The sequence below is a fragment of the Schistocerca gregaria genome, chromosome 7 (genome assembly GCF_023897955.1).
Source record: "Schistocerca gregaria isolate iqSchGreg1 chromosome 7, iqSchGreg1.2, whole genome shotgun sequence".
In the NCBI taxonomy this organism is placed as follows: Eukaryota; Metazoa; Arthropoda; class Insecta; order Orthoptera; family Acrididae; genus Schistocerca; species Schistocerca gregaria.
Genome location: NC_064926.1, coordinates 36,633,084 through 36,705,172, shown reverse-complemented (window position 1 = coordinate 36,705,172; position 72,089 = coordinate 36,633,084). Strand labels below are relative to the sequence as shown.

The following is a 72,089-nucleotide window of genomic DNA, read 5'->3' as shown; positions in this document are numbered from 1 at the left end:
ATTAGAAATGCAACAAATGTTTTCCATTTCTCCTTTGGGAACCTAGGTACTTCACAGAGAGGTGGTGGTACGTCGATCTTGACGATGCCATTTGAAAGGCTACCATTTCTGTGAATGGACAGACCCTCAGTCTTATCTTCCACATCGTAGTATTCACTGTATGGTGAATGGAGTACACTGCCTTTCCCACTCCCAGACCACGAATCATTTTTTGCTGATGGTGGGAATAGGGGCTGTCGCTGATAAAGATCAGACTGTGTCATATCAGGAGCTAGGCGGGAACTCTCACTCTCGCTGTGAAGGACTGTAGTATCATCATTCACTTGATGAGAAGAACTTTCTACGTCTATAGCGTGATGTGGGCTTCCTTGAACACCAGGACTATGGAAACTGCCATAATCGTTGTGGCTGTTCTTAGGGTCCAAAACCATCCTGGCCACTGCTTCCACAGGAACATCACAGATTCCACGTACGTCACAGTCTTCTTGCACACATAAACACTGCGTTAGAGGATGTTCTATGGAGACACGACACTCCATGAAAAATACACGCACACACACATTCCGACCACTGTAGTAACACACTTGAAAATGGCTTCCTACCCTTCGCAACGGCCCGAAGCTGCTGTATTACAGCTACGAATGTTGATGCTGAATAAAAAATTGTTAGTCGTTACCATACGTCTTTCTTGTGATTTCACAAATCCTTACCCTTACAAATGTGTATAAAGGCTGTACAAGATGCACAAGGTATTAGTTTGAAGGATGAACTAGGTGACGTCTAAGATGGAGGAAAACAAATGTGTAATGATTGCATGGGATTTCGCCTGTCATGCTTCACATATAGGTTCTTGGAAGCAAGTGGCGCGTGATCGCGTCCGCTTCAAAGACATACAGTAAACGTATCTGAAATTGTATCTCCTGTCCTTGATCAAATCCACGGATGTAGGATCGGGGCAAAGCTATAAACTATTTAAGTAGAAGCTAGGTATAAGAAAGAAAAACGCAGAATGTGGGGTAAAAATTCATTTATTGTCATTAATCCAACTTAAAAGTAATTTTACACTTTCATAAGCAGACACGACACAATTTTCACACATCTTCCTCTTGAGCTGACGGATAGGAGGCCACCCATAGAATCGCAGGCCTTGAATAGGTACAAAGTTCAAGGTTAACTGTATCCATGTGATCTTCTCTCGGCCTTTGGCGTAGATGGTCTCAGGATGATCGAATGTTCGAAGTGACGTCATCATTTCTTTAGAAGATATACCAGGATCTTTCCAGTGTAGTCTAAGGAGGAAAAGTGTTAACTAACCACTTTGCACTTCTCCTAGTTTTAGCGCAATTGACATCCTTGAAAGACCTCATTAATTCAATTCCTGGTGATAATGTCTCTACTAGACCAGCATCTTCTACATTTAAGTATGGATTGCCTGCACTCATCGACATAGAAACCTTGAACGTCGGCAACAATGTTCATACTCCAAGTTGTCATTGTGATGTGCTCTGTGTATGTCATAGAACTTGGCTATTTATACAGCACGCTGCACAACACCAGTAAATGGGCAACAGTTAATCACATAGTCATATAGAATTATAGCATACGCTGCAGAGTGTTCTGGTAAATTTGATGAAGATTCAAATTCGATTTTTACATCAGTTGGTCCTGATTTAACTGTCTCATTCTGCTTAGAACAGTCTATTACAATGACTGGTGCCAGCTTCTTGAATTTCCGAGGTCTGAGTAGGCATCCCTCCTCTTCAACACCTTTATAGTGAGAAGCATGCAAACTCGCATACATGTCAAGTGCTAGACTGTATACATTCTGGTCCAGCAGTAAATTGTAATGTGGATAGAATTCTGAATTCATGTAGACTCTGGCATTAGTTAAATTACAGTTATTCAAATACGGTGGAATCATTTTCTAAATTCCCCCTTCTATTGATCTGAAATGCAAGTACGATGTATCTAGGAGTTCACAGCTGCACGGAGGTTTTGATAGCCCATGTCTGTATGCTTGCTGTCAAGTAGCACCGGACACTCAAAAATCTCCCATGAGCAGAAAGTTAATGGCGGATACGTATCGGTACTGAGAACATTTAAGAGCTTCAAACGCTCCTCGTCTGTCACAGTGATGTGTGACGTTTTTCATATAAGTTTATTGATGATGACCTGATTCTCCTCCTAAGCTCCTTGAAAGTATGAGTTCCTATCTGTTGCATTCCATATCGGAGTAAGTTCCTGTTTAGCATTGATAATAATTCGCAGCCTGTCCTCAATTTGCCTCATAATAATTTTTAGAGGTATTCATGCAGTAAATCGGGGGTACTCTTCTGTTATTCTATCCACAGGTTCGTCTATGAAGCCAGCCGTTTTGGCGGTGCGGTTCTAGGCGCTTCAGTCCGGAACCGAGCTGCTGGTATGATCGCAGGTTGGAATCCTGCCTCGGGCATGGATGTGTATGATTTCTTTAAGTTAGTTAGGTTTAAGTAGCTCTTAGTCTAGGTGACTGATGACAGCTGGCCGGGGTGGCCAAGCGGTTCTAGGCGCTACAGTGTGGAACCGCGCGACCGCTACGGTCGCAGGTTCGAATCCTGATCCGGGCATGGATGTGTGTGATGTCTTTTAGTTAGGTTTAAGTAGTTCTAAGTTCTAGGGGACTGATGACCTAAGAAGTTAAGTCCCATAGTGCTCAGAGCCATTTGAACCATTTGACTGATGACAGATGGTGAGTCCCATAGTGCTCAGAGCCATTTGCACCATTTTTGAGTTCGTCTATGAACCATCTTGCATTTCCTAAACTATTCAAATCCGAGGGTGATGAGACATATGAGGATGATGAGACGTATGTTTTAATGGTTGATGCTTTGCCAACATTACGTGTACGATCAATCTCTACCACATTCATATCATATTTCCTCGAACAGGAATCCCAAAGCGTTACATGTAAGCTTCGATTCCACAGTATGACTACCATCGTTTTTCTTAAGTGATCCATCCAGAATACATGCAACTCCTGCATGGAAGGCCGGCCGCGGTGGTCTAGCGGTTCTAGGCGCTCAGTCCGGAACCGCGCGACTGCTACAGTCGCAGGTTCGAATCGTGCCTCGGGCATGGATGTGTTCAATGTCCTTAGGTTAGTTAGGTTTAAGTAGTTATAAGTTCTAGGGGACTGATGATCACAGATGTTAAGTCCCATAGTGCTCAGAACCATTTGAACCATTTGAACCTGCATGGAAGATTTAAAGCGTCTTGGTGCTAGATGACAATAATAATTGTTAAAATGTCGCTGAAGCAAAAGGTTTGTTTGGCAAGTACTCTTGCGGCATGATTCTCCCATCATATTCCACTGAGTGAGATATGTTAATTGCGAGGCTTCAGGATTACTGATTTAAAAACCTCATAGTTCATACGTTTTATCACTTTGCGGTTCTGTTGCGAAGCGCTGTGCTGTAAACTGTGTTTTATGTCTTACTTCCATCCTGCCTTATATGTAATCGTACAATGATTTACTCTCCAGGGAAGTCACCAATTTTGTTATTCTGGTCCACAACAAGCAGCTCCAGGTAGTCCAATGTCTGGACTGTTACTGAAGGTATATAGCGTTGGTAGGCGTCTCAACAACCTTACACGCTGTTCCAACTGATGGGAAGAATCCGTAAATTGAATGAATCAGTTTATCGTTGATATATGAGTTCGTTGCAACGTTACACTCAGCACGGATTGTACTGACAGGAAGAATATCCACTGTCTGATCAGATTTGTAAAGTTTACTGCGATCCGTCTCCATAACCCGCTCCTCTGTGAAACCGAGTAGCCGTCCTTTCTGCTTAAAGTCAGTCGATAAATTCAGCGTCCTTGTTTCAGATTTGGGTGTACTGACGTTTGCAGGGGATTAATCTATGTTCCAGACTGTTTTAAGACTTGGTTTAAATCGTCAATATCGTATGCACTGGAGCACCACGTTCAGTTTCCACAATTTGGTTTTTACCATTAATTTCCAGATGCGGTTTATTGTTAGCCTCGTGATACTTGGGATGGTGTTTTATGTCTCCAGTCCAGTCAGCGCGATACTCCAATCTCCAATGCTTAAATCAATTGGTAGGAAGTAGTTCGCACGTAATACGGACGATCGTTTTTTTAAAGTCAATGTGTACCTCATTGCATCTAAACATCGAGGACGATCGTTCTTTTAAAGTCAATGTGTACCTCATTGCATCTAAACATCGACTGGTTCAAAATGGTTCAAATGGCTCTGAGCTCTATGAATCTTAACTTCTAAGGTCATCAGTTCCCTGGAACTTAGAACTACTTAAACCTAACTAACCTAAGGACATTACACACATCCATGCCCGAGGCAGGATATGAACGTGCGACCGTAGCGGGCACGCGGTTCCAGACTGCAGCGCCTAGAACCGCTCGGCCACTCCGGGCAGCCATCAACTGGTGAATGAATGCTTAATACCCGTCCATATATGTCATTCGCAAACGTCAGGAGGAACATGATGCACAGATGACCACCCAGGAATATAATCAAGTCTTGGTAGCGTCGAAAATTGTAGAACACATGTGTTCTGCCTGTGAAGTATCGTTATAATTTTTTGGGGGATTTGCACGTCGACGGATGAGTCGAAATAGTAGACAGTATTCGTATTTTTTTAACATATGGTACCCAGTGAGTTCCATGTCCTCCTGCTACATTCAGATCACAACTGCATTCTCCTGATTCCTACATAGACTTCAATAATATATTCCGTATAAATACACCTTGAATCTTGGAATGTTGAATTTCTTATTAACAATCAGAACTGTATTTATAAGTTCCCTGTCTTGTAGGAGTGCTAGGGGACTTTTTTTCTGTTTATGTAGAGACTTAGTCCTATCTGGTATGGCTATAAGTACAGCCCTCTTCCGATGGCTGCTGCCACCATCATGCTGTTATGCTTTCACGCCTCCTGCAGGTTTTACTGAGAGTTTTGTGCATTCTTGACTGTCCTGGCAATAGCCGCAGCATCCCCAGCCATTGAAACCACCGGTGAGAGACCGGCTATAGGAGGAATGAAGAAGGGAATAATTCCACCCCTCGTCTTGCGTTTTGTTAGAACCCTGCGTGGTTTAGTCTTTCTTTTTCTCTAGCTCCTTTGAGCTTCAGAACGCTTTTAGCTGCATGCAGTGATGTTAGGGTACAGTTTTCCATGCGTCCTTTGATTGTCATCTTCTTCCTTAGCACCCGCCCGCCGGCTGGAGTGGCCGACCGGTTCTAGGCGCTGCAGTCTGGAACCGCACGACCGCTACGGTCGCACGTTTGAATCATGCCTCGGCCATGGATGTGTGTGACGTCCTTAAGTTAGTCAGGTTTAAGTAGTTATAAGTTCTAGGGAACTGATGACCTCAGACGTTAAGTCCCATAGTGCTCAGAGCCATTTGAACCTTAGGGCCCTACGCGCCTCGCTCATAACTTGACTGAACTTCTTCACACCCAAACCCAACTTAACTTTACCACGCATGGTTTTTTCAACTGCAAATGCTGCAATGTGTTGACATATACCAGTATCCCATCTCGCGCGTTTTGCCTTACCTTTATCAGCTAAAATTCGATCGGCAGTGTGACAATCTTCAAAAATGGTTCACATCTGTGGTCATCAGTGGCCTAGAACTTAGAACTAATTAAACCTAACTAACCTAAGGACATCACACACATCCATGCCCGAGGCAGGATTCGAACCTGCGACCGTAGCAGTCGCGCGGTTCCGGACTGAGCGCCTAGAACCGCGAGACCACTGCGGCCGGATGAAGATCTTCATTTGCTGTGTATGTGATCTTATGTTCCATACATGCTTCGTCGAGCAGAGTTATCCCCTTGTCACCAAGTACCAATCATTTCGGGAGTTTCGTTCCAGATCCACAGCAGTTAAATCCAGGAATGTATAATTCCACTGGTAGTTTTTCGAGAATACCGCCTCCTCCTCTAAAGCGTTTCCTAATACGCATGTCATGCTACTGAGAAGCTTGTGGTATGCGCTTCCTGTTATATAACAAATCCTCAGCTTCGAACCAGCTGTTTTGCGATGCGGGAAAACCAAGTCATTTAACTAACTCTCTATTCCCTCGACGCTGTATGACCCTCTCTACGAGATACACATCTGGTTCTGATCTCTTCTGTAACTCTTCCATATAAAAGCATCCTGTGCCACTGTTCTTTGGAAACTGTGAATATCTCTGTTGACCAATTTGGCATGTATGACGTCTCAAATGCTGTCTTGTGTTTTGAAAAACGTAATAAATCACCTACATTAAATTGCACATTTCGTGGATTTAGCGTTTTAATACGATTATATACTGTGTCTAGGCTTCTATTGTCAAGAAAATCAATTTATCCCATTTTCTTTGTGCGATGTTTGGTTTCGATTATACTGCGCAATTATTTGAGAGAGAGGTAGGTGATTGTCGAGCAGTGATGTATTCCACCCTCTTGCAGCACAGTCTTGAAATATCTACCATAAAAGTTGCCACCGTGATCTGTTTGCAGGTTGTCTGGGCTTCGATTCGTTCCCGTCTGCAGCAATCGCTCAAACACATGTGCGGCATCCTTGCCTGTTTTCGGTTCCACGGGTAATGCGCAGGCTAATTTAGAATAAGTAATAAAAGTACCAACAACCATAAAACTATATTTGAATTCGTTATTGACACATGAATATTCCCTCATGTCGACAACATCCGCTTTCCACAGATCGTCCAAACTTTTAATCATAAATATCTTCGAGGGTATGTTTTGCATGCTGGTTTGTGCAGTTCTCAAACTACAGACTCCATACTTATTCAATGATATATCGCTCTGTAAGCTCAGAAAATTAATGCGTCATTCGAATGAGCTGTATTACCAGCAGCAGTTGATGCTATGACAGTCATAGCCGGTCTATTAACTCGTTGGGGTCGTCGTAATATATATACTGTGGTAGTCGATTGCTCACTCTTTTTCACCGAATGTCAGTACCACCATCACTGCTATTTTTTTCACCATCCAATATAGGTTTTATATTATATGTGTATTTCACATTGCTTCGGGTTTTTGCATTCTTATACAGATCAGTCCAAAGCAATATTTCACGATACATTTCCAGATCTTTCTGCGAATAGTTTACATTTCTGTGGGTCTTAGGAAAATAAGGTTCAGTAGACTGGGTGTTCCTTGAAAGTGTCTATCGCTGATCTGTATTGTTTTTCATTTAAAGTTATAGGCTGCGTTCCGAACATGTACGGTTTTTGACCACTGACACCGTACGTTTTGTCTATCGTAACGTCGCTGTGACGGTTAGTGAAATGGGCAATAACGTCATCGTCGTCTTTGTGGAATTTTGCTGAGAGTTCATCGAGAGATTCAGTAACTGCTTTAAGGGTTTCTCACAGTGTGTGCTCTCGCTTCAAATGCCCTAACTTCAGCATTCGTAACTTCTCTCGAACGGCCTTTCGCGCCTCGATTTTATGCTTAGTCGACATCTCGTTGTATACTAGTCGGACTTCTCTGCAGCGTGAGGTTTTATATAACCGCTCTTCTTCTTCTTATGCTGCTCCCCATTCTCAGCAACAGCTATTTTCCTTCACTTAAACAGCCTGCTTTCTTTTCAATTGCGTTAACCAGTTCATACAATGTCCCTTTCTCAATAACGGCGATTTCCCATTCAGTTAAGTCGTTTACTTTCTTCTCGATTGCATCAACCCGATCATTCAGTGTATTGTTCAGTCTCAGAAGGGAATAAAAATACGTCGCTAGTTCTTTGCGTATGCGTCCATGTTCGAGAATTTGAGTTTTCGCGTCCACGTACGAGCGAATGTTTTGTCTATGCACAGCCATGGTGTTTTGCCCTTAAAGAGCGCATTTGGACTAAACTACATGACCAGTTCCTTTTGCCGCCTTCCTTGCTGCCCAAACTTCCCTCATTCGCTCGCTGTGTTTCTGTTTCCGGTCGGCTTTGTGTCTTCGGCTTCATCTTGATTGCCTTTTTGGCTGCCCATATTTCTTTCATTTTCTGGCTGTGATTTTGCTTGCGTTCTTCAGTCCATTTTATGCCTGTTCGTTTGTCACGTTGTATCTCATGTAGTTAACTTTTCTTAATGATGTTTCTGAATTTTATTCTGTCGTTTATTGTGTCTGCTGTTATGTTGAGTTGGTTCAGGTTGTTTTCTACCTCTGCCACCCATTTGTTGTTTCTAGTTGTTACCCAGTCAAAGATATGTTTGCTTACCCTGTGTGATGGCATTTTGTATAGGTGTCCATAGAATTGTAGTCTGCGTTTTCTAATCTCCTAAGTATTTCCCGTTCTACTTTTTCTAATTGTCTGATACGTGTATGCCCTAGGATTAGTGTGGTCTCTGCTGCATATAGTGTGCCTCGGGGAGCACCACCGTGTCGTAATGACGTAATTAGGCTTTTTGTGAAATAGACTTCTTGTTGTAATGATTCCACACTAATTTGTACGCCTTGTCCAGTTTAGTCTTTCTTTCTTCGTTTGAGTCTGTGTTATGTCCACTCATTTGTAGTGTTTCACCGAGGTATTTGAAGTTTGCCGTTTTATAAATCGTGTCATACTTTGTGTTCAGAGATGAGAGTTTCTTTGTGCTAATAAACTGAGTCTTTTCGTAAGAGATCTGTAGTCCAGTTTTGGAAGCGATTTCGTGCAGTTTTTCAATAGCGTCTTTTGTTTCCTTTATACCTTTTGTGACTATCGCCAAATCGTCTGCAAAAGCCAGGAATTAATATGTAGGTATCCTAAGGTTATCCCCTGTTGTAATGTTTCCCATTCTTTTATGACCTTATCTAACACCAAATTGAAAAGGAGAGGTGAGAGTCCATCGCCTTGTCGGACACCTGTGCGAATTTCAAAGGGCTCTGATAGTTCCCCACAGAACTTTACTTTGGACGTCGTGTTGGTTAAAGTTTGCTCTATGATAGCCCGTGTTTTGTTGTCTACTTTGTATTCTGCTAGAATTTTGAAGAGAGTTTTCCGGTCGATAGAGTCGTACGCCTTTTTGAAGTCGACAAAGGTAATGATCAGGTTCTGTTTGTGTTGTAAAATCATTTTCAGGTTCCAAATTTGTTCCGCACAAGACCGTCCTTTACGGAAGCCTGCTTGGTATTCCCCAATCAAGTGGTTGGTCTGGCATTCTAGTCTGTTCAGTAAAGCTTTAGAGAGGATCTTGTATGTGACCGGTAGTAGGGATATTCCTCTGTAGTTGTTCGGGTCAGTCTTGTCACCTTTTTTGTGTAGTGGGTGTATCAGGGCAGTTTTCCAGTCGTCAGGAATTTTCATGGTCTTCCAGATGTCTTCCAAGATCCTGTGGATGTCTTTGTTGAGTTCTGGGTCTTGTAACTTCCATATTTCCGCGATGATGCCATCTTCTCCTGGTTCTCTACAATTCTTGAGTGACTTTATTGTTTCTTTAACTTCTTCTAGAGTCTAGGTTCACTATCTGGATTGTACGTGCTCGTTTCTGTCATCATTTCTTCCATTGGGGGGTCTGTGTTGAGCAGTTTTTCAAAGTACTTTGCCAGAATGTCACAATTGTTTTTGGTATTGGTTTCTAGGCTTCCATCCGGTCTTCTGAAGCATAAGTTGGGTGGTTGATATCCAGTCATATTTTCTCTGAACGTTCTGTAGAAGTTTCTTGTATTGTTCTTCATGAAGTCCGATTCGATCTCTGTCAGTCGCCGTTTATCATACTGTCGTTTTTCACTGCGAATGATTTTGCTTGATTGCTTCTGTGTTTTCAAAAAGTTCATCCAATTCTCTTGGGATTTATGGCTACTAAATTTTTTCCATGCACTGATTCGTTGGTCAATAGCTTGGTCACATGTGTGGTCCCAACAACGGTGTTTCCTTGTGCGTGGTGCTTGTGCTAGTTTCATGGCCTCTCGGATTCTACGTGAAAGTTGTGTCCAGTCTGTCGTTTTCTCCATTTTAATTTTGTGTAATATTTGTGTCTGGTTTAAAGTAACGTATTCTGGATCTGGTCTAACAATTTTATTCTTCTGGAGCTTTTTCTTGGGCAAAAGACGAATCCTGATCTGTAGTAGGTGGTGGTCTGAGTCGAAGTAGCCTTTGCGGGTGTCTATGTTCAAAATTTCTTTTTGTGAGTCTTTCTGGACGATTACGTGGTTGATTTGTAGTTCTTGCTTTCCGCAGGGCAATTTGCATGTGGTAAGTTTTCGTGTTGGTTTCTTGAATTTTGTTGACATAATAGCGAGGTTGTGGCTTTTGCAAAAGTCTATCAGATGTTTTCCGTTTTTGTTGGTGTCCTTGTGTGGAGTATGTTTTCCTGTGGTATGTCTGTATATCTTTTCTTTTCCGAGTTTAGCGTTGAAGTCTCCCGGTATTATTTTGACTCTATGTGCAGGAATTTTTCTGATACTTTCTTCCATTGTCGTCCAGAAGTCATCAATTTCGTCCGGGTTTTTCCTGTTGTAGTCATTAGTCGGTGCATGTGCGTTGATTATTGTGTAGGATTTGTTGGCTGATTTCACTGTGATGATGCTGATTCTTTCGTTTGGTGACGAAAAGTTGATTATTCTGTCCGTGATGGACCTGTGTACTGCAAATCCTGTGCCATAGAGCCTTAGGTTTTTCAGTTGTCTCGATGGTTTTCCTTTGTATATTCTGAAATTCTCCGTGTTGAAATGGTCTTCGTCTGTGAATCGCGTTTCTTGAAGAGCACATATTTTGATTGGAAATTTTTTGAGAGTGTCTGTCAATGTTTCATGTTTCCTGTCTTCATCAGTGTGTTCATGTTGAGTGTGCCGATGTATTGTTTGCGTTTGGTCTTGAGGGAGTTTGAGAAGCTCCGATTCTTCTCATAATGTCCCTGAGACCCCGGAATCCGATGCTCACGACGATCTCAGTCTATTGACTGGGGCCCGGGGTAATGAGATTTTTCTCGTTGTACCATCATGAAGTTTAGTAGTTGGATGTATGGCATGCTGCCGACTAAAACCTGACTTTTCAGATCAAGAGGTTGGTTGAGGCCGCCACTGACATGTGGAGCAGACGCCTTTTGTAGCCGCCCACTGTGGGAACAGACGCTACTACTAGTTTTGGTCAGCCCGGAGTATTTCATTTCCTTGGTACCACCTACATCTAGGAGGCATTCCCCTATCCGCCACCTGGGGAGGCACTCGGTTGCGGGTCTACTAACCGCCCCGATATATAGTGTGGAGAAAAATTGTGTCACGAAATTTTATCCCTGGATAGCTGATGGCAGTAGGAACCAAAATTACTAGATCGACAACGCAACATTTTTAAACTACTGAAACTTGGCGCCACGCGCTCCGATTGCCCTGTTGCCGTTCGTCGGTTGACGGGCAGCGCTATGGTTGTCGGTTCACACATAGAAACGTCCCTCTCCCCGTCACTTCCCCAAAGTGATACGCAGACGTGTCGCTCTGGCTGTTTGTCCCCACCTCCCGTCAGAGGCATTCACACGTCAGTTTCGCTTCGGAGTACACACACACACACACACACACACACACACACACACACACACACACACGTCACCTGCTGTTTAGTCATACAGCAATTCACCGGCGACTTGGTGAAACAGGCTCGTTAGCTGGATATTATGGTGATTCTGGAAGACCTCGAACACGACGGGATGTTGCATTTGAAGATACTGTTCTCCAGCGCTTCGAGAAAGCACCTAAGATAAGTACTCGACCTGTTGGACACGACATGGGGGTCACTCATCAGTTAGTCTGGGAGGTTTTGAGGGATGACGGCCAGCATTGATTTAGTTTCCACCATGTCCAGGACGTAAATCCTGTGCCAGACTATGAACACGGGCCTGGGTTTTGCCGGTGGTTTCTGCGACGTCTTACACGAGATCTCGACTTGTGTTATTTACCGACGAGTGCCCTTTCCATCGGTATGGCTTTTACATCACTCTAAACGTTCTTTACTGAGCGAGGGGAAATCCTCACGTCATGTACGTCCACAGACACCAGGAACGATTTTGGGTGACCATCTGATGTGACCGGTCCGCCTACCTCCACGACTTACTGGGGCAGATGACCTTCACTTTTTGCAAGAAACTCTACCTGGCCTGCTGGAAGATGTCCCCCTGGACATACGGCTACGCATGTGGTTGCAGCATGAGGGGGCGCCGGCACAAAACAGTCGTGCCGTGCGCGGATATTTAAATGATTCGATGGCCGGGTTATTGGCGGAGATGCTCGTAGGACATGGCCCCCGCGATCACCTCTTGCCACCGGACTTTTTGCTGTGGGCATTCATCAAGGTTCTAGATCGCCCACCTAAAAACGAAGAGAAATTAATGGATCGCATTCAACATGTCGCCAATCACATCAGGGAATTCCAGGAATCTTTAAAACAGTTCGGCAGAACGCTGTTCGACTTTGCCAAGTTTGTGTCGCGTCAGATGGTCGCCAGTTCGAGGATCTGCTTTAAGTAATGAATGTCCTAGCTACAAAAAGGCCCTTTTCAAGGCTGACACAATTTGTAAAAGACTTTCTGTATGCATACTAACAACTGTTGACGCGTTTGTTCCCGGTATGCCTTATCATGAAACGTCAATGCATGTGTCGGGTCCCCAACGGATTCACCCCGAGCCCCCACACTGGAAGGCGCTACCACCGAGCCTTGGATACATTGCGATCTCCGGCAGGCAAAGCATTCGGGGTCATGTGTTGTCCAGAGCATCTGGCAACAGGGCAGTCCCGTGGCAATCAGAATGCGTGGCGCTAAGTTTCTGTAGCTCGAAAATGCTGCGTTGTCGACCTACCAGTAGTAATTTTGGTTCATACCGGCATCAGCTATCCAGGGCTACAATTTCGTAGCACAATTTTTCTCCACCCTGTTTATAGGAACCTGCCATTATTCAGCCTTTTTTGTTTTACAAATAACGTCAGACCTATACTGTGAGTTGAGACGCCCGATAAACCCGCTGGGCAGGACAGGTGATTAGGATTGTGGAAAGGACCAAATAAGGTGTCGGTCAGTTTTCCTCAAAATTGTAATTTATTGTAATTTAATAACACCTTTGAAACGACAAGCGGCACGTAGCTGAACCTTTATAAGTACGAGTTTGTAAGTGCAATTCTTTCACAGCTGAAAGCCTGCACACAAGAAATCTTAAAAAAAAATCAACAGGATAAAAATTCAGTTAGAATATCAAACTTACATATATGTATCACAGCTAGGTGGAAAGCCTCAAGGTAAAAGTAGATAGGACAAACATATGCAAGGTGCTATACAAACATATGAAGGCCACAATTAAATTTCAAAATTTTAAACTACATTACCATATTCTTTTGAGGCAGAAGGCCGCAATGTTTTCGCTTAAGGGGAAATTTTGCGAATAACGCTTTAAGTGGATGAAGGGCCACAGCTGATTTTCCAAAAATTTAAAATAACCTTAATCTTAAAATTTGCAATGGGCGAACACACACATTATTAACATTCACTTAGGTGAGACAAGTATTGGGACCAACTACACTTGATCCGTCAGTAACCCAACCAAGAGACAGTCACAGACCGACTGACCAAACGACTTGCTCGCCACCAATTGGTACATAAAAATTCGAAGACCAAACTCTTACAGACGTAATTATCCACAATGAAATATGAATTAAGCTGTCCAAACTACACACCATGTTGGACAGCGGGAACAGGTGAGGGAAGGACGCTGCCTAAAATAACGTTAGTGGTCAGGGCAGGTAACTGGAACATTAACGGCCACAAGGAAGAACATTTCGCTGGTGCACTTGAATTGTGGTGAACCAATATAGTTAACCCCACTGCAAGGCGGCTCGATTTCACCACTAAAAACACTCGGTTTTGCTCACAGGAAAAGCTCCCCAACATCGAATCACAGAATCGAACGACACAAAATGAACGGACGTGGGTACTTAACACACTACTCAACTTTGACGTCCTGGGTCGGTGAGCCACGAAGCTCGTAGTGATCGGACAGCTCCACACATGCTCAAACACTGCGCAGGGACCGCCAGCGGATCCAGCCAACTGCACAGCACGGAGGTCCTCCCTGGTCAGCACGAGCCGACCGACTCCCGCAGAATGCCGACAAGATTTAAAAGAAGTTGTCAGTGCAAATGACAGCAACTACACACACTGTTTGACAAACACTTTCATGAAGACCTGAACGATACCCAACAGTAACTAAGCACGCACGAAGACAAATCTGGAGTCGATGCCACACTAACAGCCGACTCATGAACGATCGGCGAGCCATGGGGGTTTTTTAGGTTAGAGAATTCCCTCCCTAGGCCCGACAAGACGCCTCCTGAGACGCGGCAAGGCAGGAGTAGGCAAAATGCAACAGGGAATAACAATATTAATGTGCTAATAGTAAACTGCAGGAGCGTCTATAGAAAGGTGCCAGAACTGCTCTCATTAATAAACGGTCACAACGCCCATATAGTACTAGGAACAGAAAGTTGGCTGAAACCAGACGTAAACAGTAATGAAATCCTAAACTCGGATTGGAATGTATACCGCAGAGATAGGCTGGACAGTGAAGGGGGAGGCGTGTTTATAGCGATAAGAAGTGCAATAGTATCGAAGGAAATTGACGGAGATTCGAATTGTGAAATGATTTGGGTGAAGGTCACGGTTAAAGCAGGCTCAGACATGGTAATTGGATGTCTCTATAGGCCCCCGGGCTCAGCAGCTGATGTGACTCAGCACCTGAAGAATAATTTGGAAAATATTTCGAGTAGATTTCCCCACCATGTTATAGTTCTGGGTGGAGATTTTAATTTGCCGGATATAGACTGGGAGACTCAAACGTTCATAACGAGTGGCAGGGACAAAGAATCCAGTGAAATATTTTTAAGTGCTTTATCTGAAAACTACCTTGAGCAGTTAAACAGAAAACCGACTCGTGGCGATAACATATTAGACCTTCTGGTGACAAACAGACCCGAACTATTTGAATCAGTTAATGCAGAACAGGGAATCAGCGATCATAAAGCGGTTACTGCATCGATGATTTCAGCCGTAAATAGAAATATTAAAAAAGGTAGGAAGATTTTTCTGTTTAGCAAAAGTGACTAAAAGCAGATTTCAGAGTACTTGGTGGCTCAACACAAAAGTTTTGTCTCAAGTACAGACAGTGTTGAGGATCAGTGGACAAAGTTCAAAACCATAGTACAATATGCGTTAGATGAGTATGTGCCAAGCAAGATCGTAAGAGATGGGAAAGAGCCACCGTGGTACAACAACCGAGTTAGAAAACTCCTGTGGAAGCAAAGGGAACTTCACAGCAAACATAAACATAGCCAAAGACTTGCAGACAAACAAAAATTAGCGAAATGCAGTGTGAGGAGGGCTATGCGAGAGGCTTTCAATGAATTCGAAAGTAAAGTTCTATGTACTGACTTGGCAGAAAATCCTAAGAAATTTTGGTCCTATGTCAAAGCGGTATGTGGATCAAAACAAAATGTCCAGACACTCTGTGACCAAAATGGTACTGAAACAGAGGATGACAGACTAAAGGCCGAATTACTAAATGTCTTCTTCCAAAGCTGTTTCACAGAGGAAGACTGCACTGTGCTCCCTTCTCTAGATTGTCGCACAGTTGACAAAATGGTAGATATCGAAGTAGACGACAGAGGGATAGAGAAACAATTAAAATCGCTCAAAAGAGGAAAGGCCGCTGGTCCTGATGGAATACCAGTTCGATTTTACACAGAGTACGCGAAGGAACTTGCCCCCCTTCTTGCAGCGGTGTACCGTAGGTCTCTAGAAGAGCGAAGCGTTCCAAAGGATTGGAAAAGGGCACAGGTCATCCCCGTTTTCAAGAAGGGACGTCGAACAGATGTGCAGAACTGTAGACCTATATCTCTGACGTCGATCAGTTGTAGAATTTTGGAACACGTATTATGTTCGAGTATAATGTCTTTTCTGGAGACTAGAAATCTACTCTGTAGGAATCAGCATGGGTTTCGAAAAAGACGGTCGTGTGAAACCCAGCTCGCGCTATTCGTCCACGAGACTCAGAGGGCCTTAGACACGGGTTCACAGGTAGATGCCGTGTTTCTTGACTTCCGCAAGGCGTTTGACACAGTTCCCCACAGTCGTTTAATGAACAAAGTAAGAGCATACGGACTATCAGATGAATTGTGTGATTGGATTGAGGAGTTCCTAGATAACAGAACGCAGCATGTCATTCTCAATGGAGAGAAGTCTTCCGAAGTAAGAGTGATTTCAGGTGTGCCGCAGGGGAGTGTCATAGGACCGTTGCTATTCACAATATACATAAATGACCTGGTGGATGACATCGGAAGTTCACTGAGGCTTTTTGCAGATGATGCTGTGGTGTATCGAGAGGTTGCAACAATGGAAAATTGTACTGAAATGCAGGAGGATCTGCAGCGAATTGACGCATGGTGCACGGAATGGCAATTGAATCTCAATGTAGACAAGTGTAATGTGATGCGAATACATAGAAAGATAGGTCCCTTATCATTTAGCTACAAAATAGCAGGTCAGCAACTGGAAGCAGTTAATTCCATAAATTATCTGGGAGTACTCATTAGGAGTGATTTAAAAGGAATGATCATATAAAGATGATCGTCGGTAAAGCAGATGCCAGACTGAGATTCATTGGAAGAATCCTAAGGAAATGCAATCCGACAACAAAGGAAGTAGGTTACAGTACGCTTGTTCGCCTAATGCTTGAATACTGCTCAGCAGTGTGGGATCCGCACCAGGTAGGGTTGATAGAAGAGATAGAGAAGATCCAACGGAGAGCAGCGCGCTTCGTTACAGGATCATTTAGTAATTGCGAAAGCGTTACGGAGATGATAGATAAACTCCAGTGGAAGACTCTGCAGGAGAGACGCTCAGTAGCTCGGTACGGGCTTTTGTTAAAGTTTAGAGAACATACCTTCACCGAAGAGTCAAGCAGTATATTGCTCCCTCCTACGTATATCTCGCGAAGAGACCATGAGTATAAAATCAGAGAGATTAGAGCCCACACAGAAGCATACCGACAATCCTTCTTTCCACGTACAATACGAGACTGGAATAGAAGGGAGAACCGATAGAGGTACTCAGGGTACCCTCCGCCACACACCGTCAGGTGGCTTGCGGAGTATGGATGTAGATGTAGATGTAGAAAACGCGTCGTCCGGTAGGACGACCGACAGACGATCCACCAAGACCGTGGCCCGGCTCAAGTGATGCTGGCGGCAATGGTCGGGCGAGCCTTGTTGACTCAGACCTCACTGCTGCTCCAACCCGACTGCACTAGTGCCGCGTTGCAACTCCGTGACTGGCAGGTCCAGACTGCGCTCCAGATACGTTCCAACTGACTGGCAGCCCGAACTTGCGGCCCGAACTCCTCTACGACAGACAACGACCAGTAAGTAATAGCAGTCGAGCAAAGATACTATGAGAGGGAATATATTGATACGCGCTGCCTGCGACGCTCACGGTTAGGCAAAGCGGCAACTCAGTGATAGTAGTAATTTAAATTAACGTAGTGAGATGGAAATACGTTAAAAACAAGGTGTAAAATACGTGATGGCGGGAACACGAGCCACGTACGGCTCATGAGTGATTCTAGCAATCTACACACATATTTACAAAATCATTGAATGAATTATAGGTTCCTACATGAACCTGGTAAATGTGTTTTAAACTCAGGTTGTCTTGTTTGAATGTTATAATTACGGTTGATTTACCCACCACCAGATGTGTTAGGATTCTAGAATATATCTGATCCAGACAAAATATATATACAGCCATATGGCTACCAAAACAGAGATATCGTAGATTTTGATCTCGGTTTTCCATAGCTGCATAGTCAAATATGAACACTGTGTTTGGATTTATTTTTTCCGGTGGAGGGATATCACTGCTCTCACTGAATGTCGTGTATGTCACACCACCTACACCTTGCAATATCACCTCTATCAGTTGGTATTTGCGGTGAAACAGTGTTTTGAAAATACACACACATGCTCAAAGCGGACGCCATCTGGATTTTTTAGCAGTAACATGAGAACATTTGTCTTGCCGCAGTTGGATGGACCTACAAATATTGCACTTGTGTTGTCATGAAGGAGTGTCATTATTCTTCTGGTCATCTTGCACGCCATCACGTCTCCAGTCGCTTACAGCAAAGTCTTGATACTTCACCCACCCTGCCATGACACCTGCTCCTTCAGTTACTGGCGTGCAATTAGTTTTCGTTCACGGAAGCGACAAAGAAACTTGTGGAAGCATGCGTATTCAAATACAGAGATATGTTAACAGGAAGACTACGGCGCTGGGGTCGGTAACGCCTATATAAGGCAAGTGTCTTGAGCAGTTGCTATTTCGCTTACTGCTGATACAATGGCTGGTTATCAAGATTTAAGTGAGTTTGAACGTGGTGTTATGGTCGGCGCATAAGCGATGTGACACAGCATCTCCAAGGTAGCAATGAAATGGGGATTTTCCCGTACTACCATTTCACTAATATACCGTGAATATCAGGAATCTGGTAACATATCAAATCTCCGACATCGTTGCGGCCGGAGAAAGATCCTGCAAGAATGGGATTAACGACGACTGAAAAGAATCGTTCAACATGACAGAAGTGCAACCATTCCACAAATAGCAGCCGATTTCAGTGCTAGGCCATCAACAAGTGTCAGCGTGCAAACCATTCAACGAAACATCATCGATATGGGCTTTCAGAGCCTACTCATGTACCCTTGATGACTGCACGACACAAAGCTTTACGCCTCTCCTGAGCCCATCAACACCGATACTGGACTGTTGATGTCTGGAAACATGTTCCCTGGTCGGACGAGTTTCGTTTCAGACTGTATTGAGCGGCTAAACGTGTACTGATATGGAGACAACCTCATGAATCCATGGACTCTGCATGTCAGCAGGGGACTGTTCAGGCTGGTGGAGGGTCTGTAATGGTGTGGGTCATGGGCTCAGCTAGGACAGGTGCCGGATGCAGCTACCAGCCTGGGTGAAGTGATAGCTATCAAAACTTGAGCAGACTGCAGCGAAAGGTAACTTAAAGACGTAAATCTACTGCAGCCATATTACACCTCCAAGGGATACATCATGTTGCACTGAGACTGCAGCCATGATACCGCCTACAATCGATACTCTTAAGTTTCTGCAAATAACGTATAAGGGTTTCGTATTGCTCCCACCATTATGTCATGTGGGACATTTAAGTAATCTCACTCTCAGATGTAAGTCATTCCAAGAATAATTCTATGGCCGCTTTCGTGTGTCAGTGCAGATACCAAACAGTTAAGCAGATCATGTGTCAAAGCTAGTCAATCCTTCCCTCTTAGTGGAAAACTGCGAACTAACAATGAGTGTCTCAGATACTGATGTATCAAAGCCAGTAAATTAAGATAAATGACTTTCTATTAATATAGCTCACAGAAGCAGGGTCTTCCATTGATGCTATATTTGTATCTTTTCTTTGACTTGTTTATTCAAGTGCATTTTGTTTCAACATTGTGGCTTTACCTTTTCTAATTGTCGTGTTCTGTATGTTGTATCTTTATTAGTGTACATTTTGCACCAATATTGTGGTCTCACTTAGTTCTTGTAATTTTCATATTATATTTATAATACCTCCATTTTTGTGCCAACACTGTGGACTTATTGATATAAATATATTCTGTGTGTATAATGTCTTCATTTTTTATTCACTTCAATATCCTGTAGCAGATGCAATAATTTTATTTTTATCTACTTCGTGACATTTTGGCCTTATTGGTTTTACTGTCGTCTTCTGTATGTAATGTCTTTATTTTAGCACATTTTGTGCCAAAATTGTGGAATGCTGATTTTAATTATTATATTCTATTTGGAAGGTTATGTTTTATAGATTTTCCTCTAAATTTGTAGTCTTACTGCTATTGAATACCCTATTATTATTTTTTATTATTGTGCTTTTACGGCCTCATTGGACCACTTTAGTCAATTTCTTTCCGGTCTTCCTAAAATTTCTCATTGTTTTTTCCTTCTTGGCTTTCCAGTATTTATTCATTCTATCCGATCTTTGTTTTCGTTCCTCTTCTGAAAATACCCTTTTAGTTGTTTCTCTTTTATCAATTTTTGGCAAGAATCTAATATTTCTTTTTTTTAATTTATTTACTTGTTTTGATTTGGTTTTCTAGTCCTCCAACGTTATGTCTAGTTCTTTCATGTCTTCTTTTATTTCCTTTATCCAGACAGGTTGTTGTTTTTGTTTCCAGAGTTTCTCCAAAATTTTGCATATTAATCTGTCTTCAGGTGTTCTCAATAGATGGCCAAAAGATTATATTCTCTTCTTTCTCATGGTATCCGTTACTGGTTCTATCTCCTGATATAGTACTGCATTTGGGACAATACGCCATTCTCCTGCTTTTTGGTACTTTTTATTGCTGCATGTCCTTATTATTCTTCTTTATATTTTTAGAATTTTGTCTTTGTTGTTCTTTTGATTTAGCTTAAACAGGGTTTCACTTCCATAGGTTATTTCTGGTTGGACAACAGTCTTGTAATGTTTTAATTTTGTATTTATTGACAGACATTTTTTGTTGTATGTGTTTCTGGATACTTTTTGGGCTCTTGATAATTTATTAGTTCTCTCTGTCCAGGACATTTTTTCATTTAAGTTATAGGGTATATTTTTTCCAAGGTACTTAAATTGTTTTACAATTTCTATATCAGTCCCACACATGTGTACACTATTTATTACAAGGGGGTCTGCTGCCATTATTTTTGTTTTTTTCAAATGAAATTGTTAATCCTACTTTTCCTGCAGTATTTTGGAGATTTGTGAGTTGATCCCTAGCCTCTTCAATGTTGGTGGCTAGTAGTGCCAGATCATCTGCAAATCCCAAACAATTTACGCTAATTTTGTCTTTATTGTACCCAATTTTTATATATTTTTATTTTCTTTATACCATTCTCACATTAAATATTCCAGAGTACAGTTGAACAGAAGGGGTGATAATACATCACCTTGTCTTAGTCCTGTTTCAATTGTGAAGGGTTCAGACATTTCACTTCTGAACTTCGCCTTTGATTTAGTATTTGTTAAAGTTAAGCTTATCATCTTCACTAGTTTAGGATGTAATCCAAGATTTCGTAGTATTTTCAACATTGAAGGTCTGTGAATACTATCATATGCTTTTTTAAAGTCCACAAAAGTTATAATCATTTGTTTCTGTCTTCCATTACCAATTTTAGTGTTATGATTTGTTCCGGACAGCTGCGCCATGTTCGAAATCCTCCTTGGTAATCCCCTAATTCTTTTTCCAGATCACCTTTGCATGGATTATAAATTATTCTACAAAATATTTTATATGTACAATCCAAGAGCGAGGTTCCTCTATAGTTGTCCGGATTAGTTCTATCTCCTTTCTTGTGTAGAGGGTGTATTACTGCTGTTGTCCAATGTTCAGGCAATGTTTCATCATTCCACATTTTAATTAAACTTTGGTGAAGTGATTCTTTACTTGATTCTGATGCATTTTTCCACAGCTCTGCAAATGTTTGGTCTTCGCCACTAGCTTTATAATTTTTCAATTCTTTAATGGCTTGATTTAGTTCATTAATGTTTGGTGGACCATGTATTCTGTTGAAGTTTTAATGGGCGTTTCTGTGTTTATATGAAGCCGTTCTTTTGGTTCTTCATCATTCAGTAGTTGATCGAATGTATCTGCTAGAATTTGGGCATTATATCTTTATTGTTGTGTGCTATTTTTCCGGTTGTATCTTTTAGCATGAGTGTTGTGGTTCATATTTTTTAAGTTGTGTACTAAATATTTTATAATAATCCCTTGAATTTGTCTTTTTATGATCTATTTCTATTTATTGAATAGTGCTCTTTTGATATTGTCTTTTAGTACTTCTGATTGTTTTTTGAGTTAGTTTTCTTTGTTTAGTCAATTCTTCATGTGATTTCTCTGTTTTCTGGCTTTGATGATTTAACCATGCTTGGTGTCTATTTTCAAATGCTTTATCGCATTCCTCATTCCACCATTGATGCTTTTTCCTTGGATTTGGTGGGGCAATTTTTTCGGCTATTTCTTTTAGTTTCGGTACAATCTCTTCTAATTTATCAGTTTTCTCAATTTTTTGAGTTAGTTCTTTATATTGATCATTGTTTAATAGTTTATGAGGGTCATATATTTTTCTCATTTTAAATTTGGATTTTGGTTTCTTTGCAGGTGTGTATTTACATTTGATTTTCACAATGTAATGGTCTGACCCTATGTCTATTCCTCTAAGTACTTTAACATTTTGGATTTCTTTATGGTTATTTGTGTCCATACAGACGTGATCTAATTGCCATTCCCCCTTTTTCCAATCTGGGTGTTTCCATGTCTTTAGTTTATTGGGTTTTCTCATGAAATATGCCGATTTTGATATCATGTTATGATTTCTACAGAATTCTACTAATCTTAAACCATTTTTATTGGTTAGTTTTTGAGCCGGCCATTTTCCTATTATGTCTCTGTATCTCTTTTCATTGCCCAGTTGTGCATTGAAATCACATATTAAAATTTTGCTATGATTTTTTTTTATATTTGTCACTGTTTGATCTAGTAGGTCCCAGAATTCATCAGTCTCTTCTCTGGTTTTTCTCCTATTGTTTTTATCATTCATGGGAGCATTTTTATTTATATGAACTTTTCTTCAATATTTTCATGTTATACATTTGTGTCAGAATTATTCCATGATCGTTTATTAATATTACGTTTTATGTGTTTAAATATTTGTGTCATAGACTATGGGTTCATGTTTACTTTATTTTTACTTGTGGAAAGTAGAAGGTATCCTCCTGGTCTTCCTGCAAAGGACATTCGAAATCTGCTACAAACTTTAACTCATTATTTACTGGCGGGACTTAGGAGTACCGGCGGATTCTACGTGTCCCGGCGGATTATGTGTGCAGTTATGTAACACAACAGCCTGTTAGGCCTGTGGGGAGAGACGAAACAGCCTGCATATCATTCCAAAGCCTATACATCAGCCCGGAATGTGAACAGCAGCAATGCAAAATGGCCACTTCGTGTGTGAAACAACGGTGCAATGTTACGTAAACAAAAGTAAAGTTTATACTTGAACTAAGGTGGGTGATAATTTCTATGTAGTTACCTTTGCACACAATAATGTCAATTTAGATAATCCATCAATACAGTAAGCTTGTAATATTCAATTGTGACGTAAAAATGATCGGGACTTAGATGTCCGGTCTGTTCCAGGGCAATGACTTAACTTTCTTTCAAATTATCACCGTAAATGAAGCATGTAGTACATACAGGATGTGGAAATATGGTACACAGTTTGGCGTGGGGGACTGACACTTGTACAAGATTATAATCAACAAATGGGTGGCGTAGATAAGGCTGACATTCTGGGTTTCTTCATGAAATAGATGTTGTTGTTGTTGTTCTTCTGGTCTTCAGTCCTGAGACTGGTTTGATGCAGCTCTCCATGCTACCCTATCCTGTGCAAGCTGCTTCATCTCCCAGTACTTAATGCAACCTACATCCTTCTGAATCTGCTAAGTGCATTCATGTCTTGGTCTCCCTCTACGATTTTTACCCTCCACGCTGCCCTCCAACGCTAAATTTGTGATCCCTTGATGCCTCAGAACATGTCCTACTAACCGGTCACTTCTTTTTTGTGACACAAACTCCTCTTCTCCCCAATTCGACTCAATACTTCATCATTAGTTATGTGATCTACCCATCTAATCTTCAGCATTCTTCTGTAGCACCACATTTCGAAAGCTTCTATTCTCTTCTTGTCTAAACTATTTATCGTCCATATTTCACTCCCATACCTGGCCACACTCCATACAAATACTTTCGTAAACGACTTCCTGACACTTAAATCAATACTCGATGCTAGCAAATTTCTCTTCTTCAAAAACGGTTTCCTTGCCATTGCCAGTCTATATACTATATCCTCTCTACTTCGACCATCATCAGTTATTTTGCTTTCCAAATAGCGAAACTCCTTTACTACTTTAAGTGTCCCATTTCCTAATCTAATTCCCTCAGCATCACCCGACTTAATTCAACTACATTCCATTATCCTCGTTTGGCTTTTGTTGATGTTCATGTTACATCCTCCTTTCAAGACATTGTCCATTCCGTTCAATTGTTCTACCAAGTCCTTTGGTGTCATCGGCGAACCTCAAAGTTTTTATTTCTTCTCGATGGATTTCAATACCTACTCCGAATTTTTCTTTTGTTTCCTTTACTGCTTGCTCAATAGACAGATTGAATAACATCAGGGAGAGCCTGCAACCCTGTGTCACTCCCTTCCCAACGACTGTTTCCCTTTCATGCCCCTCGACTCTTATAACTAACTGCCATCTGGTTTCTGTACAAATTGTAAATAGGCTTTCGCTCCCTGTATTTTACCCCTGCCACCTTTAGAATTTGAAAGAGTGTATTCCAGTCAACATTTTCAAAAGCTTTCTCTAAGTGTACAAATGCTAGAAACGTAGGTTTGCCTTTCCTTAATCTTTCTTCTAAGATAAGTCGTAAGGTCAGTATTGCCTCACGTGTTCCAATATTTCTACGCAATCCAAACTGATCTTCCCCGAGGTCGGCTTCTACCAGTTTTTCTATTCGTCTGTAAAGAATTCGTGTTCGTATTTTGCTGCAGTGACTTATTAAACACTGAACTGACATATTAAACATCTGAAATAGATAGAAAGTCAAAAAAGTATTAGAACATGCTGTTTTATGCAATGGTGGAATGATCCTTGTGAATGTCATGCTGTGACGTAAAATGGACACTTCCATTAACTGATTTCAAACGTAGACCTACACTTTGTCTAGCTGCACTTGGAAAGCGGTACAAAAAACGGTGAAGGCTCAAAAAGGATAAAAATCCTTCACAGTCAACTCCAAAGCGAAGAAAAACAGCATTCGGTATCAAACGATGCGGGTTTCGCAATATAGGATCTCACTGGCCAACATTTGTCAATTCCAGAGTCAAATGCGAAATTAGCTATCTACAAAGGTTAAATACTGATCCCATTTAGAGTGGTTAGAGTGCAATATTTTTTGTGTGTTAGTGAAAAAAGGAAATGTTTTTTTAAGTACCACAAGAAACAATACTCCTAGCTGTACGATTCTTCTCAGTCCCTAATGCTGTTGGGTCATAAAAGTCCCCTGAAAATTGTATGCATTTTAATGACTCTGTATAATTTTTAAATAAAATAATTTGTTATTAATTCTACAACAGTTCATCAAGTATAAAATTACAAATTTTCATTCCTGATTTAGTATTTCTTAGATTTACAGTAAGTAAAGGGTGTAGGGGAGCACGATGAAAGCTGTGTCTCACAATCGCAACTTTTAATACTGATTTTTCTTTTCTGTACTTAAATCGCTGACACACTTGAAACACAATTCTGTAGTGAGCAATCGGTCTCTGATAGTGTAATTGTGTTTGAAAAACTCAGTAAAGGTGTATAAGGTCACCCTGTCTATTACTTGTGGTGGCCAATCAGGGGGCTAGTGTACCATATGGTCCGTTGAGAACATGTGGTTTAAACGCACAAAGAGAGCTGTAGTTCGACGCTGTCTGTTTTTGGGTTTCACTTAACCTGTGTTCGCGTGTAGAGACGCTGCCGTCGTTAAATAATATTTTGAATAGAATTTATGTCAGTTTTCTGATATACATTCTCAGATATCATGTTATAAATGCTTGCCAAGATTCGGTTTTATTTTTTAATGCTTGGTGCATTCGTATTTAGAGCATTTCTAGAGCTTTAATGAACATTTGTCCTTATTAAAACGGTACATGTTATGTTTGGAGAGGTGCTCAATTTTTAAGATTACAGTGTTCAGATTAATCCATTCGAATAATAGGACAGATAAAATCATCACACCCTCGTTTAGTGAGACTCTTTCAAAAAAATGGTTCAAATGGCTCTGAGCACTATGGGACTTAACATCTATGGTCATCAGTCCCCTAGTACTTAGAACTACTTGAACCTAACTAACCTAAGGACATCACACAACACCCAGTCATTACGGAGCCACTTTCAGTACATTCTCACAGATATGGTATTAGTTTTGTTTTTAATCTTTTGTTTGCCATGATTTATTGTATTAGGAGTTCGATACATGAATGATTGTTGAATGCATCATTATGGCCATAATTGCTTTAAATGCAAGTATATTTTTTTGAATAAAAAATTCTGAGGTTTATTAATGATGCCTACTTACTGATTTAAGTTTCCAGTACCTTTACAATTGAGAATGCTCTTTGCAATTGGAATAGAGTAATTTCATGTTATGTTACTGTTTTTCGCATTTAGCAAAGGTACTATTTTATTGAGCCATCGGTGCAATCAGTACATATATTCTGGAGAACAGCAGTCAGCAGTACACTTCGTCTGCTTCTTTGGCTATTTTATAGGCCAGAAGTAAGTATGGAGTTGAAGTTGATAGCAATAGCTGGCTATTCATCACTTTATACAATGTGTACAACTTTACTTCGGCCTTTTTTCCCCCAACATTTGAGGCTTTAATGAAACAAATCGGTTACATATGTATCATTCACAGTACAAATCTCGCTTGGCAAGAATTGTTCATCTTTTGAAGCGATCCACGAATCGATCCAGTTTGTGATTTACTCATGATGTCGGAAGTGTTGGTCAGCCAGGCCGTGGGCCATTAATCTAAATAGGTGATATTCAGAGGGAGAAATATCTGGAGAATACGGCGGGTGGTATAGGACTTCCCATTTTAACGTTTCCAAATACGTTTTGACCTCTTTGGCAACGTGGGGTCGAGCGTTGTCGTGCTGCAAAATCACTTTATCGTGCCTCTCGCTGTATTGCGGCCGTTTGTCTTTTAATGCTGTGTTTAAACGCATTAATTGCGTTTGATAAGAGCACCTGTGATTGTTTCACTTGGTTTCAACTCCTCATAGTACACGACGTCGAGCTGGTCCCACCAGATGCAGAGCATGAACTTGGAGCCGTGAATATTCGTTGTGGCTGTTGACGTGGAAGCATTGCCGGGATATCCCCATGATTTTTTGCGTTTAGGTTTATCGTAATGAACCCATTTTTCGTCCCGGTCACAGTGCGACACAAAAAATCCCTTCCGTTTTTGCCTCTGAAGCAACTGTTCACGACACACAAACGCCGTTCAATGTCTCTTGATTTCAGCTCACACGGGACCAAAGTTCCCTCTTTCTGAATCATGCCCATAGCCTTGAGACGTTTTCAATTGGCTTGCTGTGTCACTCCCACTAATCATGCCAATTCTTCTTGAGACTGACGGGAGTCTTCACTCAGCAATGTCTCCAATTCTGCATCTTCGAAAACATTCTCTGTTCCACCACTATGCCGGTCTACGACGTTAAAATCACCGTTCTTGAAGTGTTGAAACCACTCACAACATGTTCTTTCACTAATAGCGTCCTTAGCATACGTACCTGAGAGCATTAGATGAGACTCAGCCGCTGTTTTCTTCACACTGACACGCCGGTCGGGATGGCCGAACGGTTATAGGCGCTACAGCCTGGAACCGCACGACCCCTACGGTCGCATGTTCGGATCCTGCCTCGGGCATGGATGTGTGTGATGTTCTTTATGTCAGTTAGGTTTAAGTAGTTCTATGGGACTGATTACCTCAGAAGTAAAGTCCCATAGTGCTCAGAGCCATTTGAACCATTTTTTCATATTGAAACAATACAGTAACACCTCCCGAAAATGACGAGAATTAGGCTCGTAAACTGACATTTTGAATCAAGAACAACTTTATGATGCAGACACAAATCGACTAATGTTTGAATGAGGTTATGTTGACCGAGGTCCAAGTTAACTGCCTGACGTCAGCGATCTGTTTCTTTTGACCGCTGCTTACAGTTGTCGCCACCTATCGGCAAACGGCGGAAGCAAAGTTGTACACCTTGTACTCTATATACGATGTAATTGCTTCGCATCTTTAAATTACAGACTTCTTAACAGAAAAGTTAGGTTAACAGATTGAGTCAAGCATGCTCACTGCACATAACTTGGCTATATACGCTTTGTTACTTACATGTCATTGATGTCAGACCATAAGCGTATCACCAATTAGTAAGTTTGTGGAGTTCATTCAAGTGTTCATGTGTGTCCACTTTCATTGCGTTGCACAAAGCAAGCTACTTTTTTCCTTCTCTTGTTCTGCTGCTTCAAGGAATTATATTCAGATAAAGCTGTCATATCATTTCATGGCTCTTAAGTTTATACAGAAGAGGCCATTTAATTCAAGGCAACTTTCTACACACATACTTCCACGTAATGTGAATTTAAAAAAAGAGAGTAGGAGGCTTACAATTTAGGTAGATACCACTGTACGAAACACATTCCTTGACAATAACAAATCATGGATGGCGAGAACGCTGTAGCACAGAAAAGCCGAGTTAACATCTGTGGCATAACAGTTTGTCATACAGTGTGGTTCGACTGCACCTACTTTGCACTAACAGATGACGTGACTAGGTAAGTAACATGATTGAGATAAGAGTGACTTTATTGCTTTTTTTATATTCTGAAACATATTTTTTTACATTTTATAATTCACTGCATTTAATTTGTAGAACGACTGCACAGTATGCATCTTCTATCGGCGACCTTATGAAGAGCTGACTCTGGTGAAGTAGGGCAGAGTGTTGAGCGGCGCAGGGTATTTGCGGAGCCAGGTGGGGCCTTCTATGACAGGGTGAGCTGGGTCCACCTCGTCCCTCCAGTTGCCCTTGGGCAGGTAGATGTCTCGTGCAGTTGTGCTGTGGGTCACCACCGGCGCCACAAGGATGTCTTCGCCCAGAAGGAACTCTGCACACACAGAGCACACAGTCAGGTACAACCAGTGGTCTGATGATGTGAAGCAAACTGATCATCTGTCAGCATCTCACAACAGCTGATTAGTGGCCCAAAAGTAAAATGTGTGAAGATGGTGTTTCATGAGTCAAAATAACGCCTTAATCGGAGAATAGCTGACTGGCGAAGCATTCAACGATTACTGCATTCCTCAATTTATTATCTTCACTTATAAATACAACTCTTTTCGAGATGCTTAAGTTTTTAAGTACTGTGGCGATAATGAGTATTCCCATTTCTCTCTTGAGAGGACATGATGGCACATGAAGTGTCCACAAACAGAATCGGTCTTTTTGACATCGGTACGTGCTATTGAAAACTATTTTAATTGTATCTCGAGAACCTGATTCACCCATTCTCTTTGTATTTTCGTCTAGGTATAGGACGACATTATAATAATACATTTACTATAATTAAATCACCTGTTATCTCCTAATGATTGAAATAAAATATCTTGGAATTTTGTTAAGCGTGATTCAAAACAGAATGGGACAAATTAAAGCTGATAGATTTTTAGGCATGAGAAGAATTATGATGTGATGATGACATATACATTATGAATGGTTTACAAATTACCACCAAACAATTAAAATATGATAAATTTATAGTGGGAGGTGATACGATTGTAGAAACTTGAAATATACCGACAAAAAGTACCACTGGAACTAAAAAAAAGGTAGTTAATCAAACAAGTCCACACGATCATATGCTCTACCAGAAAACACCCATCAACCTATAACTAATTAAAGAATTATGCAAGATCTTTTAAGGATCTAGGAGTCTATGAACACGGCTATGCAAACTGAAACTGCTTCTTGTTACTGTAGTAAAGTCGTGTGTAACGGTCAAACTAGGACGTGTAGCTCTTCCAGAAGTTTCTGACTAGTTCAATTTGCTCAGGATTTAATAAAATGATAGGTTTGGATCTGTATGGTGTCGGCAATAGTTATTAAATAACTGTTCTTAGATAGGAGAACCAGATTTTGTGAACTGTGAGTCACTGTTCACTTCCTGTTCACAGAGCCATAACTCTTTGTTACAAAGTAAAACTGGAGTAATGAAATATGAAACAGTAAAATAGGTGAGTGATGTAGGTCGTGTGAAGTAGAATAGGTTTGTTTAATATGGGGGAGAGTACTCAGTTTTATGCGTGCATTTTCTACATTGATTGTGTTCTATACTTCATTTGGGATCTCCTTTGTTACCAATAATACAATATAATAAATTATTTATGTGACGTTTTACAATGAGTAATGTTCACATCTTCTTTCCGTTCAATTTTTATCACATAGAAATAGCAGAGTCTACCACTAGTCAACAGCAGCATTAGATTCAGAAGTCAAATTACGCGGACAGGTAAAGCAAACAAGCCGTATTAAGAGAAAACAAGATAGCAGAATAGAGCCGGAAGTTGGAGCCAGTGGATGAGAAGGAGAGAGGCGTAGGCCGTACCTGAGTCGACGGTGAGCGCCGTGTCGTCGGTGGGGTCGAGCCACCAGACGGGCAGGTTGACGGGGCTGCCGTCCTGCACCGTCCGCTTCATCAGCTCCACGATGCGCGGCGCGTACTGCGCGTGCAGCGACGTCATGTTGCGGGCGATCTCAACCGTCTGCAGCAGGAGCGACAAGTGGGCAGTAAACCAAAAGGAAATGCCTCAGTGTAGACAGGGACAATGATGTGTCGAGGATATCTCCATACACTCAAGTGTTCAAAGAACAAGGTAAAATGAAACCATAAAACTGTAAATTTTCTGCTACAGAACAATATTCGCAGTTCTAGATTACTATGCGTAAATATTTCGCATTTTAGTGAGGTTATGATGGTGTCCGAAAAATATAAAAAAGGAATATGTCCTTTATCATTAAACTTGCAGAATGTGTGTGCCTATATCAAAAGCAGCCCCATTACTCCACTCCACAAGCGTTCAGACAAAACGTATATCGATGGAGAGAGTAGGTGAGTCAGTATCCAGATGCGAAGACGTGTCTTGTACGTATGAGAACTCTGTGCCTTCCTAGTTAACGAAAAACAGATTCTTTAGTAGCTATTCCTACACTCGTGGTGTCCTATATTACAGCTAATGCAGATTCGCAACTATGGGTACAACATATGATATACAGAAAGCTGATAATTTGCAGTGTAGCAGCTGTTCATACATAGTCTTGTGAGTGGACGAATAATAAAGAATATGAAAGGAGTTTTCTCCGAGAAAATGTGCAGAGAAGGTTCAGCCCATTCTACATGAGTAATGGTTGGTTGCCTACGAATTATGAGAGTTATTGGATGTTGGAAATGCAAATATGGAAGAAGGGGCAGTTGCTGGTGTAGGTGCAGTACAGTCACGTGCTTTCCATTTGTACGCTACCTGTGCTGCGGACACACTCGTGGTGACACGTACAGAGAACGTGCAGTGTAAACATCACGTTGACTGTCGAAAAAGTCTAAATAGACAACTGCAACATGGTGCTAAAATAAACAACTTAACATCGGGGACTCATAACTCAAAAATTGTTGTTACTGTTTTTTCGTTGTTTTCTATAAGCCAGAAGTTACAGGTAAATCAAGTTAACGCTAGCGGCAGTGTTGCAGGCAGCCAGTTGTTTGGTTTAAATTTTCAAAATGGCTCTGAGCACTATGGTACTTATCATCTGAGGTCATGAGTCCCCTAGAACTTAGAACTGCTTAAACCTAACTAATCTAAGCACATCACACACATCCATGCCCGAGGCAGGACTCGAACCTGCGACCGTAGCGTTCGCGCGGTTTCAGACTGAAGCGCCTAGAACCGCTCGGTCACTCCGGCCGGCCGATTACATTTTCATTCACTCTCAGTTGATAATAACGTACGCTTCTCGTCCTGGCTGCTTTCCAGTAGCTTTGACATGAATGCAAAATTCATTTATTCATGTTAGCCTCTGAAGGGCCTGATCTGGATACAGTGGAACAGTGGAACTGAGCTGCCTGCCATCCTGGCTATGTCTTGGTGCTTTTAGTGGTCAATACATGAAACCTCAGACGCTGCCCACAGCTAGCGACAACAGACTAATGGTAGTCGTGAGTAACGACAAGCAAGGAACCGTCTAATAAACGTAAACATAGTCCGTAGTGAGCTGTAATGTAACTTTATTCGGTTGTGTGATTGGCCAATTTAGACTACTTGTCAGTATCAAATTAGCCAATCGCACAATTAAATAAATATGAAATTGCCGCCTACTACGGACCATGTTTATTAAACATCTGGAGGCTGCAGATGTCCACAAATACATTTCCTTTTTCGAATTGTTACGTACCTGCACCTGTTTCCCCTTGTAACGAGCACAAAAATCTGTGAAAATACCAGAGGAGAAGCATGATACACCTAAAGATATTTATGAAATTTGTATACTGTCTAAGTACTCTGTGTTCCAACTACAAGGATGATGTAATATTTCAGTATCTAAATTGGCACATCAAATACTACGGTTATTGATTTTCTTGTACCTAATCATACCAGAAAAATATAAAGGTTCGCTAGTCCTTTCAGATCATAAACATTCGCTATACCGTGCGTATGAAGACGGGTGAAAGGGGAGAAATTCATTGAATAATTCGTTGGTTGGGTGATTGTGGTATAGCTTCCATTCGAAATGAAAGGACTGGTGGCATGTGGCTGTTATCCTTACTAGAATATTAGACAGTAGAGCTCTATCGAAAGCATTGAGAGAAGGAAACTGGAACAAAAATTAATTCTGAAGTCGTTAAACAATCAGTAAGAGAAAGTTAGCGTCCAAATTCTGGACGCACTTTGACATGTCAGCAGCACATTTTCAGACGCGAGACTCTTCAGACTCGCCAGTGAGAATTCAAATAAACGTATCATAAATGTCTGAATGGACAGTCTTGTCTATGCCGTATCTACACAGTGAAGGGTCTTTAGAAACAATAATTGAGTGAAAGCCTGCAACATTACTCGTACATTCCAGTGGACAGACTTACACTGTCCCAGAGTTGTAGGTTATATCGTGAACTAGGCAATGGCGCAACATCATTTCATCTCTGCACGTGCTCTAAAATGACATTTTAAATTCTGATTTTTACTAATCGGGTCCATGCTTGGTTCATAATCATGTGCTGTCGTATTTGGATTTTAATGAAGACAGTGGAAAGATATCACTGATAGAAAAAGACAAACACGGCCACTGTATCACCAGTCATTACAGGGGCAGCGACATTGAATTAATAGAAAGAGCGTCAGCTGAACGAGACAGCGGAACACACTGGACGCTGGGATCGGACGCACCTCTTCGTCGAAGTCCCACGGCGCGATGGACATCTGCAGCGCCGGCATGAAGACGGTGGCCTCCAGCCAGCGGATGTAGAGCTCCTTGTCGGGCCCGTGGCCGCTGTTGACGTTGCCGCCTATCATGTCGGGCAGCACGAACGGGTGGCCCACCACGCTCATGTGCAGCAGCGAGGGGATGAGCGTGCGCAGGCCGTTCTGGGCGCTCCAGCTGCTGTGCTTGTCGAACATGCGGAAGAAGACCGGCTGCTGCTGGCTGCGAACGCTCGAGCGCACCTCGATCAGGGCGCCGAACTGGGACACCGTCTTCACGTAGTCGTCGGTGAAGCGCACCGGGTTCAGCTCGAGCGGCTCGATCGTCGGCTCGTGCGGCAGCCAGCTCGTCTCTCCGGCGTCGAACTTGAACGAGTCGATGCCGGTCGCCTTGTGCAGTGCCTGCAAACAACAGGCAGTATCAGTAGGCTGCAGTCCCTGGTCGACGAGTAGCGGTTAAATGTTGCGTGAGCGGATCCAGAGGGAGAATAGCGAAACTACATACTCAGTCGGAAATGTGGTTACTTGCCCTTCGCAGACAATGCTTTTCAAAAATTTTCAAATGTGTGTGAAATCTTATGGGACTTAACTGCTAAGGTAATCAGTCCCTAAGCTTACACACTACTTTACCTAACTTATCCTAAGGACAAACACACACACCCATGCCCGAGGGAGGACTCGAACCTCCGCCGGGACCAGCCGCACAGTCCATGACTGCAGCGCCTAAGGCGGCTCGGCTAATCCCTCGCGGCGACAATGCTTTTAGCAGTAGAGAAATCGAGGAGTGACTCATAGCCGGACACAAATTTCCATCAAACGCATACGAATCTCTTGCTTCACAGATTCCGCTGATTCTCCTGATCTTTGAATGGTTGTAGCTATTTTGTCCCATATCATTGCTTAAAGTAAGTTGCTACAGGCAACAACATCCAAAAATGTGCAAATTTGTCAGTCGAGAGTATGTCTTGCATGATTGTCTTTGGTGTGGTGCATGGTACGGCTGTTCTACCGTCTCGCGAAATTCTTTGGAAGTTGTGGTCAATCACGTCTTTTCCGACAGAAGCTGGAAAGCGTAATTTTTGCTTTAACACTGGTGGTTAACAGTCGGTGTTGTGTGGAAGCAGATTCAAATGGTGTCACAAGACACTTGAACTGGTAAGATCACAGGATGCTCTTACTCATAGAAAACGTATTGGCATTGTAATTTTTCGATTAATTACACTCTGCTTCGAACGTATCTTTCACGTGGATGTATTCATTAATTTCATAGGCAACTCGGTTTGCGAATTTGATTGGTCTTTGTACCCATGCTGAAGAGGATCTTCACGCAAACTCATCATTCATTCCTGTATAATGATGTCGTATGCTCTCTCAGATAGCAGCGGGTCATTTACAAGTGGCACTAACGTTTTGCTGAGCATTATCGTCAACTGTGAACTCGAATCTGAACTCTTGTTTCGTGTGTAATGCGCTGGCACCAACAAACGATCCGTACAGACTGGGGCTCAGGGACATGCCTGGAAAGCTCATTTGGTAAGGAAAGAGGATTCAATCGAATTCCACCAGGTCATACAGTTTTAACCTGAAACAGTGCGTCTAATTCTGTAAACGTAAACTGGCTAGAGGACAAGTGTAAGGATGTAGAGGCTTACCTCACTAGGGGTAAGATAGATACTGCCTACAGGAAAATTAAAGAGACCTTTGGAGATAAGAGAACCGCTTGTATGAACATCAAGAGATCAGATGGAAACCCAGTTCTTAGCAAAGAAGGGAAAGCAGAAAGGTGCTAGGAGTATATAGAGGGTCTATACAAGGGCGATGTACTTGAGGACAATATTATGGAAATGGAAGAGGATGTAGATGAAGATGAAATGGGAGATAGGATACTGCGTGAAGAGTTTGACAGAGCACTGAAAGACCTGAGTCGAAACAAGGCCCCCAGAGTAGACAACATTCCATTGGAACTACTGACGGCCTTGGGAGAGCCAGTCCTGACAAAACTCTACCATCCGGTGACCAAGATGTATGAGACAGGCGAAATACCCTCAGACTTCAAGAGGAATATATTAACTCCAATCCCAAAGAAAGCAGGTGTTGACAGATGTGAAAATTACCGAACTATCAGTTTAATAAGCCACAGCTGCAAAATACTAACACGAATTCTTTACAGACGAATGGAAAAACTAGTAGAAGCCGACCTCTGCGAAGATCAGTTTGGATTCCGTAGAAATGTTGGAACGCGTGAGGCATTACTGACCCTACGACTTATCTTAGAAGCTAGATTAAGGAAGGGCAAACATCCGTTTCTAGGATTTGTAGACTTAGAGAAAGCTTTTGACAATGTCGACTGGAATACTCTCTTTCAAATTCTGAAGGTGGCAGGGGTAAAATTTAGGAAGCGAAAGATTATTTACAATTTGAACAGAAACCAGATGGCAGTTATAAGAGTCGAGGGACACGAAAGGGAAGCAGTGGTTGGGAAGGGAGTGAGACAGGGTTGTAGCCTCTTCCCGATGTTATTCAATCTGTATATTGAGCAAACAGTGAAGGAAACAAAAGAAAAGTTCGGAGTAGGTATTAAATCCATGGAGAAGACATAAAAACTTTGAGGTTCGCCGATGGCATTGTAATTCTGTCAGAGACAGCAAGGGACTTGGAAGAGCAGTTGAACGGAATGGATAGTGTCTTGAAAGGAGGATATAAGATGAACATCAACAAAAGCAAAACGAGGATAATGGAATGTTGTCGAATTAAGTAGGGTGATGTTGAGGGTATTAGATTAGGAAATGAGACACTTAAAGTAGTAAAGGAGTTTTGCTATTTGGGGAGCAAAATAACTGATGATGGTCGAAGTAGAGAGGATATAAAATGTAGACTGGCGATGTCAAGGAAAGCGTTTCTGAAGAAGAGAAATTTGTTAACATCGAGTATAGATTTAAGTGTCAGGAAGACATTTCTGAAAGTATTTTTATGGAGTGTAGCCATGTATGGAAGTGAAACATGGACGATAAATAGTTTGGACAAGAAGAGAATAGAAGCTTTCGAAATGTGGTGTTACAGAAGAATACTGAAGATTAGATGGGTAGATCACATAACTAATGAGGAAATATTGAATAGGATTGGGGAGAAAAGACGTTTGTGGCGCAACTTGACCAGAAGAAGGAATTGGTTGGTAGGACATGTTCTGAGGCATCAAGGGATCACCAATTTAGTACTGGAGGGCAGCGTGGAGGGTAAAAATCGTAGAGAGAGACCAAGAGATGACTACACTACGCAGATTCAGAAGGATGTAGGTTTCAGTGGGTACTGGGAGATGAAGAGCCTTGCACAGGACAGAGTAGCATGGAGAGCTCCATCAAACCAGTCTCAGGACTGTAGACCACAACAACAACAACGCGAACTGTCATGCTAGGATCCTCCTTTCGGAATTATTTAAGATTTATCGTAAATCACAATAATGCAACGCAAACCGTATAATTTTACCGATTTAACGTAATGTGTCTCAAATTCAGAGTAACGGAACAATGATCTTGGATAAGCTACAAGATATTTTACAACAGCCGAAAATTTGGTGCAAGCTTGGTGTGCTGATTAATATACTGAAATAGCAAATGTCAATCAAAATGTTTCTCTATTTTTCTTTCATTTTAAATAGGAGTCTCTACAATCAAGAATCCTTTATTACGGTTTGGTAACAAAGAACGAATTGAGCGATATAGTACATCTCTGTTTCATCAACATAGAACCCTTCAGAGCAGTCATCGAGTTTGTATGGCGAAGCGGCTTCTGCTTCAATCTCAAGATCCGATGAATGTGAGACCTATCATGCATAGTGGTGTTTCTGTATCCGGCCATATCTCTGGAAGTTTGCAGCTTTCTCGGAAACCAGAAGAGCTGTTCCGCGTGTTACCCTAGTTATACTGTGGCCTTTCTATTTGGGCTGTTGCGATTTTTCGCCAGTTAAACGCCATTATTTAGAATGCACGTAATGCAGCAGTACAATACTTTAGAGCAGACTTCCTTGAGAAGGGAAATTCCAAGGCTGAAGTACTCACCCAGACTCTGCACGCCCACCAGGCTGCTGCCTCGGAGTTGGTGAAGTCGATGACGCCGCCCACGCCTCTCCACCACTGGGTGTCGACCGTGCCGTTGGAGCTGGTGACGAAGTATCCGCTGGCCAGTGCCTGCGAGTAGTAGGGCTCGCAGTCCTGGTTGACAAACGGGTGCACCCACAGGGTGACGCGGTAGCCCAGTTTGTGGAGGTCGCCGACCATCGTCTTCACGTCGGGGAACTTGTCGGTGTCGAAGGCCAGACTGCCGTAGCAGCTTTCCCAATAGTCGTCGACCTGCAGCTGGCTCTCGTTGAAGCCGTGGGCGATGATGTCTGCGGCGATCTGCCTCACCGTCGCTTCGTCGATGTCCTTCTTGTGGCGCGCCCACGTCGACCAGACGGGGTGCGTGGCCATGCGCTCGTCCGGGATTGCTTCCGGCTTGCCGAGGAAGTTCTCGATAGCGTACTCGTGCGCCTGCTTCACGTTATCGTACGTGCACAGACTGAACTCCAAAACGTTTCCTTGTCTTCGTGTGGGGTAGGGATCGGCGTTCTCCGCAATGAAACACAGCGCATCCTTCGAGTCGTTCGTATTTTGTTCTATGAAAAGCGGTACGTACGGCGGAACGTGGACGAATCTGCCGTCGGAGAACAGCCAGTAGCGGACGGCGATGCCGACTTTGTCTTCCTTCTTGGGGACGTAGGAGAAGTGGTCGAACACGTCGGACTCTGCGGGCCACGTCTGCTGGGCCTTCTGGATTCCACCGTAGATGTGCGCGCCGCGGTGGTTGAGGCAGCCTCTGATGGACCTCGTGGAAGACTTGGCAGACACCTTGATGTTGAGGCAGCGGTCGTCCAGAGTCCGGTGGCGGACGGCCATGCTGGAGTCGGTGAACTGCAGGCAGTCCTCGTCGGAGCGGCCATCCTCACACTTCGTGGGGGCGGACCCGTCGCTCGGCGCCGTGACGTAGCCCACCTCCTCTTCTTTGCCGTCTGGAACAGGCGCGTCGCCACCGATGTGCAGTCGTCTTTAAAAATACTAGTTTACAACGAACTAGCGGTAGCCTAAATACAAAATTTTTTACACTATCACTTAACCATAAATCCGAGAAATAGAAATCGGAGAAAGTCACCTCCAAATAAGTTCGAACTTTACATTCGATCCTCTCGGTTTTTTTCACTACAAACGCCTTGAGATGACAGCTGCGAGGTAATAACCACTTGTTCATTAAGTGTTAGTGACATTATTTGTTTGGTGAAACCGCCAGACACCACACTTGCTAGGTGGTAGCCTTTAAATCGGCCGCGGTCCGTTAGTATACGTAGGACCGGCGTGTCGCCACTATCAGTGATTGCAGACCGAGCGCCGCCACACGGCAGGTCTAGAGAGACTTCCTAGCACTCGCCCCAGTTGTACATTGTACAGCCGACTTTGCTAGCGATGGTTCACTGACTTCTACGCTCTCATTTGCAGAGACAACAGTTTAGCATAGCTTTCAGCTACGTCATTTGCTACGACCTAGCAAGGCGCCATATTCAGTTACAATAATTACTTCAAGAATGTATTCTGAACAGATAATATTGTGAATCATGTACCGTCAAGAGCGACGTTCATCATTAATGGATTAAAGTTAAGTATCAGACTAATTACGTCCGTTTTCTGAATTCTCATTCCTTGTCATGTTCCCTCCTCACGCTAGCCTGCTTGAGCCAAAACGCGTGCATTTCGGCCTCCACTCATAACACGGTGTTGACTCTTCTGCCAACACAAAAGTTTCCGTTCTTTATGTAAGTCGGTTACTCTGCAATGATGTCATATTCACTGGTAAGAAATGAAAAAAAATTATGTTTAAGATATTAAAGTTTCGTTTTCGCCACTTGAAATCCTTTCATTCGTAACTAGCTACTGACTGCTACATCACATGCCACAACGCCTCAACCATTCCTCTCTGGTTCCCTGAAGTTATCAAATCGCTCACATAGTGTAGTGTTCCACATAAGGTTAGTCAATCCAAATTTTGGTGGTGGAAAGGAATTTCATGATCGTCATCAACATGGGAATAGAAACTATCGTGGCGCTTATTTTGTACTGTCTCCGTAATCCTGGGATAAAACTGAAAACCTATAATTTGTGTTGCTGTGTGCACCCTCCGTGGTTAAAGCTCGCCTCATCTTCACACGATAAATTCTAAAATAGCTGTTTTTTAGGCTCGATCTGTCTTAATGCGCCTTTCTCCTTTCTGTTTCTTATGTAAGATAAAGCCAGTTATCCACTCAATACATAATAACATTACATTCTGCTTTCATTAAGAACATTGTGATTAGTACGGTCAAATAATTTAGATGAGTCATGGAAAGTACGACTTGGTAAGAATGTTGTCATTCAGGCATTTTATTATCTAATTAAATGTTTGAAAAGAACAGTTTAATAGAAGAAACCATCATCAGTGGAAACAAATTAATCAATTTACTTTTGTGACATAATTGTGAAATGTTGTGTAATATTTAATCTTATCCAGTATCATTACATTTGACAGAAGCCGTAAACGCCACAGTGGGTTCCTTACACGTGGTACCAGGAAAAGCATCCTCTGTCATGGGCTCCATACGGGTTTATAAGGAACAGATGTAGTGGTAGCATATCATTCTTATAAATAGTTTCATCATGGATTGTTTAACCCAGAGAGGCATTTAGTAGGGTAAAATTTTTGAAAAAGGGGATTACAATTGATCGAAATTTTCTACGAATTCATTAAATTCGGGATTAACGTCTGTCACCAAGTGGGCATCGTTCTACGTTTCACTGTGATTTGGCAATTTTTATTTATGCTATTGTGAAAAGCCTCCAAAGAGGCGTTTTACGAAGAGTGAATGTTTATTTTTTTGATTAGGTCGTCACATAGAAAATCGCTCTCACCAGTTGTGCGGAAGGTAAAACCCGCAGTAGAGTGAAATTGATGAGTGTTTAGTAGCATTCCCAAATCAGTTATTTTATGTAAGTTTTTCGAAGTGGTAACCTATCTGCGTGGAAGTTACCAGAAATGGAAAACAGATTGCTCTAGAACTCTGGCTATTATGAAGTACAATTAATACTTGTCCCACTTTCGCAGACAACTAGCTAATGCCCTTTTCGCATATCTTTCAAGCAGACACATCGTTGAAATGCAGGGCGGGAAGTAAAATCCTTGTTGTACCCTGTCAGTTATCTGGTAGTTCGCATGAGGATAAGTTTTGCAATTTTCTCTCACGTAAGGACAGTTGCCTCAAAATATTAGACGACCAGACTGGTCTCTAGTACAACAACTGTTCCCTACAGTAAAGGATTAAATACGGCAAGTTGCCAGTGTCAGAAGACGATTCTCAACACCACATAGGTAATGGACGTACAGAGTTAAATGTACACTGCTACTTGAAGTACGGCTAAAACCCTCAGACATGAGTCAAACTGAGCAGGTGGTTGTTCAAAAATGGCTCAAATGGCTCTGAGCACTATGGGACTTAACATTTGAGGTCATCAGTCCCCTAGAACTTATAACTACTTAAACCTAACTCTAGACATCAGAGCAAATGTCAGGACGATTCCTACTAGAATAGCAAAATTAATTTCCTTCCCTATCCTATCTCAATGTGACATCGGCCTTTCCGCTGTAGTAACAACGGTACCCGTCAGATGACCGAAGTTAAACGCTTTCGGGCTTAGCTGCCACTTGCACGGGTGACTGCCCAGGTCTGCAGAGTGCTCTTGGCAGGTGCGGTGACTCAGGCCTTGTGAGGCCAATTAAGGAGCTACTTTGTTGAGGACTTAGCGGCTCTGGTCGCGAAAACAGACAACGAGAAAGCAGTGTACTGACCACATGCCCCTCCGTATACACATCCAGTGACGACTGTGGGCTCAGGACGAAACAGTGGACGGTTGGTACCATCGAGCCTTCAAGGCCTGTTCTGACGTAGTATTCTATGCTTCTTCAATCTAAGTATGCTTACTCCATGTCTTTAATGACTTCATAGCCGGTGGTTCGTTAAACACTAATCTTTCTTTCTTCCTTCCATCCTTCGTATGAATTCACAGCTGATGGGACAAGAAATTCTCATCTTCATACCTTCCTTCAAACCTTCTGCGATTTAGTTCCACCTACTGTCGTTGGCAAATGCGTGCAAAATTTTTGGGAATGACAGAAAGGCGGCGTCGACTGAGAGCACCAGCGGGGGTGTGGTGGTGGTGGTGGTGGTGGGGGGGGGGGGGGGTGACCTGCCGCCCGCCGGCTCACCTTCTGTCAGCAAGATGACGAGGCGGCCGCTGGTCTGGTCGTAGCGGGTGCTGAGGCTGGCCGTGGCAGCGGCGTAGGCCACCAGCGCCCCCAGCAGCAGCAGTGACGTCACACACGAAGCTGCAAACGAAAAAAACGCGGTACTGTTAGTTGACGTCTACAGCTGCATAACGTGCCAGTTCATACTACAGTACACCACTCATCGTAGCAATAGCGGGCAGTCAAATACCACACAGGTGGTCCACTCAACTAAGTACAGAACAAGAACGTTACGTCTGACAACACAAACTTGTAAATGACAAAGAACACCATAATTTAACATAATTTCAATAAAAACGAAGCGACAAAGTCTCAAGAGAGAACCAACTTACCTTTATGCATTCCCATACGTGCTGAGCAGTGCTGTACAACTAATGTGCATTCCCCTTGCTCGAGTCTGCATATATAGGCAGCTCTTATCTTTTCACATATATAATGATTACTGTAACAGCTACTTAGCTCGCAGTAATCACAATTACTATCAGGCAATCACAAGTAAATCTACATCAAGACAAGGGATTAATCGAATTCCGTGATTTCTATTTTTTGCCTTTGGGTAATTTATCTGCATTTTCAATAACCTAGCGAACATTAACATCATCAATTATTAACGAAGAGCTTCAAAGTGAAGTATGCATGGTTTCACCTGCCTTTGTTCCCACGTAACCGCGGTCTTTCTTGGTAAAACAATATCTTCGATTAGGATAAATACAAGAAACTACGTTATAGATGTTGTTAACACTCGATCTGTCTCTATAAAATATATAGAGAGGAAGCCTCCTGGTAGAATTTTGCAGTTTAATCATTGTCAGCAGTTGGATTCTCGATCGTGAAGGAAGGTTGTACAGGATGTTACAAAAAGGTACATTCCTCACACACAAAGAAAGAAAATATGTTATGTGGAGATATGTACGGAAAAGCTTACTTTCCATGTTAGAACTCATTTTATTACTTATCTTCAAATCACATTAATCATAGAATGAAAACACACAGCAACAGAACGTACCAGCGTGGCTTCAAACACTTTGTTACAGGAAATGTTCAAAATGTCCTCCGTTAGCGAGGATACATGCATCCACCCTCCGTCGCATGGAATCACTGATGCGTTGATGCAGCCCTGGAGAATGGCGTGTTCTATCACAGGCGTCCACAATAAGAGCACGAAGAGTCTCTACAATTGATACCGGGGTTGCGTAGACAAGAGCTTTAAAATGCCCCCATAAATGAAAGTCAAGAGGGCTGAGGTCAGGAGAGCGTGGAAGCCATGGAACTGGTCCGCCTCTGCCAATCTATCGGTCACCGAATCTGTTGTTGAGAAGCGTACGAACACTTCGACTGAAATGTGCAGGGGCTCCATCGTGCATGAACTACATGTTGTGTCGTAGTTGTAAAGGCACATGTTCTAGCAGCACAGGTAGAGTATCCCGTATGAAATCATGATAAAGTGTTCCATTGAGCGTAGGTGTAAGAACATGGGGCCCAATCAAGACATCACCAACAATTCCTGCTCAAACGTTCACAGAAAATCTGTGTTGATGGCGTGATTGCACAATTGCGTGCGGATTCTCGTCAGCCCACACATGTTGATTACGAAAATTTACAATTTGATCAATTGCTTCGAACTTCTTCCTGTCGGGAAACCTTAGTTCTGGAAATCTGTCTCGATACAAACGTACCGCGCCACGGCTATTGCCGCGTGCTAATCCATACATCAAATGGGCATCTGCCAACTCCGCATTTGTAAACATTGCACTGACTGCAAAACCACGTTCGTGATGAACACGAACTTGTTGATGCTACGTACTGATGTGCTTGATGCTAGTAATGTAGAGCAATGAGTCGCATGTCAACACAAGCACCGAAGTCAACATTACCTTCCTTCAATTGGGCCAACTGGCGGTGAATCGAGGAAGTACAGTACATACTGACGAAACTAAAATGAGCTGTAACACAGAAATTAAGCGTTTCCGGACACATGTCCACATAACATCTTTTCTTTACTTGTGTGTGGGGAATGTTTCCTGAAAGTTTGGCGGTACCTTGTTGTAACACCCTCTATAAATGGAAGAGAGCTGGAGACACCCGGTTTCATACAGGTTATAAGTGGTCCAGTCGCATTAATGTGACCACTGCGTATGTTGGAAGTGGAGGTGAGTCTCAGGGCGCAGTGGCAGCACTAGCAGTCGGTGGGCCTGGGATGAAGTGCGGTGCCACTGATGGCCGCTGGCTTCCGGGGCAACGTCGAAAACATTTCCGAAATGCCGAAGTTTGTATAGGGTTCGATGGCTGTTATAGCTATTCGCGTGCTGCTGCATGCTGTGAATGGCAAAACACCATTATCCAAAACCGGTGCCGTGATACCTGTGATGCCCCATGGATCGTAGATGACAGCGGTGAACGACGGGCGAATAGATGTGTAACAGTTTAGCAAATGGCCGCCCGGATGAACCAAGGGGCTACCACCCATGTCTCGTTAGCTACCGTTCAGCGAGCGCTGCTGCGTGCGGGCCTCTTCAGCAGATGCCTGGTTCAGGCAGCCACACCCATTGCTGTACATTGGCGACGGAGGCTGGAATTTGCACGCCAGTATCGCAACTGGACGTCCACTGAGTGGAGAGAGGTGGCCTTTCCAGATGAATCACGTCTTATGGTCCATCACGATTTCCATTGGTGTGTATCGACATCTGCATCTACATCCATACTCCGCAAGCCACCTGACGGTCTGTGGCTATCGGTTCTCCCTTATATTACAGTATCGTGGAAAGAAGGATTGTCGCTATGCTTCTGTGTGGACTCTGATCTCCCTGATTTTATCCTCATGGTCTCTTCGCGAGATATAGGTAGGAGGGATCAATACACTGCTTGACTCTTCGGTGAAGGTATGTTCTCGAAACTTTAACAAAAGCCCGTACCGAGCTACTGAGCGTCTCTCCTGCAGAGTCTTCCACTGGAGTTTATCTATCATCTCCGTAACGCTTTCGTGATTACTAAATGATCCTGTAACGAAGAGCGCTGCCCTCCGTTGGATCTTCTCTATCTCTTCTTTCAACCCTATCTGGTACCGATCCCACATTGCTGAGCAGTATTCAAGCAGTGGGCAAACAAGCGTACTGTAACCTACTTCTTTTGTTTTCGGATTGCATTTCCTTAGGATTCTTCCAATGAATCTCAGCCTGGCATCTGCTTTACCGACGATCAATTTTATATGATCATTCCATTTTAAATCACTCCTAATGCGTACTCCCAGATAATTTATGGAATTAACTGCTTCCAGTTGCTGACCTGCTATTTTGTAGCTAAATGATAAGGGATCTATCTTTCTATGTATTTGCAGCACATTACACTTGTCTACATTGAGATTCAATTGCCATTCCCTGCACCGTGCGTCAATTCGCTGCAGATCCTCCAGCATTTCAATACAATTTTCCATTGTTACAGCCTCTCGACATACCACAGCACCATCCGCCAAAAGCCTCAGTGAACTTCCGATGTCATCCACAAGGTCCTTTATGTATATTGTGAATAGCAACTGTCCTATCACACTATTCTGTGGCACACCTGAAATCACTTTTACTTCGGATGACCTCTCTCCATTGAGAATGACATGCTGCGTTCTGTTATCTAGGAACTCTTTAATCCAATCACACAATTGCTCTGATAGTCCATATGCTCTTACTTTGTTCATTAAACGACTGTGGGGAACTGTATCGAACGCCATGCGGAAGTCAAGAAACACGGCATCTCCCTGGGAACCCGGGTCTATGGTCCTCTGAGTCTCGTGTACGAATAGCGCAAGCTGGGTTTCACACGACCATCTTTTTCGAAACCCAAGCTGATTCCTACAGAGTAGATTTCTAGTCTCCAGAAACGTCATTATACTCAAACATAATACGTGTTCCAAAATTCTACAACTGATCGACGTTAGAGATATAGGTCTATAGTTGTGTCATGTTAGACGTCCCTTCTTGAAAACGGTAATGACCTGTGCCCTTTTCCAATCCTTTGGAACTCTACGCTCTTCTGGAGACCTACGCTACACCGTTGCAAGAAGGGGGCCAAGTTCCTTCCCGTACTCTGTGTAAAATCGAACTGGTATCCCATCAGGTCCAGCGGCCTTTCCTCTTGTGAGCGATTTTAATTGTTTCTCTATCCGTCTGTCGTCTATTGCGATATGTACCATTTTGTCATCTGTGCGACAAGCTAGGAACTACAGTGCAGTCCTCCTCTGTGAAACAGCTTTGGAAAAATACATTTAGTATTTCGGCCTTTAGTCTGTCATCCTCTGTTTCAGTACCATTTTGGTCACAGAGTTTCTGGATATTTTGTTTTGGTCCACCTACCGCTTTGACATAAGACTAAAATTTCTTAGGATTTTCTGTCAAGTCAGTACATAGAACTTTACTTTCGAATTCATTGAATGCCTCTCGCATAGCCCTCCTCACAGTACATTTCGCTTCGCGTAATTTTTGTTTGTCTGCAAGGCTTTGGCTATGTTTACGGTGTGAAAGTTTGAAAGCAAAAGGTTCAGGCCTCGGAGGGAGTGTTATGGTCTGGGTAATGTTTATGTGGCAATCTGTGGGTGATCTCGCCATTCTGGAATGCACAACGGATCGACACAAGTACCCATCTATCCGTGGGGACCATGTCCACCCCTACATGCAATTTGCTTTCCGTCGACACCATGGCATCTACTGGCAGGACAACGCAACGTGTTACACAGTTAGTAGGGTACGTGTTTGGTTCGAAGAGCGCCACGATGCGTTTATCGCATTTCTCTGACCACCAAATCACCGGATTAATACCAATCGAGAAACTGTAAGTCCACCTCGATTGGGTAGTTTGCGCCAAGGATCCTCGTCCGAGACAGCTAGGTTAGCTGACCTCGGCACACAAGTCAGCATGGCTCCATATCCTTTTCGGTACCTTCCAGAACCGCACTGACTCTTCCTGCGCGTCTCGCAGCGGTCTTTGCTTCAAAAGGCTTCTGACATGAGGTCCCCAATGCACTGGACAGTGAGTAAAGGTAAGAAAGAGAGAACATACACTTTAGACTGCAAAATGCGACCACGGAAAAAATGAGAGCTGGATAAGTTAAAAGAAGCAGAGACTATTTAGAGATTCAGAGAAAGTTCTAGGCAACAATTGACAGACGCAAGGGAATACAGTATGGTAGAAGATGAACGAGTAACTTTTATAGATCAAACGGCGAGGCAGCGGGGGATTAAATAGGCATAAGGACGAGGCCCGTGAGAAACCCTGCGATAACAGACGAGGTGTGGGCCGCAATTTAAGTGACAGAATGACAAAAGGGAATACACACATTGACGAAATGAGAAGACCGAAAATGAACGCTGGAGTAGCTGGAGGAGAGAACTACAGCTGTAGAAGCATGCATGACTATGCGGGAAAAAAAATGGTTCTAATGGTTCTGAGCACTATGCGACTTAACAGCAGAGGTCATCAGTCCCCGAGAACTTAGAACCACTTTAACCTAACTAACCTAAGGACATCACATACATCCATGCCCGAGGCAGGATTCGAACCTGCGACCGTAGCGGTCACGCTGTTCCACACTGAAGCACCTAGAACCGCTCGGCCACCACGCCCGGCGACTATGGGAGAGATCAATGTAGTCTACAGGTCAGTCAGAGGGAGTTTTGGGGCAAATAATAGAACCTATATGGCCCCCCAATACTAATCAAAGACGGAAAAAGCTAAAAGCGGTTAGGAATATGTACAAGGAGTTTCAGAATTACCCTGACAAACTTCGAAGGACTGTAGAGATATCTGGAGGGACAAAACGAGAATAGGAACCCGTGTCCGGAAATATCATATAGTAAAAGAGGTATGTTTCACACTAGCCAAGATGAAAAAGTGTTCATAATTCCTTGTAATGCGTTTTACAGCCCATGTTTACTGGACCTTTTTTTCTTGCTTTAGTACATACAATTATTTCTGATAGTTACCTACCCTAAAATCTTAACAACAGTACTGGTATGTGTATTCCAGTATCAGAGGTGCGAGAACTATTTTCAAGTAATGCCCTCGAATTTAATTTTGAAACCAATTTCATGACAATCTTATGGAAAGAGGAGAGTGTTTATTTTGGAACGATAGTGCAAAATTTGCCACAGCTTCAGCTAAGTAAAATTTCTGTGTATTTTGCAGGTCTATCTATATACATAAACTGACATCCGAATTATTGTTGCATGGGACAACTAGCGCTTCATGCACCCGTTCAAAATTCTAGTGTCAATAAGCCGGGCGCACAAATACCGAGTGAATGAACTGACTGTAAAATCTCGCCTATGAACAACCAGTTTAATAAATGATGTGCTCTCACAATTTTCTGCAAACACGCCGCTCTTCCTCTGATGGTATAGAACAAGCCTCCAGAAATCAGTGGGCTTCGCTAGTTATCGGCAAGCATGCCCTCTCAGCCATTAACCCTGTGGTTAGCTGAAAGTGGACAGAAGTGAAGCGAGCAAAAGGCGATAACTCTTCTGCCACTATACCTCTGAGAGAGACTGTAGTATTGGTAAGTTTCGCCTCACAAACATTAGTATACGCTCAATAGTAAACGACTGATGGCCTTAAATTATCAAACAATTGTAATGTAAAAGAAATGAGTTGTCGCATAGCAGCAACAGAATCTATTATTCTTTATCTTTTCCGCTACTGCGCGGCGGCTGTAAATCTCTATGTACACGTATCGAATAATGATATAAAAAGAATTCTGTTGTTTCAAGACAAATGAGGCCTCGAGCGCTTCACCTTTTACTTTTTCTATTCCATGAAAGGCGGACGCGGACTTGCTGCGTTCCGCAATCTGTATTTTATAATTTGTGCAATTTAGTCTATAAATGTGCTAATTGCTTCTCAATCAGAAAAACATGCATTTTTATGCAATTAATTACGAGCAGGCACCGTCAAGAGGACATTAATCTCAAGTATTGCCTGTGATGTGCAAAGCTTTTGTTAATACGCACCAGCTATTGTAACTGTAATGGTACGTAGCATGTTATGTATGAAGTGTGCTTATTTAGACAAATTATCCTTAAGTATCCCCATCTCCTCATTACTTAAATGTTAATCATTTTGTGTTAGTTTATCTCCAGAAATTACGATCACGCTGAAGCTCCGAACGCAGCATTGAGGCAGGAGGAACATTATCGTTTTCCGATCATTTATGAAACAATCCTTTTCAATTTTTGGTCCCTTAGTGTCGATCCGGGTATGACTGCATCGCGGTAATGAAAACGCGCGGAAATGATAATGTTGCGCCCTACCAACCTCATATAAATTAATCTGCGACTCCACGTCCAAAGAATGTCAGGTATTTAGTGACTTGTGTAATTCTGTCAGAGACAGCAAAGGACTTGGAAGATCAGTTGAATGGAACGGATAGCGTCTTGAAACGAGGATATAAGTTGAACATCAACAAAAGCAAAACGAGGATAATGGAATGTAGTCGAATGAAGTCGGGTGATGCTGAGGGAATTAGATTAGGAAATGAGACACTTAAAGTAGTAAAGGAGTTTTGCTACTTGGGGAGCAAAATAACTGATGATGGTCAAAGTAGAGAGGATATAAAATGTAGACTGGCAATGGAAAGAAAAGCGTTTTTGAAGAAGAGAGTGGCTTGTTACTATAAGATAATTCAGTCATTCTCTTATTCTGTCGCCAAGTTACACACCTAACATCATTATATCTTCAACACTATATATAACACTACATTTGGTGCCCGAACAGGGAGTTTATAAAAAATCCTTTCATTAATGTGTTTAATAAATTTCAGTGCTTGTTCCAATAGCTGTTTCATTTTTTCGTGTGGATATAATTTACCCGACAAAGAGAAGTGGGAAAAATAATTTAACCGATCCGGAAGAACGAACGCAGGAAATACAAAAAAAAAGTTAGTATCCAGCCGTACAGCAATCAAGACAGCAAAGAGTAAGTGAAATTTTCAAACGCACTAGCCAAGCTTTCGTAGTGACGTAGCATCTTTTGAGTCGATCAAAACTTAACCCTGTCCTTCCCCGCCTTGAAACTGCTTTATTTCATTTTTTTCGCTAGTTAAATTCAGTGAAAGTGTACTATTGTTGTCAGTGCAGCGCAAAATTTTACAATATGGCGGATAGTTACACTCAAAAGTGGTAAAACGTGTGTCATTTCATTTGTTTGTGCACGTGCGGAGGCAGAAGCAGCCGAGACCGAAGATTCAGAAGCCGGTCTTAGTGCTCAAACTATTCCCGTTTTTGAAAATGGTGGCCGGCCGCGGTGGCCGAGCGGTTCTAGGCACTTCAGTCCGGAACCGCGCGATTGCTACGGTCGCAGGTTCGAATCCTGCCCCGGGCATGGATGTGTGTCATGTAATTAGGTTAGTTAGTTATAGTAGTTTTAGGGGAGTGATGATCTCAGATGTTGAGTCCCATAGTGTTCAAAGACATTCTGAAAAGGTGACCTTGGTTCAAAATGGTTCAAATGGCTCTGAGCACTATGGGACTTAACATTTGGGGTCATCAGTCCCCTAGAACTTAGAACTACTTAAACCTAACTAACCTAAGGACATCACACACATCCATGCCCGAGGCAGGATTCGAACCTGCGACCGTATCAGTCGCGCGGTTCCGGACTGAAGCGCCTAGAATCGCTCGGCCACAACGACCAAATTAGTAGTCAGAACAAGGCCACGAGGTTAGAAATTGACACACAAGTAGACTCGAACACAGAGGACATATCCAAACGGGTAGATGCCAAAATCGAAGCAGCCAAGGGAGAGATAAATTCAAAGGTGATGGAATATCATCAACAAGCTGTGACATTAAAAGAAGATTATAATGGACTCTCTGATGACGTAAAGGGAGTTAAAACCTCAGTAGACACGATCGAGAATGTTGCTGATGATCTTTCCAAATACATTGAGAATCTCAATATAGAGGATCAAGTAAATAATACTGTCAAGGCACTTGCCGAAGCATTGTCCGACCACTACCAAGAATGGATTAAAACCAAAGACGGATTCATAGAAAAGAAGGTCAAGAATGAACTGTCAAAAATGTAATCTTTGAAATACTGGCAGCCTCTGGAAAAACAGGGGTCACGATCGTGTCAGAATTACGCCAGATAATACGAACATTAGCTCGGCATTTACCTGAATGGCGTCAACAGATAGTTGACGAAGTTCGTACACTCAAATGTCAAGTTGAAAATTCCCCACATCACACGTGAGGAGGGTGGAATAATTCACCACCACGTGATGGACAACAGCATTACCGCTCACCACTTGATAACGCTCAAACCCACAGTTTTATAGACACAATTCAGAGTACCAGCCCACCAAATTTTGTCAGTTTGATGCAGGAGGAAAGCGTGATCAGTCATCGTGTTTTTCCCACTTTTCACCCACAGAAGAGAGACATTCATCCTGTAGTATTACTCCGAAATTTTTCAGGAATTTTTCCGAATAGCAGGAGTGACCGCCAGCGAATTCACTTCGTTACTGTATTTATCGTAGGAAACGCTGCCTTATGAGGAACCGAAATGGTCCACTCTTGTAAAAGTTACAAGGAGTTCGATGTTTTTAGCTAAATTCTGGATTTCCCTGCAGCAGGGAATGAGAAAAGAGGTTTAAAACACCGATGTGTTTAACAGCCAGCGCGGTAACCTGGGAAGATATTCCGAGAAATATTTAGCGAAAATTAAGTTCTGGGATTCGCCGATCACCGCCAAAGACGTTATTATGATCCTAAAAACAAAGCTACCGACTGCGATCAGAGAAAAGCAAGTAAACGTCTCTGAGGAAGATACTGACACCAGTGGTAGACTGCTCAGATCTGATTTACGAGGACGCTAGAGTTAATGTTGGCAACTCCCACTTCGGTGCAGGCAGCCAGCACAATATAGAGTATGCAGGCAACAATGGTAGCCGAGCGAAAGCGCGCTACAGCGACAGCCAGTACCAACCCCACAGCGATTTAAAAAATAAACACAGCACGTACTCCAATAGCAAATACAAAACTAAGTACAATAACGGGCAGAGATACAATCCGATATATAATTCGCCTTCACAGCAGTATGGAAACGCACCTTATAACACACAGTACCAGCAATATGGAAACACGCAACCGAGCAACGGAAATTATCAAAACAATCAGTCTTACAATTCAAATCGCCAATCAAGGTGGAGACCAACATATATCTTTCAACAAAGGTAACACTCCACACAAGCCACAGTAAAACAATTTTCAGCCACAGAATATACACTTCACGCAACAAGCGAATTGACCTCTGGGAAGTCTGAAGCCTAAACGCCAGCGTAATACGCAAATTTATTATACACCAGAGGAACAAGACCCATTTCCCCCCGAGTTCGTGCCACAAACAAACACTAGTTTGAGAAACATGAACCAGCAGGAAAGTAAACGTCGAGCGGAAAATTAAATGCAGTACCTTCGAGCCTCCTAGAGGATGCTGCAGGTTTGAATGGGGGCACCATTTCCATTAGTCCACACAAAATTAATGCAGTCAGATATGACAAAGAGACAAAATTACGGGATGATCTAGTAGCAGACACTGACACGGAAGACATTGGTGACGCTTCGGAGGAACACGTTCAAGCTTCCATAAGAATATCAATTGCCAACATACTGATAACAGCCATCGTAGATACAGGAGCTAATATAAATGTCTTATCCTTACGTTTCTACAAGCAAATATCTTCTGTATGCAAAGTTTTATCCCTTCCAGTTCGAGGTCCACTAACACAACGCTTAAATCTTCAAACTCAGCTTCAAATCCAGGTAGAGTCTATTTCAGTAACATGCATTTTTGTCATTTTCGAAAACCTATCAGTGTCATGTCTCCTGGGCATGGAATTCTTGAGAGAGACGAAAACTAAAGTTGATATCGAGTGTGGAACCTGTACTCTAGTAGTAGCCTAAGTCGGCAACAGATAACAGTAGATTTGTTAAGAAGTAAAGTGAAGGCAAAGTTTAGCGCGCATCAAATAACAGTACGAGGATGGACTAAAAGACAACGGTACGGTCAGACAAAAGACATGACAGAGTTTGAATGTGTTAATGACGATGACTATAAAGACCTAATTCCCGATCAGAATGAATTAAACGTCAAAGCTAGTGAATCCACTGAACTGTCCAAACAACAGAAGAATGAACTTTACAATTTGTTAATAGATTACGTTCAAATATTTCCTAAGAAACCTGGACTAATAAAAGGCTTTGAATGTCGAATAGAGGTGTTGCCCCAATCAACCTACTGTAAAACAAACTATTCAATTTCATATGAAAGACGCGAAGGTGTCATGTGTGATATTAAGAAAATATTACGCAGGAATGTGATAGAATTATCTCATTCGCCTTATTTGAGTACTTTGTTGTTTGTACTAAAATCAGATTGTAGCGCAAGGCTAGACTTGGTTGCAAGATTAATAAATGAATTACACTGCGCTTGTATTTGCAGGTAGATCTTACCATTTCAAAGTCAAGCCGTTTGGACTAAAAGTGAGCTCCGGAATTTTTATTTCATCTCTTGACCATGTACTAGGTCCTGAACTTTTAGATGAGGTAACAGTCTATGTAGATGACGTTCTTATAGCATCGAAAAATTGGGAAGATCATGTGGCCATTTTGTAAAAGGTATTTCAACAATTCATAGATTAGGGTGTTACAGCAAATCTTAAGAAATCCAAGTTTGGGAAAGTGAAATTAAATTTTTAGGACACATCATCACTCCTGAAGGAATTAAACCTGACCCGGAAAAAGTGTCTGCAATAAAAAACTTTCCCACCCCTGTTCCAAAAAGGCAACGGAAAGGACTTATCGGTCTCACGTCATTCTTCAGACGTTTTGTTCCCAACCTAGTATTGAACAATCTGGCTCTTCAGAACTTTTAAAAAAGAACTCACTTTGGATTTTGGACGCCGGAAACCCAGGGCGGGTTCCAGAAAATTAAAGACAGTCTGATTAACAGTAACATTGTCGATCATCCTCAGATGGATAAGTAATTATGCATTACATCTGACGCTTCCTTTATGGGTATCGGCGCTTGTCTCTTTCAGATTCAATTAGTAGATGGACAAGAACAAATCCACGTGATCGGCTTTGCGAGTCGAGTGTTATCTGAATGTGAAAAGTCTTATTCCGTTACAGAGTTGGAGACACTCGCCGTAGTATGGGCTTTTAGACGATTCAACTATTATATCTATGGAACAGAAATTAAAGTATATTCAGACCATCAAGCCTTATCATTTCTCCTCACATGCAAGTTGCAACATCCCTGGCCGAGCGGTTCTAGGTGCTACAGTCTGGAATCGCGCGACTGCTACGGTCGCAGGTTCGAATCCTGCCTCGGGCATGGATGTGTATGATGTCCTTAGGTTATTTAGGTTTAAGTAGTTCTAAGTTTTAGGGGACTGATGACCTCAGCAGTTAAGTCCCATAGTGCTCAGAGCCATTTCAATCATTTTGCAACATCCCCGTCTTACTCGATGGTGCTTATTCCTATGGGAATACGACTTTGACATAGTATACATAAAAAGTAAAGATAATATTATAGCACACGCCCTTTCTCGCAGTCCTGAGGACTTACTAGAAACCAGTGAAGTGGTGGAACAAATGTCTAATTATAAAATTTTGTTAATGAAAGATCCAGTTAACACAAAGTATTTTCTTCAGTTATGTAGGCAGATTCAGATTCTTCAAAATACAGATGATAAATGGAAGAATGTTAAACAAATTCTTCAATAAAATCCAGCCGACAAGTTCTCAAAGTTCTATAAAGTTCATAACCAAGTGCTATTTCATAAGACGTCAGAGTCATCTGAAAGATGGTGTGTGTGAATCCCTCGAAATTTCATCGAACATTTTCTGTGGTATATCGACATTTCATGGGGCCACTACAGACCAGAAAAATGCAAAAGAAAAATATCGACTTAGTGTCATGTTCCGAATCTACATCAGAGAATCCATCAATTATTGAGGAATTGTGTCATATGTCAAAAGGCAAAATCCGTAAACATTTCCACTTCAATCCCATTAAATCCAATAATTGCTGAACGGCCAAACCAGCTTCTAAGCGTCGATTTGGCAGGTCCACTACCCACCGGTAGGAGAGGCGCTAAAAACTTAGTAGCAATTGTGGACAATTTTTCTATGCACGTAAGACTGTACGCAGTGAAATCTTCCTGTGCACCTCCTAATTCGTAACACTGAAAATCATTATTTCCCACGATTCGGTATTCCCGAGTCAGTCCTGTCCGATAATGCTTCAAATTTCACATCACACCAATGGCGTCCATTCCTTGCTCACCATGGGATAAAATAAATTTTGATATCCCGATTCCGGCCCCAAACGAATCCGACAGTAAGAATATTCAAAGAATTTAACACATTTATAAGGACGTACATTCCGAATAAGCAATCTTAATAGACTTCGTAACACCTTTCGAACAGATCGTAAACTACGTTCCCCATCTATCGACCGGATTCACGCATCATGAATTAATGTTACGATCAAAAGAAAGGAAGGAGTGGATAGACCCTTTTCCAAAGTTACAAGACAACGAATCGGACCTAGACACAAAAATCAGGCAAGCTTTAATATAATTGACAACGTATGCTAACCTCCGAAAAAAGGCATTTGATAAGAAAGTAAACAGAGTTATCGATTTCAAAGATAGAGAAAAGGTATTAGTCAGGACTCATTTTAAACCATCCCTGTTGTTAAAGATGAATCGTAAGTGGCAACACGTTCACGAAGGTCCTTTTGTGATGATAAGGAAACCACACATAGGTAGCTATTTGTTAACTGACCCTGCCACGAACAAAATCAAAGGATTGTTCCACCATCACGATTTAAGAAACTTTTGTAACGCCAGGAATTAAGTTAATTTAAGATGTAAGAAATTTCTAAGGTATTGGAGATCACAATTAACCAACGAGTGACAAGAACTGAACTGAGCCGATTACAGACGTTAACCGGTGCTAAAAGGAAACCTTCCGTATTAAAACAACGTGTCTGGAAAATAAAATACAGAATAGGCTATAGACTAGAATTTATTTTAATAAACTTTATGCAAGCAGGAAAACGTGTCCCAAAGGGTATTTCCAATTGTAGTTAGAAGTTAGTACGCAAGGAAAATGGTGTACTCGAGAGGTATTAGCCCAGAGATACTAAAACGAGGAAAGAGGAAGGAGCTAATAATGCACTTCTCTCGCCAAATAGTGAAATGAAAGTGATGATTATATGCTATTAGTATTAGTAAGTGAAATTTAATCGAGGACAAATCAATGACCTGTTTTGAAAGAAAATACTTAACGTCCAGACCAAGAAGGAAAGCAGTGCGAAAAGACTCGATTCCATGAGGTTATTCCCTAATTTAAAACACGAAATTAATAACGCACCACCCATTAGCACAAATCAGTTGCTAGATTTAACTTGTAAGTTCCAGCATAGTGCTGTGCCAACGAGAGAATAACATCTCTTTTAGAGTAAACCGATACGTAAGATTAAGTATGAACAGATAGATAACAAAACGCAATCGTTAAAACAATCCTGACGCTAACCAAAAGTAAAAGAGTGATGGAGTAAAAAGGAAGCTGATTACATAATACAAAAAAGAAGAGCTCAAGCTATAAACAAACGGAGGAAAAGAACGCACGTGTAACATGGTTTATTATGGCAACATCACGGTACTATATAGCATCAGCGATAACTGCAAACTCGCAAGCTAGCAGTAAATAGAATAAGAGTCTCGCCCAAGCTTCACAGATCTCCACAGCAGTAAACAACAACGATCTAGTAAGAGGCTTATGGAAATATGCAAATGAGAATTAATACCCAAATGCGTAATGCATAAACTTGACTTAGTCTAATAATGAACAAGGAGCAGTAAGCAAGCTACAGCAAGGTGCATATTAATTATACATATTTGAGGTGATAAATTTATTTTAAGTGCGCACTGCAATATTAATTGTTTTCTCTGTGACTATGTGAATAATGAATCCCTTTCCTAAGTGTAAATATGTTGAGATCCTTGATCCCATCCACTCCCCAGGATCATCTCTCATCTCGTACAGATGCACGTGTACTTGGCAAGTGAGGCACTACTTAAGAAAATGCGTAGGTCCGCTACGCGTAAATTGCTTTTGCATTGTGTAATGTAAATTAATCTTCGACCCCGTTTGAGGAGTAATTTAAATTTCGTCGACGATCCATGAGTAGGCCCGCTTTGCCACTATTCTTTTTCGACTGTTTGTATTTCTACCCGAAAGCAAGAAGCGGATTTATTGTTTCCATGTCTGTCCTCGAATTATTTTTTTAAAGAGAAGCGCACAAAAAAGGAAACTTTTCAAATTAACGAGGCACTACTCACAAGTCACTAAGTAAGATGACCACTAAAAACGTATTGGACCTTGAAAATGAATAAACAAGCGTGATGCAGATTACTATGAAAGAAATTTATTTGTAAATGAGATTGGAATGAATTTAGTCAAAGAAAAGGACTTTTGAAAGCTTACATATGACCGTAGGCGCAAGTGGTAAAAAGACGAATTAAGAAACAATTGTTCTGATTCAAAGTGGCCAATTAAATTAATCCTGGATTTTAAGTGAACTCTTGTAAATATTAGTACATAAGTCAATTTGTAAACTCAGTGTAATGTTATGAAGTGAGTATTTCACCGAATACAACATTCACGCAGACGTTCACCACAGTGCAAGTGAAGTTGTAAAGTTTGATGATTTTCAGTGACAGTACTCTACTGCACGGTACATTTGAAAAGGTTCATCGATATGTGCGACGAGTCATAATCCGTGTAATTCCACACATGCAGTTGAAGCGATAGGTATCACTTACCTGTAAATCCGACAGTTGACAGGAAGTGATGTGAGGCAGCTTCAGTGGCAGCAGCTCCCTCCAGAAATTAAAAAAAAAAGCACAAAGTCACGATCCGACGAACAAAAGCGGCGCAGGGCACATTAAATGCGACAGCAATGCACCGCAAGTATAAGCTCCGGTAACGTGCACTCGAAGACTAAATTATAAGACCGTTCGCAACACTAGAGGCCGAAAACCGCCGTGTAGCGAAATAATGCAAGTATTCCCCCGCCAACAGCCGTTGCTGTGCGCTACACCCTGTAGCAAAAACATTATAACCCAGTACTGCAAACATTTTTTGTATATACCATGGTCATTCTGAAAGACTCTAACATAGAAAAATTAGCGTAATTAGTCCAATAACTGATCATTTACAGAAATAAGTCACCAGGACACAACAAAACACTGTTGAAATGCAAACTTCAACGAAAGGTCATGATTAAAATGAAAATAAGCACACGAAAAAACGTCAAAGGATCCAATCCTTTCTATATCCCATCCCACATGTATATAAAATTAGTTTTGTAAGCTATTCTAATATACGATATTTATCTGTTTCATATGTGAAATAATTCAGAGAGCCAACCTCGAGGGCTGAAAGTGAAAGATACGGACTTCCTTGTCCAAACCATCAGCAGTGCCGCTCTACAATCCAAGTCTATGATAAATAGTGTATGAGAGAGAGAAATAAATGCATGATTAAATGTGACCGAGCTAATGTAGCTTGACAAAACGAAAAAGAAATAAACTGATAAGAGGATGAAAATATAATGAATAGCATTAAAAAAAAGTTGTGTACAAGTTGTGATTGTCAAATTACTTTTGCTGTGACGGAAGATGAAGTATGATATTATTTTTCTTGAAATATTTGTAAATATGTATACCTATAGATTTAATTTTAGGAATCGTCAAGAAAGACTGAAACCATGTAAAGACTGAAAGAAATACAGAACAAATTGACAATGATCAACGGTCAGTAATTGCAAATTCTAACGTCAATTCTTTTATTATGGAATGAATGTGAAGTGAAAACTTTTTTTCATAGCCTGTATGTTACACCCAAAAATTCCCATAGCGAAAGTTTACACTATCTTACAATCAAAATTTAATTGAAGATCTTTTGACTGACTGAATAAATGGTAACTCCAAGGCTACAGGCTTAGAACTGTACAAACTGAAACTACGAAGAACTATTTCTATAAAATCATAAGAGATGGATTGATTAATATCATAGTATAAATGACAATGTAAGTATCAATAAAATCATAACTCAAGGAAGGGAAGAGTAGCGAATATCTCGCGAATGAGCTGTCAGTTAGATTTATAGTGAAAAATGAATAAAATCCTGCTGTATAATAACGACAATAATGGAACTGCCAGAACTCTTCGATGGCTGAATCTGAAGTCTTGAAAAGAAATAATGCAAAGTCATGAGCCAATGAACACAGTATTTTTTGACGAAATAAAGGTGAATCGGAGATAACTTAGCAGTGAATTGAATATTAAGCCATAAATTTTTATGAATGCACGATAAACGCCAACGTACAAGGACAATAATTTACGTAGAAATAAAAGAATAAAATATTAATCGAAGCGAAAATTTCACAGTGAATAATTTTTAAGTAAGAAGTTATTAAAACCTATAAGTGAGAACAATCCATGATAGGTAATAAACAATGTAAGAGCCTTAAGTTCGCCCACTAGATAGCTTTCCCAAGAAGGGGCTGTCAAGCAGCTATACGCCGAACAAATAGTAAAACATAAAACAAGATAAATCTGAATAGTATCAGCAGATTAAGGCTGAGACTGATGTTGAGGTAACCAATATTGGAATCCGTACTCATAAACTATAAAACATTATCTAAAAGACAGAATAGTCAACATTTTCATGAAAATTGTCTGAATTTATTTTGATTTTCACATTTATTAATCTATAATTGATTGTATCGGTCTGAACAATAATATGACACAGTTTTGCTCACCATATGTTCTAGAAAACTGACAGTTTCGTAAGAAAGAGGTAGCAAAATGAGTACGATATTTTGTAGGTTAACGCTCAGAGAGGATTTCTATCTACCAGATTTTATATGTATTTCCATGTGTGTTCTTCCTAAGAACTGTCCTACAATAATGACACCATAGATATTATTTTTCTGTAAACGGAGGAGCAGAATAAGAGTAACATGGAAGTGATTCTTGTTTGCATCTTAATACTTTCACATTCACATATCTGGCAGTCTAACTTGTTTTTGGACATTGATAAAGGACAGGGTACCCGTGTTAGCGGAATACTTTCAAATTTTAAATCATCGTTTGCTGTCCGTGTCACGGCAAGTTCAGAACACTCTGTGAGACGCCCCAAATGGTGGGAGCTTGGTGCAGCATCTGTGTGAGGACGTCATCCTCTTTGAATCTGTGCCATAGTGCAACTATCACCTCACTTGGACTGCTGGTGGATAAGTGCCATTCTGCTTGGCAATGTTATCGAGATCAATGTGCCATTATGTGGAATGCTCATCATCTAATGAGACACAGCAGTACATTGATCAGTTCGCCCATGTACCACGAGTCAGTACTTTAATGTCCATTATCTCTTTTGTTTCATGCAAGGCACGTTAAATTTGACAGAACGAAGATTAATTCTATGCCTAGTAAAATATGTTTTCATATACAAACAGAGTTGGTAAGACATAATATTATAAAGTAACAAATTCTACCTTTGACAACGAATTTAAGTTATTTTATAGTGTTACCCGTGAAAGTGAGAGCTTGACAACTTAAAAATCCTGAAGAATAAAATATACACGGTAAAGTGTCATAATTGAGCTGTTCAAATGCACAAACCCGATTAATCTTCATAACAAAAAATTTGTATATGAGATCCACGGTGTTAGTGGCCACATAGCTGCGCAATTCATGCACACGAATTTTCATTCTAGCAAAACAACGTTCTCTGTTTAAAAATACATTTTAACCGCACAAAACACCATACACTGCTACATTTTACTCATACACTACTAAAGCTTCCTTCCTGGCAGATTAAAACTGTGTGCCGGACCGAGACTCGAACTCGGGACCTTTGCCTTTCGCGGGCAAGTTCTCTACCAGCTGAGCTACCCAAGCACGACTCACGCCCCGTCCTCACAGCTTCAATTCCGCCAGTACCTCGTCTCCAACCTTCCAAACTTCACGTAAGCTCTCATGCGATCGCGGCGCACACTCCACTGTAGAGTGAAAATTTCACTCCATACACTACTACATTTTACTACTATTGATACTACAGACGTCTCTGGTGGGTGCCTGTTCTTTTGACGAATATGTCTTCCTATAGGAAACAGATTATACAAGCAGACAGCACATGATGGAAAGGTATTATATGCACATTTCTTCATCAGACTATGACAACACATCCTTCATTCCAGAAACTATCTGTTAGTAAAAGCGTTTTGATAACCAACACAGGAAATTACATTATATTAGTTGTCATATTACTCAATTCTCCTCTGTATCAGAAAGAGTACAAATTGTTATTTATTCCTATGGCACGTCTTTCACAAGTACCGTTGGGCAACATGTTTAATTCACGAACAGAAAATAGTTAAAATAATATGTATCTCAAAATAATACCGAATATATTGTATTAATCAACTACACTACTGGCCACTGCACCACGAAGATGATGTGCTACAGACGCGGAATTTAACCCACAGGAAGAAGACGCTATGATGTGCAAATGGTTAGCTTTTCAGAGCATTCACACAAGGCTAGCGCCGGTGGCGACATCTACAACGTGCTGACATGAGGAAAGTTTCCTACCGATTTCTCATCCACAAACAGTTGTTGACTGCCGTTGCCTGGTGAAACGTTGTTGTGATGCCTCGTGTAAGGAGGAGAAATGCGTATCATCAGGTTTCCAACTTTGATAAAGGTCGGACTGTGGCATACTGCGATTGCAGTTTATCGTATCGCGACATTGCTGCTCGCGTTGGTCGAGATCCAATGACTGTTAGCAGAATATGAAATCAGTGGGTGCAGGAGGGTAATACGGAACGCCGTGCTGAATCCCAACGGCCTCGTATCACTAGCAGTCGAGATGACAGCCATCTTATCCGTACGGCCGTAACGGATCGTGCAGCCAAGTCTCGATCCCTGAGTCAACAGATGGGGACGTTTGCAAGACAACAACCATCTGCACGAATAGTTCGACGACGCTGCAGCAGCATGGACCATCAGCTCGAAGATCGTGGCTACGGTTACCCTTGACGCTGCATCACTGACAGGAGCGCCTGCGATGGTGTACTCATGACGAACCCGTGTGCACGAATGGCAAAACTTCATTTTGCGGATGAATTCAGATTCTGTTTACAGCATCATGATGGTCGCATCTGTTTTTGGCGTCATCGCGATGAACGCACATTGGAAGCGTGTATTCGTCATCGCCATACTGGCGTATCACCAGGCGTGATGGTTTGGGGAGCCATTAATTACATGTCTCGGTCACCTCTTGTTCGCATTGACAGCACTTTGAACAGTGGACGTTACAGTTCAGATGTGTTACTACCCGTGGCTCTGCCCTTCATTCGATCCCTGCGAAACCCTACATTTCAGCAGGATAATGCAAGACCGCATGTTGCAGGTCCTGTACGGGCCTTTCTAGATACAGAAAATGTTCGACTGCTGCCCTGGCCAGCACATTCTCCAGATCTCTCACCAATTGAAAACGTCTGGTCAATGGTGGCCGAACAACTGGCTCGTCACAATACGCCAATCACTACTCTTGATGAACTGTGGTATCGTGTTGCATGGACAGCTGTACCTGTACACGCCATCGAAGCTCTGTTTGCCTCAATGCCCTGGCGTATAAAGGCCGTTTATTACGACCAGAGGTGTTTGTTCTGGGTACTAATTTCTCAGGATCTATGCACCCAAATTGCGTGAAAATGTGATCACATGTCTGTTCTAGTATAATATATTTGTCCAAAGAATACCCGTTTATCATCTGCATTTCTTCTTGGTGTAGAATTTTAATGGCCAGTTGTGTAATATACGAAACCGATCCAAGTAACCCAAATATAGCTTTATTCATAAAGGTGTGAACAGTAACGGAAATAAGCGTCTGGTGACTCCGTACGCAAAAAGAGAAAATAATCACGGGCGAGTCCAGATAATTGGTGCGGCAAAGACCACGTAGTGCGTACTCATGCTACATGATACAGCACTCATTTCACTCGTGTGAAAAGGGCGCCCACATGACGGAGGAGACGCCGACGGCCCATGACAGTGACATCCATTGGATATGGAGCGGCGGCAGCCGGTGGCGCCGGTGGGGTGGGACGATGCTCTGGGCGGGTACCGAAGCTGTGGCCCGAACACGCGGAGATGCGGCCACTCCCGGCGGCGGTGGGCCCGCGTGGCGTCCAACAACAGCGCCGGGGAGAAGGGAGCCATCGTCATCTCTGCATTTTCATCGGCAGGCGGGTCCCACTTCGAAGGAGATGGGACTTTACACACTGGCGACGATGGCTGAGGCGACGATGACAAGGCCGGTGAAAGTGGCCCTATTGGAACACCAGTTTGCGACAATCGACCGAAGACTGGAGACGGATCGGCGTCCAGCGCCTGTAAGCTGGAAACCCAGGGCGCCGCCCACGGAGGAGGCAGCCAGTAGACGGGGCCGCCTCCACAGCAGGCGATGACAGGGTCGGTGGGGAGGGCTGCGGGGCGGGCTGAGGCGACGGGGACCGCAACCGAAACAGGTAGTTTCTGGCGGCGAGCGGGGTGGCACAGCACCAGCATGTCGGCGTTGAGGAAGTCACAAATACACCATCACTGGTGGCGGACAACAGTGGACGGTATACACTTTGACCGGCTACTAAACTCTAAGGCCCACATCGGTGATCCCAGCAGGCGCTGGAGGGGGAGGAGCGTGAGCGGCTGACAGCCACGAAGCGACTCAGCCGGTCTCCGCTCCCTCATAGGCGTGAAGCGACAGGTGCTCTGGAAACGGAGAAGGGCGTCGTCCGGCGAAGATGCACTACAACCTTTTTCATTTGGGATTCGAATCTACGCACTAGCCGTTCTGCAGCGCCATTTGATTGAGGGTCGAATAGCGGAGCCGTAACATGATGAATGCCACGATGGGGACAAAAGAACTAAAAGGTGTGACAAACTGTAAGTAGGATGTTTAGGTTTTTTTATTGGTAACGCCGCCGCCACGTAGCGCTCTGTATAAAAATCACTGGCTGTGCCATGTGCAGTCTGTGGCTGGTTTGCATTGTTGTCTGCCATTGTAGTGTTGGGCAGCGGCAGCTGGATGTTAACAGCGCGTAGCGTTGCGCAGTTGGAGGTGAGCCGCCAGCAGTGGTGGACGTGGGGAGAGAGATGGCGGAGTTTTGAAATTTGTAAGAATTGGTGTCACGAACTGATATATATATTATGACTATTAAGGTAAATACATTGTTTGTTCTGTATTAAAATCTTTCATTTGCTAACTATGCCTATCAGTAGTTAGTGCCTTCAGTAGTTGGTATCTTTTATTTAGCTGGCAGTAGTGGCGCTCGCTGTATTGCAGTAGCTTGAGTAACGAAGATTTTTGTGTGTCAGTTTAAGCACGGTCTTGTATAAATTTTTCTAAGGGGACGACCTCACTGGAATCTTCTGATTTTTTTCTTGTAGTTTGTGTAATAAGTGTAGATTTTGTTGATTGCTAGCGCGTAACTGTATAGAGAATCTCCATTGTAGTTGTAGTCTTTCATTTTTGTACAGTAAAACAGTTGTGGCATGCATTTAGAGTTGCACCAAGTATTTCCCAGCTGCGCTTGCAATTAACTAGATATTATTTTCAGTGCTATGTTAATGTGTTCTCTTATTTTTGCTCTTCAAATTGTGCTTTGATGTGTTATCGTGTGAAATATTGTGACAATAATGGCGTGTGAAAAACGTAACACTAGGCTCCAAAGTAAACTGAGAAATAATAGTGACGACGAGCGTCGCTTATCAGCACCACTGTGTAGTGAATTAACAGACATTCGAAGTAGTTATTTGGTAATTGTGCATAGGGAAATGGAGCGGCCGGCAAATAATGGTGTAGACAATGAAACAAGTAATGAACAGGGAACAATTATCGATCGATCAGTCGGCAACAGCTCGCCTCAGGAATCCGAAATGACAGAACACAATATTGAAAATACTGTAGACTTAGGTTATGGGTCCTCACCGTTTTCTCAAACGAGTCAAGACACATTTTTTGCCTGTCAAAATGTAAATGTTTTCGGTGAAAATGCACTGACAAAAAGCATAGAAAAACAGATTCCAGACACTAATACATTATTATTGCAATTAATGCAAAAAATGGAACAAAATCAGAAACAAATGGGGCAAAATCTTCAAAAGTTATACACAATGGAACAAAATCAGAGACAAACACAGCGAAAGCTTCAAAAGTTAGACACAATGGAACAAAATAAGAGGCAAACACAGCAAAAGCTTCAAAAGTTAGACACAATGGGACAAAATCAGAGGCAAACACAGCAAAAGCTTCAAAAGTTAGACACAATGGAACAAAATCTTCGGAAGTTAGACACCACACTTGAACAAACACGTGAAGATTTAACTAATGAGTTACATAACATCGAATCGAAATGTCAAAAAGTCTGTAATGACGTAAAAACACAAATTTGTGAGCATTTCCAACCCATTTTTTCGCGGCATGAAAATGCATTACAGAATCACGAAGCAGCCATAAAAGAACTGCAAACTATTGTTCATGAAAATCATGAGACCTTGCAAGCTAAAATTGACTCAGTTGCATCTACAGATTCGGTTACGCAACTTGCAAAAACTCAAGAGAACTTAAAGGACACAGTAGATACTCTGAAAATTGGTTCAGAAAGACACACAGAGGAAATAATTTCACTATCGGATAAAGTAGCCGAACATACAGATCAGTTCACTAACTTATCTACAAAGGTAGATGATGATCTGAATGACACAAAACCTGTAGCCTTAACTGACACTGAAGAGTATGAACAAATTAGAAAATTCAAACAGAATCAAAATCAAATCAGCACATAGTACAAAAGAGAAATGCGGGAAGTACAAGATCAGTTGGCTCAAGTAATACAATAATTACATATTTCGGAGGACACTCGCGTCCTGTACGGGAAGAGGGACATAGAAATACAGAACAACCACAAAATAATAACACAGGGCATTTCGGAAATCATGAAAGAAATTGGCAAGGTACACTCAATTTTGAGATGGAACCGCCGAAATGATGTAACAATGACCGACATGCGACTCGCCAACATGATGATTTTGACTATAAGCTGTTCATTACTACACGTAAATTCAGAACATTTAAGAATTCTGGCAACGACATTCATCCACAAGCGTGGCTTCATCAATCCTCTCATTGTTTTCCTCCCAACTGGTCATTAGAACACAGATTAGAATTTATGTGTGGCTACATGGAGGATGAACCAGCTGTAAGAATGCGATCGGTCATTCACGATTGCCACATTGAAGGAGAATTTTATCATGCCTTCCTCTCAGCATATTGGTCTCAAGCTACACAAGACCGAGTAAAACATGGCATCATAATGATGAAACATTTCGAACAATCTGAATTTTCCAGTCTTGTGAAATATTTTGAAAACGTGTTGCACAACAATCAGTACCTGTCAAACCCATACAGCCCCTCAGAACTCATCCGCATTTGCTTAATCAAATTACCGGAACATTTACGGCATATTATTTTGGCAGGACGTTGCAAAGACGACATTGAAGCTTTTCATGAGCTTTTACAAGAATTAGAAATTGACACTGACAATCGCGGAACGCGAAAACAGGAATACAACAATTACAGGTCACATTCGTCGCAATTCCGCGATGAAAGAAATAATAACTGGACACGACAAGGCTATTCTCACAATACAAATCGTGACCAAAACAGACACCGCCCGTATGACAACCTTTGGCAGAGTAGTACTACAGCGAAAGATCACCTCTCCGCAGTAGTGACTATCACAGAGACAATCAGAGAAACAAACAATATGGGAACCAAAATAATTACTATCAAGGGAGACAGAATAACTTCAGACGCAACAGTCCAGCGCGCAGTTACGACTCAGGGAGAAATTCTCCACCACATGACCGACAAACAAGAAACTATGTAAACTACCGACAAAACGACAGACCTGAATTCCTTCAGAACTGGCGAGCTTCAAACAGGGCAGGGCCTTCTCGTAAAGGTGAATTTGTAGAAGTTAGGTCTCCTAATCCCAATAACGGCGCGCGCCAACAAAGAGACAGACAATGACTCACACCGCAGGCAGGCGCGTGCGCCGGCTGCCTCAGAGAAAAATAACATAGACGCTAACCTTCAGAAAAAATTTTAGCATTCCGTGCCGACGTATACAACATGATAATTACTTTGAAGCTGAAACTCTGCGCACTAGAAAGGGTAAATGATTGCACCACATTTCACATGTAAAACCGTTTATTGAAAGATAATCTGCTTTTTAACTTTGTCTTTGCCATAACATTTTTCACTTCACGCTACTAGAACAATTTGTCGCACTGAGAAACTGTTAACATGTAACAATGTTTGAAGTTAAATATCCAGTCAACACCAAGATAACTTATTTAAACAGAAATTACGAATGCATTGTTATTGTGAACAGACGTCACAGTGTTGTTGTGTGTGTACATTCTTGATTGTTGGTTGCACGATTACGTAACGACTATAAGGTTTACATACTTAGAACATATACTGTTAATAAGATTTTAATGCAACATTTTGGTTTAGTTGAAAAGACATTCTTTATTTGAAGTACTTTCTGTGAGATTAAATATGACTTAGCATTTGGTTTCTTTGATAGCTACAGGTTTATATCACAACGCTACTAATGTGTGACACAATTTACATTGTGCTGTTGCGGTGTATCTGTTTTATATCTGCACAGTTTTTCTGAATTCTTCTGGAAAGGAAAACATGTTTTAGTAGTAACTTTGTGGTATAGCTACAATGAGCCAGCCTTTCCTGTAGCACAACAATACGTTACAGTACAGTACTTACTTCATCACAGCAATAAGCGTAGTAACTACGATATCTATATGCAAAGCATTTCACTTTTGTTTATCATGAGGTAAGTACATTGACTTCTGCCGAACTTAGCTTTCGGAGGACGATAACTACGACATTTCCACCACAGAGATTATCTTACAATGCGACGCACAGTTTAGCGTTACAGTACGCGTATTTGAGTGACTAATTTTGTACTTAAAACATTTATTTTTAAAGATATTTGAAGTACAATGATATAGGTTTTCCGTGATACATTTCATTCCATTCCTGTAATGTGTAACACCTGAGGATATAATTACATTAATCCTCAGGGGGGTACACGCTTGCTTTGTGTACCATGTGTATGGCAAGCACAAGGAGCCCTAGCTAATATGGTATTTGCTTATACAACTTTACACATCGGTACCATATTTCTCTAACACAGAATTACACAGCTATGTGATGATTTAACTGAGGGAGACAAATATTTATTTTACTACATCAGTGACAGATGTTTACGTAATTACATAGTTGGATAACTTCAGACTTAAGTAATTGCATTTAGTCTGTTCTTTGTGAACTGTTCATATTTTTTCTGAACCATTTTGATACTATGAGAGCTTTGAATGATGTATTTGGTATGGGATCATGATTTTTGAAGTACGTTTGAGGCAGATGACACTTTTGACATGAGCAGAGAATTTTTTTGAGAGTTGACTGAAGTGTTGTGATGTTATTATTACGATGACTATGTGTATTATGCTGTTGCGGTATGTTTATGATCAATAAGCTGATGCTGTATGAGTTATTTGATTATGCTATGTATTTCTTATGATGAAATATTGAAGAAGTGTTGAGGAATATGTATATGTATAATAAGTCCAGGAATAATGAGTAGTGGTTAGGGACTCTGATTTGTGGAAAATAATGTTGGAAACCAAGAATCGTACTTTCAGAATTATGAAATGTATGTATATGCGTGAATGTATCATTATGCTGGCGAAAATTTTTTGGACACTATTATATTTATAGGATTTTATTTTCTACACATTTGTAACGCAAATTTTCAATCTGTGAAAATATTTTTATATGAGACTGTCACTGTAGCGGAAACTGCTGTCAATTATGAAATGTATGTATATGCGTGAATGTATCATTATGCTGGCGAAAATTTTTTGGACACTATTATATTTATAGGATTTTATTTTCTACACATTTGTAACGCAAATTTTCAATCTGTGAAAATATTTTTATATGAGACTGTCACTGTAGCGGAAACTGCTGTCGTAAATTTTTCAGTAAGAAAGGTAAGTGACCACCTGCACGTAATGCGTCGTGGGCACCCAGCTGTGCGACAGTTGCCTGGGAAAAAGCCATTAGTGTGTGCCTTTCAGAGGCACAGGTAAAAAAAAAGCCATTATCCTCGCAATTGACATTCCTTTGTAGAAAGCATAGTAAATACGACACCCTCAAACTTGAAAACATGATTACACTGTAGAGTTCTTAATTTATGATATTTACTGAAATGAAATGATGAGAAACGTTTCATGTCTATTGTCTTGCTAGTTGAAAGAATGATTACTGCACTATGAAACGCCATATGGCTAGCGAATGACGTTTCACGCCTTGCTTTGCCTATTTTGTTTAATATCTAGTTTCTAGCTGCACTGCAGCATTGGTTACTATAAAATTTAATGGATGTACTAATATTTTATGCCTACAGATCCAATAAATAATAACTTTATGATGCACTTAAAAAAAACGAAGGAGCTCAAAAAGACATTTCCCTTCACAGGAATTGCAAAAATAATTCTTTTACGATTTGGTAACTTATCTGCTATCGTATGTTCTCGTGATGCATCACTCTAGTGTTAAGAGGTGACATAGGTATTAAACATTTTTACTGCAATATTTTTTCTGCTTTAGCTTTGTCATGTTTAGTTATAAGATATTGCATTTGCTGCTGCTGTTTAACAGGCATAATGTTACTGAATTTGACTTTGTATTACTTTGTTAAACCAGTTTTACTACGGATTTATTTTTTCTTGTTTGCTGTGCATTGCCTTATATTAGTTGTAATATTGCTGCCGTTCTTTTTGCCAATTTCCATTCTTTTATCATTGCTGTTTGTATTAATTGTTTTGTGCTGCTGCATTGCCTCGTCCCTTAGTTAAGCATCTGAGCTCAGTAGATTTAAGATAGCTTAAGAGGGGGTAGACTATATAAGAAACTAACTATGATGAATTGGAAGAAAAGCATTGAGAAGCTATAAGGAAATGGTTTGGCCAAAAAAGTAGTGTACAGTGGAGAAAAACTATTTTTTAAAGAGGATATGAACAGAATACAGAAAGCAAGCTTGGATAGGATTTTTTTTTTTTTTTTTTTTTTTTTTTGCTGGAGCAAATGTTGAAATAAGAGGAACGATCTATGGAATGAAGTTTTGGGTTGGACTGCAGTACCAAATGTTACCCTGAAAACAAACCCTGTCCTTTTCTTTTGTGTTATCTCACTATGTGTTTGTGTACCCTTGTGTATTTGTTTTCTTCCTGTGTCTGTGTACTGTTTCATAGAATTTTTTCTCTTCTAATACTAAGCTTCATTCACTATGATGAGGAATACTGTTATCCTCAAATATAATTTGCATTAATAACATGTTATTTACTTCAGAAAGATGTTTACACATTTTTTATTCTGTTTTGTTCTAATGCTCATGTGCGAAGTTGATGTTTCAAAAGTTATTCTGATCTTTTATGTATTTACTTATGTCATAATTCCTGTAACACTGATGTATTTGTTATTTAAATTCTTTTGTAAAGCCTGCATTACTGCAAATGTTATCTGTACTATTATGTTCTTTAATGATATATTTTGTACCTTTGTTATTGTATTCTCGTGTTATAAAATTGTAAATGACACCAGTTCATCAAATTAAGTAACTTGTAAATTATATTTCACTGCACACGTTTCTGTTGGTCATAGTATATGGACAATATGTGATGTGAGAAGTAGGGACTGATAGTGTTTGCACGTGTGTTAATAATTCAGCAAGGGACTGGATAACAGCATTGCTTATTCTAAGGATATTTCAAACAAATTCTTTGTGAGTGGACAAGTGGTGGTTTATGGACTTGCTATATTCTCCGCAAGATTCTTCGATGGTGGTTGTGCACCTGCACAGTCGCAACAGATGGCTGCTGGCCGTCTCTACATGGACTACAGTGGGTCTGGATCTTTGATGGCCCACCAATACCGTAATCTCTACCAGGACTACAAGGGGTCTACTCTGTGTTGACCTACCTACCAATATTCTTCAAAACTTCGACTGACTCTGCTATGGGTTTGCTCAGTTGTGGCCCATTACCTGTATGCATGTCAAGAGTCAGCACTGTCTTTCCGTTGGAAGGACAACACTACTTCTTCAAGACTGCATGGAAATCCACTACTTCCGTGTGCATTTTCTTTTACTACCCAGACTTTGAGAAAAACACTGCAATTTTACTTTGATGAATGATCAGGACTGTCTTTATGGACTGTGAGAAAATTTTAGCTTTTGACCAACATTGTATCGATAAGTGTGTGCATTTCATTTCTTTGTTATTGTAATTACGAAAAAAATTTTCAAATCTGTATTGGCCACTGCCCAAAACAATTTGTAATTTTTTTTGTGGGGAGCATGGGGGCTATGTAAGTAGGATGTTTAGGTTTTTTTATTGGTAACGCCAACGTCACGTAGCGCTCTGTAAGAAAATCACTGGCTGTGCTGTGTGCAGTCTGTGGCTGGTTTGCATTGTTGTCTGCCATTGTAGTGTTGGGCAGTGGCAGCTGGATGTTAACAGCACGTAGCGTTGCGCAGTTGGAGGTGAGCCGCCAGCAGTGGTGGACGTGGGGAGAGAGATGGCGGAGTTTTGAAATTTGTAAGAAATGGTGTTACAAACTGATATATATATATATATATATATATATATATATATATATATATATATATATATATATATATATATAATGACTATTAAGGTAAATACATTGTTTGTTCTGTATTAAAATCTTTCATTTGCTAACTATGCCTATCAGTAGTTAGTGCCTTCAGTAGTTAGTCAGGGCCATTCTTTCGTAGAGATTTTTGAAAGTCAGATTCCGTTGCGCTAAAAATATTGTGTGTCAGTTTAAGCACAGTCTTGTATCAATTTTTCTAAGGGGACGTCTCATAACGAACTGTGGCCCATTATCAGAAGCTAAGGTACAAGGCAACCCCTCAATAAAAAAATACCTTAAAAGCATATGAATTGTGATCTTGGGCGATGTCGACACACACTGGAGAAAGAAAGGAAACTGGAAAAACTCACCCACAGACGAGAGAGAATAGCAATTCAAGAAGTGAGGCTTAAAGTGTGCATGAATGCTTTACTGTGGCTGGCTTGGGATGGCCCAGGGGGACAGAGATTCCATGGGAGCTTCCTGTTGTCGAACGCTCACAAGCAAAAGAGCTGATAATTTCGCAGTCAGTCCTTGGCCAAAAATCTTGTTTCCAACCTAACAGTTTATTGCGCAAAACTCCCCAATGG

At 41.6% G+C, this 72,089-nt stretch overlaps 1 protein-coding gene across 1 annotated transcript; it reads right to left on the bottom strand.

Moving 5' to 3' along the window:
• Positions 1-28,528: 28,528 nt before the first annotated feature.
• LOC126281650 (myogenesis-regulating glycosidase-like) lies at positions 28,529-41,936 on the bottom strand. The gene is made up of 6 exons (XM_049980787.1): positions 41,896-41,936; positions 41,525-41,644; positions 37,261-38,249; positions 33,173-33,607; positions 30,346-30,502; positions 28,529-28,848 (listed from the first exon to the last, which is right to left on the bottom strand). Exons 1-6 carry the CDS (start codon positions 41,909-41,911, stop codon positions 28,649-28,651), a joined length of 1,917 nt encoding a protein of 638 aa, XP_049836744.1. The 5' UTR covers positions 41,912-41,936; the 3' UTR covers positions 28,529-28,648.
• Between the last annotated feature and the right edge of the window lie 30,153 nt (positions 41,937-72,089).

What these genes read in the sequence shown, in the direction of transcription:
- LOC126281650 (XM_049980787.1), bottom strand. An exon ending in CGTCATCTTGCTGACAGAAG is followed by an intron (nt 38,250 to 41,524) that starts GTGAGCCGGCGG and finishes CGCCTGTTCCAG; the next exon opens with ACGGCAAAGAAGAGGAGGTG. An exon ending in CGTGGGACTTCGACGAAGAG is followed by an intron (nt 30,503 to 33,172) that starts GTGCGTCCGATC and finishes CTCCTGCTGCAG; the next exon opens with ACGGTTGAGATCGCCCGCAA.